Source organism: Arvicola amphibius, chromosome 10, assembly GCF_903992535.2.
Source record: "Arvicola amphibius chromosome 10, mArvAmp1.2, whole genome shotgun sequence".
Classification (NCBI taxonomy): Eukaryota; Metazoa; Chordata; class Mammalia; order Rodentia; family Cricetidae; genus Arvicola; species Arvicola amphibius.
This window is the reverse complement of record NC_052056.1, coordinates 4678576-4748861: the sequence shown is the minus strand read 5'-3', so window position 1 is coordinate 4748861 and position 70286 is coordinate 4678576. Positions and strand designations below refer to the sequence as shown.

The 70286-nt window shown below is 46.9% G+C and overlaps 4 protein-coding genes and 1 long non-coding RNA gene across 5 annotated transcripts; 3 read left to right on the top strand and 2 right to left on the bottom strand.

Annotated features, from left to right (window-relative positions):
- Positions 1–16160: 16160 nt before the first annotated feature.
- On the bottom strand, positions 16161–40613 carry Setd4 (SET domain containing 4). The gene is made up of 11 exons (XM_038345117.1): positions 39678–40613; positions 39173–39269; positions 36522–36617; positions 33126–33163; positions 27765–27853; positions 24122–24551; positions 22538–22712; positions 21017–21098; positions 19806–19886; positions 17751–17874; positions 16161–16379 (listed from the first exon to the last, which is right to left on the bottom strand). Exons 2-11 carry the CDS (start codon positions 39237–39239, stop codon positions 16260–16262), a joined length of 1302 nt encoding a protein of 433 aa, XP_038201045.1. The 5' UTR covers positions 39240–39269; positions 39678–40613; the 3' UTR covers positions 16161–16259.
- On the top strand, positions 38631–48447 carry LOC119824713 (carbonyl reductase [NADPH] 1). The gene is made up of 5 exons (XM_038345115.1): positions 38631–38690; positions 44138–44313; positions 44841–46195; positions 46719–46826; positions 47777–48447. Exons 3-5 carry the CDS (start codon positions 45907–45909, stop codon positions 48211–48213), a joined length of 834 nt encoding a protein of 277 aa, XP_038201043.1. The 5' UTR covers positions 38631–38690; positions 44138–44313; positions 44841–45906; the 3' UTR covers positions 48214–48447.
- A 442-nt stretch (positions 48448–48889) lies between these two features.
- LOC119824719 lies at positions 48890–50969 on the bottom strand. Its single transcript, XR_005287136.1, has 2 exons — positions 50712–50969; positions 48890–49576 (listed from the first exon to the last, which is right to left on the bottom strand). It is a non-coding gene; the product is annotated as an uncharacterized LOC119824719 (long non-coding RNA).
- A 3467-nt stretch (positions 50970–54436) lies between these two features.
- LOC119824714 (carbonyl reductase [NADPH] 1-like) lies at positions 54437–57329 on the top strand. The gene is made up of 3 exons (XM_038345116.1): positions 54437–55103; positions 55603–55710; positions 56660–57329. The coding sequence occupies exons 1-3, from the start codon at positions 54815–54817 to the stop codon at positions 57094–57096; spliced, it is 834 nt and encodes a 277-aa protein (XP_038201044.1). The 5' UTR covers positions 54437–54814; the 3' UTR covers positions 57097–57329.
- Positions 57330–61459: 4130 nt separating this feature from the next.
- Positions 61460–63992, top strand: LOC119824712 (carbonyl reductase [NADPH] 1-like). The gene is made up of 3 exons (XM_038345114.2): positions 61460–61888; positions 62385–62492; positions 63348–63992. The coding sequence occupies exons 1-3, from the start codon at positions 61600–61602 to the stop codon at positions 63782–63784; spliced, it is 834 nt and encodes a 277-aa protein (XP_038201042.1). The 5' UTR covers positions 61460–61599; the 3' UTR covers positions 63785–63992.
- Positions 63993–70286: the final 6294 nt, after the last annotated feature.

The window sequence follows — 70286 nt, the reverse complement described above, 5'->3', positions numbered from 1 at the left end:
ATGGGCATGTGAGAACCCGCAGAGGGAACCAGAGCCCAGATAAAGAAGAGGCCCAGCAGTGTTTGAGGTGAGCTTATGTGGATCCTCAGAGTGCTCAGACCCTGCAAGACAAAGCCAGCCCTGCCCCAGATATTCTCACCACCTTCCCTGCACCTCACTCCTAAAGACGCCAATGAAACCAAGGGCAGCCATGGGAAACACTGAACAAACATGAAGAAGCGTATGTGTCTCCTTCCAGCGGAGGGTTTGGGCAAAGACGGGCCTTCCCTGTGGGACAGGGGAAGTGAAACTCCAAACCTTGTGTTAGACAATCTGGGATCTGAACCCGACTGCCCAGAGGCCCTGAGGTCCAGAGGCCTCACCCCACACACCAGTAGTATTTGGATCAGTCCTGCCCCCAAGTAAAGAAAGGACAGCCACCACTCAGAATCCTCCTCCTAGCAGAGCTGTCCCCTCCCCCTCAGTGTGAGCACTGCTGGCTCCATGTGCTGAGAGCAGGCGTTCCCACAGTTCACTCTGTGGTTGCTGATGGCCACACCGAGCAGCCCAGATGACTGGCAAAGCCGTTCCTCAGCATTCATGGGATAGCCTTGCAGATCCTAAGCCCTTCACAAACGGCATACAAATAGCAAGTCACCCACATGTTCTGTGTACTTGAAATCTCTTCACTATTGGCAACCTTATCCAATGTAAACACTGTGTAAATAGGTACACCATCGACCTCGTTAGTGTTCCCTGTTGACACAGCTTCCAGTCATCTGAGAGGAAAGCCTGGATTGAGGCATTGACTAGATCAGACCGGCCTGAGGGCATGTCTGGCCTGACTGGCCACCATGGGCCATATCATCCCTAGACAGATGGTTCTGAGTTGTACAAGGAAGTGAGCAGGGCATAGCCAGAGAGGGAGCTTATCAACAACATGCCTCCCTGGTTTCTGCTGGATTTCCTTAGCTGTGAGTGAGTTCCCTGTTAGGAGATGACACTTTGTAGCAAGACTTGGGTCTCTGCCCTGATGTCCCTGACATCCTCAGTGACAGGTTGTAACCTCAAAGTATGACATGGATAATCCCTCCTCTCCGCAAGCTGCTTTCGGCCTGCTTGTGTTTTCTCCACAAGCTGTTTTTATCACAGCAGCAGAAAGCAAACCAGGGCCCAATTCCAAAGCAAAGATGATTGGCTCTCAGATGCAGAACCCACAGATACAGAAGGGACCGCATATAACACACAGCAAGGATGATTGATTGATTGGCTCTCAGATGCAGAACCCATAGATACAGAAGGGGACTGTACACAACACACAGCAAGGATGACTGATTGATTAGCTCTCAGATGCAGAACCCATAGATACAGAAGGGGACTGTACACAACACACAGCAAGGATGCCTGATTGATTGGCTCTCAGATGCAGAACCCACAGATACAGAAGGGGACTGTACACAACACACAGCAAGGATGACTGATTGATTGGCTCTCAGATGCAGAACCCATAGCTACAGAAGGATATTGCACACAACACACAAGCAAACTGACTTGATCCTGGAGCCAGTCACACCCCTGCAGCACAGATATGTCAATTTTCCTGGGCATGGTAGCTTGTACTGATGCAGATCCTGTCTTGGTGGGCAGAGGAGGCCAACATCCTGCGTCTGCTGCACCTTCTACCCGCAGAATACTGTTTGAAGAATGGGGAAATAAAGCAAATGACCCCAATAAACGGCATTGCCTTTATCTTCCCAGGAAGGTTTTGTCTTTGACAACAGGGTCATCCTCTTCTAAAGACGCCTTCCATGGTACACTGACCAAATTCAGTTGTTTCACCATCCTGAATGCTATTGCAGCCACAGCTGAATCCCCAAACACAATGGGCGGGGCTGCTCCAATCAAGTAAGGGCTAATACATCTATGGGCTGCTCCAATCAGGTAAGGGCTAACAGACTTCCGTTGGGCTGCTCCAATCAGGTAAGGGCTAATAGACTTCCGTTTGGCTGCTCCAATGAGGTAAGGAGTAATATGTACTTTATAGTTGAATTTTTTAAAGTAAAATTCCAATGTTGTGGAAAGGGCTTTGTCCAGATCAGTGTGCCGAAACCACACCAAAGGCCCAAGGACCAAAATCAGCAGGAGTCGGGGAAAGGCAGAAGACAAAGAGGGAAAGGCCATGACAGTAACTCTCTGGTCTGCAGAGTAGATCCAGGGCACGAGAACAGGCAACGGAAGCGTGGGGAACTCTGCAGACCAAGAGTTTTTTTTTTTTTTTCCAAGGCCACCGGCGTGGAGCGGTGTGTTGTGGGACTAAGTCAGCCCCGCACGGTGGTCTGCAGTCTGTCAGCTGCCTGGTGCACGGGGAAGCCAAGAGCGTGTTGAAGCTCGGCCCTCAGATCTAGCGGCACCCGTGACTGCGGCTGGGCCATTTGTCTGTAGAAACACATTTATTCTTTCCAGCCTTCTACAAAGCTCACCTTTCTAGAAACACCACCAGATGAGGCACGCTGAGGCCCTGAGGACTTCGTGTGGGTGGTCCATTCCACTCCTTAAAGGCGGCTCTGTCTTTGCCTGTCCATCGGGTAGCAGCTAAGTTCTCAGTTAAGACGAAGTTAGCACCTGCTGCCTGGTCTTTCTCTGTGGTGCTGAAGACATCTCCGCTCATCTGTAGGGAAACACGGCTGGCCCCTCCTCCACCCTGAACTCAGCCACCCCTGCAGCACTGGCCAGGCCCCCTCCCTGTCCTCAATGATGACTTTGAATAATCATTGCTCACACCTGCTCATTGCTCACACCTCAAACAGATACTGCTTCCCAAAAGGAATGTAAATAAGACTTTAGAGCCCAAAGCAAAATACTGTTGTTTTTGCCTTCTGGGATCCTGCTAATATAGGGGGCAAGGAGGAAAGACACCCTTGGTTGCCTGATTTGATGGAGCCCTAAGACCCAACTCCGCATCCTCAGCACCACAGTCCTCCGGCGCCACCTAGTGTGCAAAGGTGGAAATGACTCAAAACTGCAAAGTCCCTGGAACATTCAGAAGTCCACCTGCAAGGCTCCAGGCATCAGCCTGTTTTTAAGGGAGCCTCGTGGGGAAATATAAAGCATATTACTTGCCATGCACTGGGCGCTTATACCTCTGTGTTTTTTTATCCAAACAATAAAACATTTGACCATTGGATGACTTTTTACTTAACACCAAACACTACCAGTTAAAAGATTATTAATATATCTATAACCTCTCTCTCTTCTCCCTTCCAAAGCTATCATAACTGAAGGTCTTTGAAACCGGAATGTTACAGCTGAGAGCAGTTACTGCAGATTGCCCCTGTTTCCCAGAGAACACTGCAGACAGCTGAGCCTGAGGTACTTTAAGGACTCCGATGCCCTGGCACACTCCAGAGCGATGAAGTCAGCCTTGCTTCAGGACTGATCCGATTTGCTTATATCAGAGTTAACGCACTCTTTCCTTGCTCTCTGTCTCTGTCCTTCCCCCTCTTAACTATCTTATTCCCTCAAGTTCTCTTCCTCATGCCCTTCTCCCTGCCTCCTCCCCTTCTGCCCTCCCTTCTCCTCCCACCCCCAAGCTCCCAATTTTGTTGGGTGATCTTGTCTACTTCCCCTTTCCAGTTGGATCTATATATGTTTCTCTTAGGATTCTCCTTGTTACTTAGCTTCTCTGGGGTCATGGACTACAGGCTCATTGTCCTTTGTTTTACAGCTAGTATCCACTTATGAATGAGTGCATACCATGCTCATCTTTCTGGGTCTGGGTTACCTCACTCAGGATGGTGTTTTTTTTTCTAGCTCCATCCATATGCATGCAAATTTCAAGATGTCATTGTACGTAAATGGACCACATTTTCTTTATCCATTCTTTGGCTGAGGGGCATCTAGGTTGTTTCCAGGTTCTAGTTATTACAAATAATGCTGCTATGAACATAGCTGAGCACATGTCCTTTGGGTACATGCCTGAGTGATAATGCTGGGTCTTGAGGTAGGTAGGTTGTGTAGGAAAAATTGGAGGGAATGGGAGGAGGGATGGGAGAAGGAACTGGTATTGGTATGTAAATGAAAAAAGATTTTTTTTAATAAAAATAGGGGGGAAAGGGCTGGAGAGATGGCTCAGAGGTTAAGAGCATTGCCTGCTCTTCCAAAGGTCCTGAGTTCAATTCTCAGCAACCACATGGTGGCTCACAACCATCTGTAATGGGGTCTGGTGCCCTCTTCTGGCCTGCAGGCATACACACAGACAGAATAGTGTATACATAATAAATAAATAAATATTTAAAAAAAATAGGGGGGAAAAAGAACTAAAGGACTCACTAATACCCAGGGCTCCTACAGAATTCTACATCAATGGCCTTAATTTTGGCATGGACAGGAACGCCTGGGAGCTCCTCTAACTCTGAATTCCTGAACCAGAAACTGAGTCACGTAAAAGGGTCTGAGGAGGACATGACAGTAGACACCAGCACCCTTCAGGGGAGCCTCCCGTTCCATCCCCGCTCCTCTTCGCTTACACACAGTCCCTGGGCATCTGTCCTCACTCTGAGCCTGTGTCCTCTATACAATGCAGCAGAGGCCCATGGATGCGGGGGGGAGGCTGTGAGGGATTGGGGTGCTGTGTGAGAACACCGCAGTGATGGGTGTGTTAGGGGGTACGGGGGTGCTGCAGCAGGGAGCATCCAGCAGCTGTGGGTAGTTCATGCCTGTGGTGCACACACTCCAGAGGGTGGGGCAGAAGGATCACCAGTCCGAGGCCCACCTGGACTACATAGCTAGACCTTGTCTCAAAGGAAGAGGGAGCCAGGTAAGAGGTGAAAGTGCTTGCCCGGGTGTGATGCCAGAGCATGGATCGCCCAGAATCCCTATGAGTGTCAGGTGGGCATAGCAGCCTGCCTGTGATCCCAGTGTGCAAGCTGAGATGGGAACCCGGAGCAAAGTGACTACACACACTAGTGATACTGGAGAGCTCTGAAGTCATCTGAGGGGCCTTACCTCAGTATAGAGGGGGAGAGTAACCAAGACTCCCGGCAGCAACCCTGAGTCTCCGCACGCACACAGCGTGTATCCACACACGCACACACAAGCGTGCTCATACACATGAGGAAACACATGTACCCTCATACATACAAATATACACTCACTCGGGCACACACATACACACACGAGGAGATGTACACACAGATGCTCACTGGACCACTTCTTCCCTCCCATGGTCCACGCTCCCTTCCATTCACTCTTGACTTTTCTGGCTCTGTAAAAGCAAGTTTACTCCCAAGTGACCCAAAGTGTAGCCTTTCCGACAAAGGTCCCAGGTGCAGCTGCCCCTCAACAAAGCAAGGTGTTCTACTTCCCTCTCAGGACAAAATGACCAAACGTTAACCCCATCCTGCAAGACAAGACTGCAGCTGACCAACCAGGGGCTAAAGGAAACATTTCCACACCACAGCCTGAGGTCGGTATCTGCTTCTGGGAGGTCAGAGGTCACGTTCTGACCACAGCTCCAAAGTGGTCACTGCTAGCTTCTACCAGGGAGCAAAAGCACGTAAAGCCTGGTAAGAAATGCCAACACCCCCATCCTGCTTCTAGCTTGAAGGCTGGTGCAGGAAGATATCACTTAACTCCTGGTATATCCAGCTGTCCCTTGGGGCCTGGGAAGCTGTGGGAGGCTTACCACCCACAAACTCACTAACAAGATGGGGATGGGAGGATAGAAACCACAGGTGAGCTGAAGCCACCAGCTGAGAAAAGCAAAATGTGGGGGGTATGTGTGAGGCAGAGTTCAGGGGCTTGGTGGTGGGTATTCAGAATGAAGGAGACAGCACGTAGGCTGGGCCTTCCCGAGGTGGGGGGACAGGTCTGAGGCTGTGACCGTTGGCTCTTTAAGAACACGTCAAGATGGGGAGGCCCCGTCCCTGTGCCTGCCAAACCTTGATCCCTCCCCAGAGGAGGGTCAAGACAGCCCGCCAAAATCTTGTCCTTGTAAATAAGGTTTTATTGAAACACAGCTATGTGACCTGCTTACCTATTGCTATGATCTGCTGCTGGCTTCAAGGCAAGTGGATCTTCCACCTCCAGCCGGTGCTCTCTCTCTGCCCCATGCCTCTTCTGAAGAGGTGGGTGCTGCCTCTTCTCCCCATCCCTTCTCCATTTCTCTCTCCCCCTCCCCTTTCCCTTCCATAACCCACTGAATAAACTATACTCAGACTCTCTCAGCATGGCCTGTCTATCCGTCTCTCACCCACCGTGGCCTCCGATCACCTGCAGTGGCCCGGCCTGGGAGCCACCACCCACCCCGTGGCCTGCTGCTGACACTCAGGGAACCGCTTTACTTAAACCATAATACCCGTGGTCTTGATTCTGTCAGCAATTGTCAGGGCCAGTATGCCCCAACATAGAAACTATTTTTCCCCTAATTCAACCAGTACGGAGGCGCGAGAAATAACGAGTCACAGTTCACACAGTCACCTCGGAAGGGCATCTCAGGCTTCATCCATTCCGATCAGACTTACACCTGACTTCTCTATGGGAACCAAGAAAGCCAGAAGGTCTTGGATAGATGTGCTGCAGAAACTAAGAGACCATGGATGCAAGCCCAGACTGCTATACCCAGCCAAGCTTTCATTCACCATCAATGGAGAAAACAAAATATTCCAGGATAAAAACAAATTTAAACAATACATAGCCACAAATCCAGCCTTAAGAAAGTAATAGAAGGAAAATCACAAACCAAGGAGTCCAACAATGCCCACAATAACTAGCGACCCTTCACCAGCACAACTCAAAGAAGGGAAACACACAAACTCTACCACCAAAAAAAGAAGAAAATATAACCGGAATTAACAACCACTGGTCATTAATATCACTTAGTATCAATGGACTCAATTCACCTATCAAAAGGCATAGGCTAAGAGATTGGATACGAAAACAGGATCCAACATTCTGCTGTTTACAAGAAACACACCTCAATCACAAAGACAGACATCTACTCAGAGTAAAGGGTTGGGAAAAGGTTTTTCAATCAAACGGACCTAAGAAACAAGCGGGTGTGGCTATACTAATTTCTAACAAAATTGACTTCAAACTAAAATCAATCAGAAGAGATGGACATTTTATACTTATAACAGGAACAATTCATCAGGATAAAGTCTAAATCCTGAATATCTATGCCTCTAATATAAAAGCACCCACTTATGTAAAAGAAACGTTACTATAACTCAAGGCAGACATCAAACCCCACACACTAATAGTGGGAGACTTCAACATTCCTCTCTCACCAATGGACAGGTCAACCAGACAGAAACCTAACAGAGAAATAAGAGACTTAATGCAGATAATGAATCAAATGGACTTAACAGATATCTATAGAACATTCCACCCAAATAGGAAAGAATATACCTTCTTCTCTGCAGCTCATGGAACCTTCTCAAAAACTGACCACATACTCGGTAACAAAGCAAACTTCCACAGATACAAAAAAATACTAGTAACCACCTGTGTCTTATTGGATCACCATGGAATAAAGTTAGAATTTAACAATAATTCTACCCCAGAAAGCCTACAAACTCATGGAAGCTGAATAGTCAACTACTGAACCACCCTGGGTCAGGGAAGAAATAAAAAAAGAAATTAAAGTCTTCCTAGAATTCAACGAAAATAAAAACACAACATACCCAAACCTATGGGACACTATGAAAGCAGTGCTAAGAGGAAAGTTCATAGCTCTAAGTGCCCACATAAAAAAAAAAAAAAAAAAAAAAAAAAAAAAAACGGAGAAAGCTCACATTGAAGACTTAACAGCACAGCTGAAAGCTCTAGAAAAAAAGAAGCAGACTCACCCAGGAGGAGTAGAAGACTGGAAATAATCAAACTGAGGGCTGAAATCAACAAAATAGAAACACAGAAAACAATCCAAAGAATCACTGAAACAAAAAGCTGGTTCTTGGAGAAAATCAACAAGATTGACAAACCCTTAGCCAAACTAATCAAATGGCAGAGAGAGAACAAACAAATTAAGAAGATCAGAAATGAAAAGGGGGACGTAACAACAGACACTGAGGAAATTCAGAGAATCATTAGGTCTTACTACGAAAGCTTATATGGCACAAAGTTGGAAAATATAAAAGAAATGGACTTGTTTTTAGATAAGTACCATTTACCAAAATTAAATCAAGACCAGGTGAACAATTTAAATAGACCTATAAGTCGTGAGGAAATAGAAGCTGTCTTAAAAACCTACCAACCAAAAAAAGCCCAGGACCTGACGGTTTTAATGCAGAATTTTATCAGAACTTCCAAGAAGAGCTGATACCTATAATCTTTAATGCTTTTCACATAACAGAATCAGAAGAGTCATTGCCAAACTCTTTGTATGAAGCTACAGTTACCCTGATCCCAAAACCACACAAAGACCCAAGCAAGAAAGAGAATTACAGGCCAGTCTCACTCATGAACATTGAAGCAAAAATTCTCAATAAAATTCTGGCAAAGAGAATCCAAGAACACATTAAAAAATTATCCATTACGATCAAGTAGGCTTCATCCCAGAGATGCAGGGCTGGTTCAATATAAGAAAATCTATCAATGTAATCCATCATATAAATAAACTGAAAGAAAATAACCATATGATCATTTCATTAGATGCGGAAAAAGCATTTGACAAAATTCAACACCCCTTTATGATAAAGGTTTTGGAGAGGTTAGGGATACAAGGATCATACCTAAATATAATAAAAGCAAAATATAGCAAGCCAACAGCTAATATCAAATTAAACTGAGAGAAACTCAAAGCCGTTCCACTAAATTCAGGAACAAGACAAAGCTGTCCACTCTCACCATATAGCTTCAACATAGTTCTTGAAGTTCTAGCAATAGCAATAAGACAACATAAGGAGATCAAGGGGATTCAAATCGGAAAGGAAGAAGTCAAATTTTGTTATTTGCAGATGATATGATAGTGTACATTAGTGATCCCAAAAACTCTACCAAAGAACTGCTACAGCTGATAAATACCTTCAGTGATGTGGCAGGTTACAAATCAACTCAAAAAAATCAGTAGCCCTCCTATACACAAAGGATAGAGAAGCAGAGCGGGAAATCAGAGAAACTTAACCTTTCACAAAAGCCACAAATAGCATTAAGTATCTGGGGGTAACTCTAACCAAGGAAGTGAAAGATCTATTTGACAAGAACTTTAAGTCTTTGAAGAAAGAAATTGAAGAGGACACCAGAAAATGGAAGGATCTCCCATGCTCTTGAATGGGTAGGATCAACATAGTAAAAATGGCAATTCTACCAAAGGCAATCTATAAATTCAACACAATCCCCATTAAAATCCCAACAAAATTCTTCACAGACCTTGAGAGAACAATAATCAACTTTATATGGAAAAACAAGAAACCCAGGATAGCCAAAACAATCTTATACAATAAAGGAACTTCTGGAGGCATTACCATCCCTGACTTTTCAAACTCTATTACAGAGCTACAGTAATGAAAACAGCTTGGTATTGGCATAAAAACAGAGAAGTCGACCAATGGAATCGAATAGAACACCCGGATATTAACCCACAAACCTATGAACACCTGATTTTCAACAAAGGAGCTAAAAGTATACAATGGAAGAAAGAAAGCATCTTCAACAAATGGTGCTGGCATAACTGGACGTCAACCTGTAGAAGAATGAAAATAGATCCATATCTATCACCATGCACAAAACTCAAGTCCAAATGGATTAAAGACCTCAATATTAATTTGAACACACTGAACCTGATAGAAGAGAAAGTGGGAAGTAGTCTATAACACATGGGCACAGGAGACCACTTCCTACGTATAACCCCAGTAGCACAGACAATAAGGGCAACATTGAATAAATGGGACCTCCTAAAACTGAGAAGCTTCTGTAAAGCAAAGGACACTGTCATTAAGACAAAAAGGCAACCTACTAATTGGGAGAAGATCTTCACCAACCCTGCAACAGACAAAGGTCTGATCTCCTAAATATATAAAGAACTCAATTAACTAGACTTTAAAATGCTAATTAACCCAATTAAAAAATGGGGCACTGAACTGAACAGAGAATTCTCCACAGAAGTTCAAATGGCCAAAAAACACTTAAGGTCATGCTCAACCTCCTTAGCGATCAGGGAAATGCAAATCAAAACAACTTTGAGATACCATCTTACACCTGTCAGAATGGCTAAAATCAAAAACACCAATGATAGCCTTTGTTGGAGAGGATGTGGAGTAAGGGGTACACTCATCCATTGCTGGTGGGAATGCAAACTTGTAAAACCACTTTGGAAATCAGTATGGCGGTTTCTCAGGAAATGTGGGATCAACCTACCCCAGGACCCAGCAATACCACTCTTGGGAATATACCTAAGAGATGCCCTATCATACTACAAAGGCATTTGTTCAACTATGTTCATAGCAGCATTATTTGTAATAGCCAGAACCTGGAAACAACCTAGATGCCCCTCAATGGAAGAATGAATAAAGAAAGTGTGGAATATATACATATTAGAGTACTACTCAGCGGTAAAAAAAAAACCAATGACATCTTGAATTTTGCATGCAAATGGATGGAAATAGAAAACACTTTACTGAGTGAGGTAACCCAGACCCAAAAAGATGAATATGGTATGTACTCACTCATAAGTGGATTCTAGCCATAAATAAAGGACATTGAGCCTATAATTCATGATCCTACAGAAGCTAAATAAGAAGGTGAACCCATCCCAGGTGTTCAGGGAGATGTCCCCAGCTAGTTCCTTGGGCAGCTGAGGAGAGGGAGCCTGAAATGGCCCTACCCTATAGCCACACTGATGAATATCTTGCATATCACCATAGAACCTTCATCTGGCGATGGATGGAGATAGAGACAGAGACCCACATTGGAGCACTGGACTGAGCTCCCAAGGTCCAAATGAGGAGCAGAAGGAGAGAGAACATGAGCAAGGAAGTCAGGACCCCGAGGGGTGTGCCCACTGAGACAGTGGGGCTGATCTAATAGAAGCTCACCAAGGCCAACTGCACTGGGACTGATGGAGCATGTGATCAAATCGGACTCCCTGAATGTGGCTGACAATGAGGGCTGACTGAGAAGCCAAGGACAATGGCACTGGGTTTTGATTCTGCTGCATGTACTGGCTTTGTGGGAGCCTAGTCTGTGTGGATGCTCATCTTCCTAGACCTGGATGGAGGGGGGAGGACCTTGGACTTCCCACAGGGCAGGGAACCCTTACTGCTCTTTGGACTGGAGAGGGAGGAAGAGAGGGAGTGGGGGGAGGGGGAGGGAAATGGGAGGAGGGGAGAAGGTAGAAATTTTTAATTAAAAAAATAATAAAATAAAATAAAATTATGAGACAAAAAACTCTAAACAAGTAACAGTGTGTTTTTTAAAATGTATGTAGGCTTATTAGAGAGAAAAAAGATTATAGTTATAAAAAGTAAATGGTTTTTTAAAAAATAAAACGAAGTCTTTAAAGAGATAGAGTACAGACAGTCATAGATTAAAGGAGTAAAGATAATAAATATTAAAAATTAATAGAGTAAAAAAAGCCACGCAAAGATGGAATATACAAAGAGGGTCTGGATTGTGTATGTTACTGTTTTCTTTGAATTTTTGACTACAGAGACATTTGATTCTGGGGACTGCTAAACTAAGCCAACATATGTTTTAAAGGTTTCTTGACTTTAAAGTTTGAGTCTATGGATATGTTGCTTTGTGAAAGAGGTCCTTCTTTTGTTTCCAGAGGATGAGAACCTGCGGATTGCTCCAGACTAATATGGTTTGATGGACCAAGAGCCCCTAAAAGGTCACCATAAACACCCCTCAAAAATTACTTTGCTCAACAAAAAGTAGGAAGCAGTTTGGAGATGCCCAAATTCCCAAATATTGTTTGTAAGTGTTTCTTTACATTTAAAGGAGGATATGCTATAAGATGGGTACTTTGAATTGGTATAAATCTTGCTTTATTGATACAAAATTTAGCTCAATTTTGTTATACTGTGTATATGTACTTCTGATCTTGATTAAGGTATTGTGTATGCAGCTCATTTAAAAATGTAATGTATAATTAAGAAATATAGGTTAATAGATAATCATCTATAATAGTCAAACTTGTAGTCATATTAAGTTTTCTAGATATATAGTGATATATTTCAATTAGATAGCTCTTCTTCAAACCTTTCAAAGACCTATGGAATATGGCATTTAAATGTTTTAAGAAGATAGGACTTTTCATGACAGTGAGACACATCTGCTCTCGGTAGCACCAACTACTTCAAGAGGAAGATGGAAATCGAAGAGGCTCCTCATGGAGTTTGTTAGCATTTGGGCAAGAAACTGGTCTTGCCTGGACTGCTTTGATGGTATGCTGTGTGAACTGAACATGCAGGGCCCACAGAGAAATGACTGCTGAACTTGCTCAAAGGTGAGACAGTCCTTCATGGTTCCTGCTTCATGAATGAGTCTGCTAGACATTCTGCAGGATACAGAAGAAAGTGACTGACAAACTGCCAATATAGGTGGAACTGTCCTTAAAATTTCCTGCTTCATGGAAAAGTCTGATGGATACTATGGGCCTGTAGGCTGAAGATGGATGCCCCAATGGTATAGAAGAACTTTGGGTGATTGTTCAGGCAAGATGTCTCTATCAATTCTACAGTTCTGGAAGTAGCTTACAATGCACTTCCTGTTTACTTAGGTAATATTATATCCTTCTGGAGTCTTTGATGGAGCTGAAGAATTTATAGTTATAGTTTTCCATAGTTATGATAAAAGATAAAGTAGATATAAATATTGTAACTGTAATTCTTTCTTAATACCTGTTTTGTTATATGTAATTTCACTGTGTTAAAATTAAAACCTTCCTTTTTATTTAAACAGAAAAGGGGATGGAAGGGAGGGGAGGGAAGGGGGAGGAGGAGGGGAGGAGATGGAAAATTTTTATAAAAAAAATAAAGAATTAAAAAAAGAAAAGGGGAGGTGATGTGGGATTTCCCTCTGTGTGCTGTGATTACAATTGATTAGTAAAGAAACTGTCTTGGGCCTGCACAGGGAATAGAGGTAGGTGGGGAAAACTGTACTATCTGTACTACTACACATACTATGGTCCTGCAGCACCTGTACTATGTGTACTATGGTCCTGTGCACCTGTACTATGTGTACTATGGTCCTGTGCACCTGTACTGTGTGTACTATGATACTATGCCTGTAGCCTGCACTACAGGACAGTCTGCGAGCCAGGCAAGGGGCTGGAAATTGAAACACACACAGACACACACAGAGACATAGGTCATCCTTGAAACAAGAACACCAAGAATGCCAATTTGAATCAAGAACAGCCCCTTTATTTGTTCCAGGGCAGCTTATATAGGGTCTCCTTGACTAATGGCCATGCCCTAACTCTCAGCTGCAACCCCACCAGAAACCACTCCCCTGTCTTGTGCTCAGAGCAGCTGCAAGAACAGGAAAACAAGTTGTTTTGTTCAGAGAAGTTGCAAGCACAATAAGTTGTTTACAGGAAATTCAGGGTTTGGGGGTCCACAGTCCCCAACAAAAAACCAAACTGAATGTTGGGAGAAAGAAGGGCAGGGAGAAACCATGTAGCCCCACCAGAGACAGACACTGTAACTTTAACTGGTAAGCCACAGCCTCGTGGCAATACACAGATTAATGGAGATGGGTTAGTTTAGGATATAAGAGTTATCCTGAAATACGCTTAAGCTATTGGCCAAACAGTATTGCAAATAATATGGTTTCTGTGTGATTATTTCAGGGTTGAGCTGCTAAGCAGCCAGAAAACAAACAAGTGGCTTCCCACAACAGTAATTAATATAGTTTCTGTGTGATTATTCATGTCTGGGCAGCCAAGAAATAAACAAGCAGTCTCTGCCAACACAGCATGCCACGGACATACCATAAGCACAAGTATACTCACACAACATGCCATGCATACACAACACACACAAGTATACTCACACAACATGCTAGACACATACCACATGCACAAGTATATTCAGACAACATGACATGCACACACCACACATACAAGTATATTCACACATGCCATGCACATAGCACATGCACAAGTATACACACACAACATGCCATGCACATACCACAAATACATGTATATTCACACAACATGCCATGCAAACACCACACACACAAGTATACTCACACAACATGCCATGCAAACACCACACACACACGTATACTCACACAACACGCCAGGCACATACCATAAGCAGACATTTTTAACAGAATAGAGGAGCTGTGTTGGTGTGATGACTTAGTGGATGAGGACGTTTGCCCTGAAACCTGTCCTGAGTTCAATCTCTGGGATCCACATAGTAGGAGGAGAAACTCAATTCCCACAAGTTGTCTTCTGACCTCCATAAGCACACCAAGGGGGTACAGGACACACACACACACACACACAGGGGAGAGGGAGACAAGTGTATGCAGACTTCTATGTATGAGCACAAGGAAAGATGTTCAGACTGTAGCTGAGAATGCTCGCTGCAACGCCCCCTGAATTGTGCACTTGCCATGCAGGGCTTCACAGAGAGATGAGAACCAGAGCTCTGGGAAGAAGGGACATCACAGGGAACGAGGACTCTGGGCCACAGCAACAGTTGCCCGAGAGACCCCAGACCTGTTAGTCTTAATCCCACTACTCATTTGGAGAGTCCTCCAAGGTCACAGACTTCTCAGAATTTCTGCACCCTGGTTCTTAGGAGAGAAAAGACAGAACTCAGAGAACAGACAGGACAGATGTCATAGCACCTTCAGCTGTCCTGAACTGAACTGCATCTGTGACAGGGATGTCAGCATTTGCCTGGGGGACTGCAAAGTTCACTGTGGCATGAACACAGAACTGAGCAACCTGGAAAGACAGGAGAGCCAGCTGTGGAAAAAGTAACTGTTTTATCTGGGGGAGGAGGGCTGAGGCTAGAAGCTTGATAAATGGATCCTGGCTTGGGTATTTTAGAGGCCCCACGTCCTCCCTCCTCCCCTATTTGCCCTGCCATTTCTCCTTCCCTGTCCTGACCCTGCTTTAGGAGTATGAAATAGCAGGGTCTGTGTCCCCACATGGAAAGGCTGCCCAGGAAAGTGCCAGAAAAAAGCAGAAAGCCCTATGTGATTCACAGTCCTTCCCTGCCAGCAGCTTACAAGAGGTCACCAGCATGCTGGCCTCAGGAAGACCCCAAGCCTCCCCACCCACCTCACACACACACACACCCTACCTCCCATCAAGAAGGCACCTCGACACCTCCCTCAGTGGGTATATATGGGGAAGGCCTAAGCAATCCAGTTGTGATCCAACACTGCCAACCCTCTGACACAACGCCACCAGAGCTGCCTGGTCCTACCTTGTCCTTAAGCCAAGAGTACCTACCTGGATCTTACAGGGTCACTTCTGGATCAGTAACCGCCAGAGTGAACAGAAATGGAAGATGCCAGGAGACAGACCACAGCGGGCTGACACCAGGGGACAGGCCACAGCGGGCTGACACCAGGAGACAGGCCACAGACAGCTGACACCAGGAGACAGGCCACAGCGGGCTGACACCAGGAGACAGGCCACAGAGAGCTGACACCAGGAGACAGACCACAGCGGGCTAACACCAGGAGACAGACCACAGCGGGCTGACACCAGGAGACAGACCACAGAGAGCTGACACCAGGAGACAGACCACAGCGGGCTGACACCAGGAGACAGGCCACAGAGAGCTGACACCAGGAGACAGACCACAGCGGGCTGACACCAGGAGACAGGCCACAGAGAGCTGACACCAGGAGGCAGACCACAGACAGCTGACACCAGGAGACAGACCACAGACAGCTGACACCAGGAGACAGACCGCAGCGGGCTGCCTGCCGGTACAGCCTCCCACTCCTCAGTTCACCACTTCCATGCTGTTCCTTCCCCCCTGACGCAGGCAAGGAAGAGATGACAAGCATGACACAGACAGCCACATGTCTGTCCTCAGTTACCCAGCACCTGGAACCCTCCTCTGCTGAGGACAGACATACTTCCCAGGGCCGGGAGCAGCTGCCATCCCAACCCATGACAGGCTCTTGAAAGTTCTCTAGGTATAAGAAAAGCAGAGGGAGAAACATTAAATGTTTATTAGAACCTATCCGAAGACTGCAAAGAGTGTCATATAAGTCTATTTATTCCAACCTCAGCAAAAATGAGGAAAGTACGCCCTCCACAGGAGGGATCACATGCTCCCTGTGATGTCGGGGAAGGGGGATCATAAACTGCTCACAATCTCAGCAGAGGCCTGGAGAATCCTCAGCTCTTCCACCCACAGGGCTTCCACCAAAGCGAGTTGATTTACCAGCAACACGTTTTCTTTCTTCATGTCAGAGACCTGAAAGTAATTTTTAACTTTTTATTATACTAGAAAGGCATTATAAAATTCACCATTTTAACTGCTTTGAGGCAGACAGTCAGTGGCCTTTAGTTGCCCAGATCACTTTCTCTGGCTCCCTCCCCAGAGCCCTGGGTTCCCTGGCCTGGGAACCCTGTAAGTGGACAGTCCTTGTCCTTTTGTGCTTTTCTTCTCATTTAGCATAAAATCTTCAAAATGCACAAACTTCTGAATTTTAATACAGTCACATTTCTTATGAATAAACTGATTTCTCATTAAAACAAAAAATTATGAAATTAAAGAAAAATATTTGAAGCGCAATGATAAAACGTGAGACAAAATTTAAGACTCGACCTAAGTGCCCAGTGATGAACAGATAAAGAAAATGCTGATATACTTCACAGTGGTACGGTCTTGAATGGGAAAGAGGGCAGTGACAGGGCTCGGGTTTGGAGGGTGCGTCTAGCAGGTGTGAAGACCTGGGTCCCATCCCCAGTATCACAAAAAAGGCGGGGGGAAGAAGAGGAGCCCTTATTTGTGACAACAAGAGAGCCTGGAGGACACTGGGTATGAGGTAAGTCTTCAGGTTCTTATGTGAGATTAGTCAAGGAACACAGAGTTCCCCGTACAACACGTGACCTCAGTTAGGCACACGACGCGTGCTGCACGCCAAGAAACAACACGTGACCTCAGTTAGGCACACGACACGTACTGCATGTCAAGAACGGATTCCAAGAGCTGTCATCTGGAAAATGCTGTTCAGCAGTTTGACTAGGCAGTTCCACGCAGTGAGCATACCTCAAAGCACCATCGTGTATCACACAGTGCATGTAAACCTTCCAGACCAGCCCGTGTATCAAACATGGTATGTAAACCTTCCAGACTGGCCCATGCATCACACACTGCATGTAAACCTTCCAGACTGGCCCGTGCATCACACACTGCATGTAAACCTTCCAGACTGGCCCGTGCATCAGACACAGCATGTAAACCTTCCAGACTGGCCCGCACATGGTTTGGCCAGAGGCTGAGTGCCAGCTCCTACTGCTGTCCACCTGGAGCGTGAGCCACAGTCTCTCACTTGACCCTTAGTGCTCTGGACAAGGCTGGCTGGATTCCCCTAACCCCAGCACTGAGTTACAGGCATGCCAGCTGCCACACCTGACTTCTGCATGTGTGCTGGGATCTGAACTCTGGCTCTCACACGAGCACAGCAAGTATCTTTCGGGCCGTCTCCCTGGCACCGTATATATAACTTCAGGTGTAACTCTGTTGACACCATCAGATATAAAGGTGACCAAACGTTTGCTGTTGGGAGAGTCTCACGACTGTGGGGGCTGGAACTGAGCCCAGCAGCATCAGGGGACGCACCTTTCGCAGCACAGCATGGGTCTCCTCGATGAAGTCAGAGCATATTTTCTGGGCCACTCCCAAGCTTGTCTTCTCATTTGCATCTGAGATCACTTCGCCAAGAAGTACCTTTTTCCAGGACGTACTAGAATCAGAATGTCCAACAAGATCAGTTCAGCAGGTCCCCCAGCTACGGGAGATAGCAGCATGGCACATAAGCCATGTCCCTGTTCCTCTGAGCACAGGAGGCTCGTCCCCTAAACCTGTAGTACCACTGCAGTTCCTGAACGGAAGCCACAGTGTGGTAATTTGAATGTAATTGGCCCCCACAAGCACAGAGAATGGCATTATCAGGAGGTGTGGTCTTGTTGATGTAGGAATTATGTCACTGGGGGTGGGCTTTGAAGTTTGAAAAGTCCAAGCTAGGCCCAGTGGCTCTCTCTTCCTGCTGCCCGCAGGTCTAGATGTGGAACTCTTGGCTTCCTCTCCAGCACCTTGTCTGCCTGCACACCACCATCCTCCCTGCCATGATGAAGGTAGACTAAACCTCTGATTAGTCAGGGTTTCTCTTGCTGTGAAGAGACACCATGACCACAGCAACTCTTATAAATGAAAACCTTTAACTGGGGCTGGCTTACAGTTTCAGAAGTCATCATCATCATGGTGGGAAACACGGCAGCACACAGACAGACATGGTGCTGGAGAAGGAGCTAGGAGTTCTATATCTTGATCTGCAGGCAGCAGCAGGAGACTGTGCTTGTGCATATGAGACCTCAAAGCCTGCCCCACAGTGCACACTTCCTCCAGCGAGGCCACACCTACTCTAGAAGGCCACACCTCCTAACAGTGCCACTCCCTATGGGCCAACTGTTCAACAAATGAGTCCATGGGGCCATTAATACCCAAACCTCCGCAGCCTCTATGACTGCAAGCCAGCCACAGGTAAATGCTTTCTTTTACAAAGCTGCTGTGGTCATGGTGTTCACAGCAACGGAGCACTGACTGTGGCAGGTGTCACCTGCAGTCCACACGGCTGGGAACCAATTGTGAGACTTTTCACTTTCTATGACACACTTGCCCACATACAGTAAAAAATGATAAGACAGACAATTGTGCATACATGTTTTTCTGTTTTTCTTTACTACAACTATTTCTTAATTTTTTCAACATTTCCTATGCAATTATTTTTTTAAAAAATTTAATTCCCATGTAAGTGAAACTGCTGTGGTGCCAATCAGCCCCGAACATGACTCAACTACATCCCACAGGGACGAGTAAGACGTGCTGGGAGGACGACGGCGCTATGCCAGGGCTGATCCTACACGCTGCGGGACACTTGCCCAGCATACTGGGCAGCAGTAAGGCAGCTGCTGTCAAATCAGTCCTGGGGCTGGAGGAGTTCCAGTCATGACCAGACAGCCATGAGGGTGGACAGGCAGCTCTGAGAAGCCACTGATAGTTCCTCAGGGATATTAAGGAGCCTAACCAGGATGCATGTCTGCACTGGGGCTCCTCTACCTGCCTCCTCTCATGGAAAAGCCCTTCAGCAGGGCTTCTAGATTAACCCCAGGAGAGGACTGGGGGTGGGGGAAACAGGGGACAAGACAGGGCACAGTTAGGTACTTGCTTGCTGCAGGGAAAACCCACTACTCAGAGACGTGCCTCTGGTGTGCCCATGCTGACAGCGCAGTCGTTTACTCAGACTGTCAGCTCCGGGTCACCAGGGGACACCTGGGGACTCCTGACCAGAGTGCGGAGTTCTCAGAGCCGTGTACTCCTAAAGGTTGGGTGGGTACTCACAACAGCAGCACCAGAGCACAGCCTGCTCTTCTGCCCTCTAACTGCAAACTCCCCAAACAAACGCCTTTAATGCTTACCAAGAAGCAGGCACCGAGAAAAAACACTGCAGGAGCCGGGTGGTGGTGGCGCACACCTTTAAGCACTCAGGAGACAGAGCAGGCAGATCTCTGAGTTCAAGCCCAGCCTGCTCTACAGTGAGTTCCAGGCCAGCCAGGGCTACACAGAGAAACCCTGTCTCAAGAAACAAAGAAAAGAAGCAATGCAGGTGAAACTTACAATTTCTCAGCTTCCAGACACAGCAACTTCAGAGCTGTGAGCAGCCTCCAAGACGGTCCATCCCATCCAAATGTCAAATTCCTACAAGAGAAGACCAGCATCAGCAAATCTAGCACTCGGAGATGGTACCATGCAAACACCTAAGCACCCTGGCGGTGGCTTTAACCAGGCACAGATGTTAGGTCACCTCCACGAAGGTCAAAGTGGTGTGAGATACGAGTCTGTGGATTCTGTGAATAAAGCCGGAGTACAGGACAGTCTGCGGTTCATTCCACACAATGGAACTTGTGTTCTGACTCTTCTGGATTGTGCTGGATGGTTTTACCAACTTGACACAAGTTAGGGTCACTGGACAAGAGGGCGCTTCAATTAAAATCTCTCAGTAAGATCAAGCTATAGGTAGGCCTTTAAGACTCTTAATTAGTGATTGTTGGGGAAGGACCCAGTCCACGGTGGGTGGTGCCTGCCATCCTGGGCTGCTGGTCCTGGGTTAAGAAAGCAGGCTGAGCAAGCCACTAAGAACAAGCCAGCAAGCAGCACCCCTCCATGGCTTCTGCATCAGCCCCTCCAGGTTCCAGCCGTTTGAATTCCTGTCCTGACTTCCTTCGGTGACAGACTATGATGTAAAACTATAAACCAAATAAACCCTTTCCTCTCCAGCCTGCTTTCTGCTTTTGTGGTATTTTATCACAGCAATAGTAACCCTAAGACAGGGTGAAAAGCCATTTTCCAATCAATTTCTGTAAGACATTGAACTTGGTTTAGGGGACCACAGCAAGAGGCCTGGTAACCACACCACACAGTTTACAGTGAGGCCTCGGGTCATCCCAGAGAGCAAACACGCAGCTACCCCAGCCAGCAGCCTCACACAGTTGCAAGCCATGGAAAACCCTGATTTATACAGAAAAGAAGATGTCAGAGGGTGAGTTTGGAGTCTGTCTCTCACTGCCCCTGATGCCACCAGGCGCGTTCTGCTAGGGGTCAGCCTGGCTTGTGACAATAACCCAGAGTCACCCCACCTGACCACGACCCACCTCACGACATGGACAGGACTGTTTCAAGCTTGACTCTCAAAGTCCACTCCTTGAGTGTCCACAACAATGAGCACAACTTTAGCACAGGGTAAGACCTAATAAATACCCAGCTGTGGTCTAATACAGAGGCAGGTTCAGAAGCCTCAGTGTCTGCATGGAAATTTCAAAAGCACTCACTCTGTAAAGCCGTGCTCCTTCAGAATGGACATCTTCCCGTGCACCTGTCTGTCGGCTGCTGGGAGGTACTTAGCCAGCGTCTCTAGGTCAGAGAAGATGATGTCAGAGGAGGACAGAACTCAGTGCATGCTCTCCAGCTGACTTCCCTCCCGTGACCACCCCGAATAACCAACAGTGCTTCCTAACCCACACCAGTGTCCTCCTCGGGGCAACTCCTGAGGCCGGGGTCCCTGAGAAGCTGTAAGGTTTCCAAGGCTGAGGACAGAATGCGGAGAAGCGAGGTTTACACACACACACACACACACACACACACACACACGCACGCACGCACGCACGCACACACTTGCACACACACACACACCCACACACCGCCACCACTAAGCATATCCACAGTAGAACAAGTGGAGACAAAGATGCTAGAGCCCCTGCTGGGAGACAGAGCCAGGAAGAGGCTGCACAGAAACACAGGGAGGAAGGACGGCAACTCTGTCTGCAAGCCAGTGCAAAGCAGTCCACAAATCAGTGGCTGCAGCCACACGTGAACGTGTGAAAACCAACAAACGTTTCTGAAGGAGAGAACAAACAAAAGATGTCTGTTTGGAGGTGATGATAGGTTCAGTTCTGCATTTTATAAAAAAAAAACAAAACCACAACAGGGCTTTGGGTGTAATTCTGACAAAAGCAAGCCTTCCCTTTCCTTCAGTGAGGGACTTGCAGATGCCAGGCAACTGTCCTGCCTCTGAGCTGATCCTCAGACCACTTCTAACCAATGTAGCTGCTGTTCAGCGAGCAGTTCACCCGGCAACTGTCTGCAGTTAGCGCCATTGTACAGCAACTGCGAGACCTCGGATGAGGCCGTCTCAAGGCTGCTCTCTGACTCACTGTACAAGTCCCTGCTTGCATTTTCCTTTTAAAAAATTATTACATGTATTTATTTTCTGTGTTGCGTGTGCGACATACACATGTGTGAGGCCCAAGGACAATTTGCAGAGGTCGGTTCCCTCCTCTCCTCCCTGCAGGTCCTGAGAACTGAACTCACATCATCAGGCGTGGTGGCAAGCCCCTTTACCCACTGACCCTCCCCCTGCCCGGTTCAGGCTCTTCTATCTCTAAGAAGCATAATGGTCGTTCTGCCTAGAGGGTGGACAGCATCTCCGAGAGGTTCTACATCCATCTGAGCCTACACATAAATACCTATATGCTGGGAAAGTTCCGGCCACTCACCCACGGCTTAGAAGCTGCTTCTGAGGGCTTACTAAGTTTCTGCTTAGTACCGAGATCTGCATCCGCCCAGCTGTGACTGTCAATCACTTCCTAAGTAGCTCTCCTCCCACTCCACCTTCTCAGTTCATCACAGCCTCAGAACTAATCAGTTTTGCTGCCTTTACAGCAACACAGACATCCAGTCAGCAGAGGCAAGGCTAGTGCTCCCTGAAGCCATAAGTGAAGGATGCCCTTCCGGCCTCCTCCTACTACAACAGGACATGACACTACCTCAGGGAGAACAGCGCTGACACCAACCTCCGGGGACAGGAACACAGGCGTGAGGATTGCGGGCGCAGACAAAGCCATACTCCAGGAGCAGCCGCTGGTTACCGTGGGGGCCATAGCAGATGAACACTTCCTCGTGCTTCCGACAGCCTGAGGCCGTTCTGATCTCATAGCAGCCGGTTTTCTCATTGAATGCTGCTTTCACCTTCAGGGGAAAGGCATAAGATTTCTCATTTTAACCTAAATCTCAAAGGCTCACCAAGTTACCGTATTAACTGTAGTACAATGCAGTTTGAAATGCTTGGTGACAAAGTCGGTTACAGGTAGGGAACGGTACTGCTGCACTCGGGCCTGTTTCCTCATCTCACCTTCACCTGCTGGTGAGGGAGGAGGTCCAACCACGGGCTCTGAAAATGGCCAAACACATGACCTCTGACTCTGGTCAGGAATGGATCACTGGCCTGAGGAAGACAACATGGTAGTGCTAAGACCATCGGTTGTCAGAAGCTGTGAGGCTGGTCTTGGCCACAGTTTCATCTGTTTATAGTCCGTGAGCCTACAAAGGTCTCTTGCAGCTCTGGCCCTCAGGATCCCATCGTCCAGCTGTGGTCATGCCCTCCCATGATCATCTAGAAAATCACTGAGGCACAAACGCCCACAAACACACCAATAAGATCAAGGCAAAGCGGCTGGGGACTGATGCCCTATGTCCAGCATCCTATGACCTTTCACCTAACACTGGACTCGCGTGCTGGAGACTGTGGGAAATGCCTCCCAGGGCCAAGAAGACAAGCAGGACCTTCCGGGGTCCTCCTACTGCTGTGTGAAATGACAAGGTGACATTGATTTCCTCCTGGTGGCATGTCTTTTAGGAGACAGCAAAGGTGCAGATCCCAAACCCTAAATAGGTTTTTGGGTGAGCTGACAGAGCACTTCCTCTCGGCCCTCCAAGCCTGCCCTTCCTCGGCTAGTCTTTCTCCCAGCATGCCATGCAAACACATGTATCTCCAGTGTGTGCCAGTGAGGGAGAAGGCAGCGCGGCTGTCACTAAGAGCTCATCATGGCCCGCAGACTCCAATTCACACAGGTTCTCATCTGCTCCATAATCAAGCCTTGTCCTAGCCACTGAGGCTTCAAAGAGAACAACAGAAGGCAGCAAAGCCTTGAGTCCACTGAGGAGGCACAGACAATCCCCAATCAGAACAAAGATACATGGGCAGACAGCTACACCACCAAGTGTAAAAGGGATGGGGCAAGAAGGAAAGCTAGACAGCACCCCGGTCCTGAAGGGCAGGAAGGAAAGCTAGACAGCACCCCGGTCCTGAAGGGCAGGAAGGAAAGCTAGACCACAGGGTCCTGAAGACTGGGAAGGAAAGACAGTCTGGGCTGAAAGGCCCAGGGGCTAAGCACAGAGCCCTGCAGGCCTGGAGAGCAGTGCAGTACAAACGCAGAGACTTTTGCTAGAATTACATCAGGGCCGGGAACAAAATGTGGCTGCAGAAAGATTGGTCTAACATGGTTACCTGAAGCAGCTTACACCTCCACTACTTCATTCTCGACTCCACATGTTGGAATTCTAAAACAACAGGACACATGTCCTTGCCAGCTTCTCACCTGGACATGTGGGCTGTGGTTGAGCAGATCCAGGTAGGGAGCAAGTGCGCACGTGTCTGGCTCCGCGGAAAGGCATTCCTGCCTCGCGGATCGCAGGTACACAGCTCTGGTGTTCACAGTGCACCAGGCCCACAGGAAGGCACTGTAGCTGAAAATGCTGTCCACAGACTCCGCAAACAGAGGCTGCAGGGAGGCGAAGAAGGCTCTGGAGGAGGCAAACAGGTCCTGCACGTGGGCTCTCTGTTCCTCCGCCTTTGTCCTTAAAGGTTCCCGCAGAAGATCTACCACTTCTGGCTCCCAGCAGACGGGGCAGGTGTACAAAGTGGGTAAAATGTCCAGGTAAGACTTCCAGAGGGACTGATCACCTGCATGCTTCTCTGAGACTAAAAATGTGCACAGGGCCAGCAGGGGAGATGGAGGAGGCTTCCACCTTGTAAATGAAGACAAATAGAAGGAATTAAAGTGTAGCCTCGGCCAAACAGTTTGATTTGCTTCAGAGGGAATGTGCTCAAGATGACGACGCTCTACCCAAGACAGAGGCATCTTTCCTATGGCTGTGCCTGTCCAGCGCACGCAATGTGGTCTATGTTCTCTCTCCAGAACACACCCAACACGGTCTATGTTCTGTCTCTAGAGCACATCCAACACAGTCTATGTTCTCCCCAGAACACACCCAACACGGTCTATGTTCTCTCTCCAGAGCACACCCAACACGGACTATGTTCTCTCTAGAGCATACCCAACACAGTCTATGTTCTCTCCAGCGCACACCCAACATGGTCTATGTTCTCTCCAGCACACACCCAACACAGTCTATGTTCTCTCTCTAGAGCGCACCCAACACAGTCTATGTTCTCTCCAGAGCACACCCAACAGGGTCTATGTTCTCCCCAGCACATACCCAACACGGTCTATGTTCTCTCCAGAACACAACCAACACGGTCTATGTTTTCCTCGGAGCACACTCAACACGGTCTATGCTCTCTCTCCAGAGCACACTCAACACGGTCTATGTTCTCTCTCCAGAGCACACCCAACACAGTGCTCCCTATCCCCCCTTTTTCTCTGAGACAGATTTTCTCTGTGTAGCTCTAGCTGTCCTGGAACTCACTCTATAGACCAGGCTGGACGATGATGTGGGATGCCCCTCTGTATGCTGTGAATATGTTTTATGTAGATGGAGCGTCAGGGCTGCATCCCACCACCCGGCTAGTTTTACACCCAAAATAATTACTCGGAAACTGTATTCATTTAAACACTGCCTGGCCCATTAGTTTCAGCCTCTTATTATCTAATTCTCACATCTTGCTTTAACCCATATTTGGTAATCTGTGTAGCACCACGAGGTGGTCACTTACCAGGAGAGATCTTAACCTGCATCCATCTTGGAGAGGAGAAGCATGGCGACTGTCTTAAGCATCTCCCTCACTCCCCGCATCCTGTTCTGTCTATTCCACCCACCTATGTTCTGACCTATTGGGCCAAGCAGTTTCTTTATTAATTAACCAAAGAAAGTCCGCCATCAGTTTTATTACCATTGGTTAATAAAAAAGCTGCTTTGGCCTATGGCAGGGCAGAATATAGCAAGGTGAGAAAGTCAAACTGAATACAGGGAGAAAGAAGGTTGAGTTAAGGGATACAGCAGCTGTTAGACAAGCAAGATGTGAGGTAACAAGCCATGAGCCTGGTGGTAAAAAGTATAGAATAATAGAAAGGGGTAAATCTAAGTTGTAAGAGTTGGTTAATAATAAGCTGAGCTAACAGACCAAACAGTATGTAATTAATATTAAGCCTCTGAGTGGTTTTTTTAGGAGTGGCTCCAGGACCAGGTGGAATGAAAACCTTCCAGTTACAGGCCTCGAACTCACAGAGATCTGCCTGCCTCTGCCTCCCAAGGGCTGGGATTAAAGGTGTGCCCCACCACCACACAGCTGAAACTTCCTCTATAAGCTCCTGGGTTTCACCTTGTAAAGATAGATACTATAGGGAGTGCAAGCGGTAGAAAGATCCAGAGATGCATCATCCAACCCAGTGAACACTGGCTCACGGAACTATTTTGATTTAAATTAAGAGTCATTCTTTAATAAAACAAGCCACATTCCAATTACTCAGCAGGCATGTGTGATTCACATCTTGGATAATGTGAAACAAAGCATCTCCACCACTGCTGGAGTTCTACTGGGCAATGCCGACCAGACAGAAACTGTCCGCCCATTAGACACTTTGAGCTTCTGTCCTAAACTTATGGGTTCTAATACAAATTATGTAGCTGCATCTGAATAATTACTCACAAATCAGCCCTATGGCATACACAGGCTTCACAATGCTATCATTCCCTTCTGAAGTCCAGATTCCCACGTTACCCACTTCTATTGCAACCTCTGAGTGATTCAGAAAATAAGGATTCAGAGCATCCTTGCCTCTACACAGGCCCATAAGGAATGGGGGGGGAGGGGGCTTTGGTTATGTAACAGCACAATCTTTGGTTGAACCCTCAAAATGTAGAAATCACTTCTGCTGAGGTTCTCACTCTGTGCTCAGGATGCCCCCAAACCAAAGCTCATAACCATGTGCCCAGAGCAAGGATCTCAACCTACACTGCCTGATCACCTTCATCCCTAGCTAAAGCCAACTCCTTCCTAACAACAAATCCTACATTGTCTCTCCTTCATCCCTAAGTCCAGTTCCTCCCTAATGCCAAATCCCACATTGCCTGCTCTCCTTCATCCCTAACTAAAGCAACTCTTCCCTAATGCCAAATCCCACACTGCCTGCTCTCCTTCATCCCTAACTAAAGCCAACTCTTCCCTAATGCCAAATCCCACATTGCCTACTCTCCTCCATCCCTAACTAAAACTAACTCTTCCCCAAGGCCAAATCCCACATTGCCTGCTCTCCTTCATCCCTAACGAAAGCTAACTCTTCCCCAATGCCAAATCCTACACTGTCTGCTCTCCTTCATCCCTAACTAAACCCAACTCTTCCCTAATGCCAAATCTCACATTGCCTGCTTTACTTCATCCCTAACTAAAGCCAACTCTTCCCTAAGGCCAAATCCTACACTGTCTGCTCTCCTTCATTCCTAACTAAAGCTAACTCTTCCCTAATCCCAATCCCACACTGTCTGCTCTCCTTCATCCCTAACTAAAGCTAACTGTTCCCCAATGCCAAATCCCACATTGCCTGCTCTCCTTCATCTCTAACTAAAGCTAACTCTTCCCTAAGGCCAAGTCCGTTCACAGCTGAAGAAGTCAAGCAGGTATAATAGGGTCAACCAAGACCGGGAAGAAGCATCTGCAAGATGCATCATGTACACCATTCCATTTCATGTTCACTTCTTAGTAAATAAGGACAGGGTTCATACCCACACCCCAGGCAGCCTACTGAAGACCTTAGAAACACAGTTCCCAGTGAACTGAGAGCAAACCTAGAAGAGAATAAATCTTTCAAATCACACCAAGTGTTTCTAGGCTGGACAAGAGCTGGGTCCTCATGCCGTGACAGTCATGACACCTCTGCCAATGGCAGAAACTCTCAAGGAACCATTCACACTGGCGCCAGGTGTGCAAGGGTCACTAAATTCTTGATGTAGAGCCCTACGGAGCTTCGAATCAGACCAGGTGTGCAAGGTGTGGTCACTTACTTCTTGATGTAGGGGCCTAAGGAGCTTCGAATCACAGTGTCCGTGGTGAGCAGACAGCTCTCAGGCAATGAAATAATCATCTGTCCCTCCTTGCCAAAGAGAAAGTAGAGTTTAGACACCTCAGCTTTGCAAACACAGAATAGCATCATTACATATCAAGAGCCCCCCAGAGTGCAGACAGTGCAGGCCTGGCTCGCAATGAGAGAAGCACAGACTATATTAGGGCCATTCCTATGACAGACTCTGTGGAAGTAAAATCTTTGCTTTACCAAGACAATCAATGATAATTAGCTTGGCTTAAAAATTAGTTGATTAACAAGAGACCAACATCACTGAAATACACCTGGGGAGTGCTTCCTCAGGATCAGTACATGGAGGCTGTGGTCCAGTGGGGAATCCTTCACCCGGCACTGGTTTGAAGGCAGGAAGGGATCATGAAGAGCTAAGGCTCAGCACTGTGAGATCCATTAGAGGTAACTGATGAAGGTGCAGCCTCTGTTGCAATAGAAACATCATAACTGAAGAGGCCATGAAGAGAAGTTGAGGTTTGGCAATGTCAGAAGCCAGGAGAGGCCATTGGTAGAGATACGGCCTCAACGTCAGTGGACACTCCAGTGTATTAGAGAGCCAGGAGAAGGAGATGATCACCGAGGACAGCAGCAGGTGTAGAGTGGAGCTGGCCTCAGCCTACAGAACAAGCTGCTATGGAAGGCAGAGCCCAGAAGATATGAGTGAGCCCCAGGTGCCAGACAATGAGCTACACAATCCCGGGATGCACTGCTGGGTTCTGATTGAGCATGGCTGTTTTTAAGCCTTGGTTCTTCCCTATTGGACTTAAGAAGTATTTAATTTTTTCCCCCTAAGTCCCAAGAATTTTGTTTATTGTAACAAATATTTTCATGGCTCAGAATTTCTTTGAAACAAATAAAACTAAAACAGCCAGAATAAAGGATTTTTAAAAATAAAAGAATTCAAACCACCAAAATATGCATTTTATATAGTAATAAACAAAATATAAAAATGGAAGCCAACTAAGAAAGACAACTAGGTAACAGATATAAGAACTTTTGACTTTGCCTGTGTGACTTCTCTTTTCATTGCTGCACACCTAAAACAGGTCTGCTGAGAATCAGAATAGTCTTGCAAGACTTAGGCGTTAAAGAAAATTAATGAAAATGTGTTTAAATATTTTAGAAATAATATTGACAAAAATATCTCTCTATACTTTGTCTTGATTCAGCCTCTTTCTTAAAAGACTGCATCCAGTTCTGCACACGGGTAGCGTAGCTCCCCTGATAGCACGCTCCCACATTACCACAGTGTGATTTACCGCAGGAGTGTTATCCACAGGAAAGAATTTAACATGGTGGACAAAGTACTGCAATTCATTGATTCAAATTATGTATCATCATTGGCCTGTATTTTGATAGTCCACTTCTTCTCAAGCATTTCAAATTATATTCTATTCAGTGATGTTTCTTATCAACACCAGAAGGCTCCACTTCTGTGAACACTTGTATTGACAGCTATTTCCTTGAATGGATCTTCTCCCTGAAGAAGGCTGCCCCAGGGAAGAAGCATGTCTCACTTAGCATGTCCAGGCCCCAGAAGAAACCCTATTGTCTTCTGAAAAGACAGGAATACCAAGAAATCCAGAAAATTTGTTTATCTATTTATTTACTTACTTAGTTTTGAGACTCAGTCTCTCTATGGAGCTAGCCCTAACTGGCCTGGAACTCACTCTGTAGACCAGACTGGCCTTGAATTCAGAGATTTGCTTGCCTCTGCCTCCATTAAGGTGAGGGCCACCAAGCCTGCCCTTGAAGCTTCCTGAATTTGCCACTACAAACACTATCATCCCCCCAGAAAGCAGTGCTGAAATAGGAATGTCCTCAGCTCCTGGGAGCTCACAGGATGTGTGCTGTCTCTGGCAGGCTATACTCTTCACGGATGTGCAGCTCTGAACAATGGTCTTGTGTGTCCCTCACGTCCGCACACAGAGAGCCAGGACAACACGTCCCCCTTTCACAGCATCTGTCCCGGGACTCTTCGGGGTGTGAGCAGTTGCACAATTGTGAGTAAAGCACGATATTAGGGCTGAGGCATAAGGTCGGTGACCAGTGGGAAGTTCTGAAGAAACTGCCTCTCATAATCACAAGCTGTCAGACTCCCTATCTCCTGGCTCTCCAGGAGAGCAGCGGAAGAGGGTTTGTGCCTGACCAATGGGAAGATGACAGAAGCCTTTGCTTCTGCTTAGCCCCTGTGTGCAGAGCTGCAAGGTCTCCTGAAACAGGAGCTGCATGGGCCTGTGATGGTGTCCGTAGCTTCTTTTCCAATATTGCTTAATATCATGTGTATCCCGGGACCTCTGCAGTGTCCGTGTTGAAACAGCAGACCAGGGAGATCGGACACCTGTACGTGTCATGTCTAGTACATGTTAAATCTCATTTACGCTGTCAACTGGCTCGCGGGAAGCAGCTGCATCTAAGGAAAGGCTCTGCATCACAGACCCCGTCATCAAGGCCTGTACCTGACCAGGAATGGTCACATTCCCTCCCACTTCAGTCACAATCTTCTCACAACGGCCAAAGAGCCTCTCTCGTTTGTCCTTAATTCTTGGAGGGCCACACTCCCGACTGTGTCATCAGATGGCAGCAGCCCCAAGAAGGCAGAGCTACAATGCAGACGTACTTAGAGGTGGCAGCCACAGCAGGCCAGGAGGTCTGGGAGGAGGGCTGCTAGGCCCAGTGCCAGCTGTCACCTGCCTGCTGTCCATCTGTCCAGTCCTCTTACCACAAGGACTACTCATCCAGCTTGGTGCCCAGCCCACTCCTGTCTCTGCAGCTGCCTCAGCTTGTGGGCCTGCTTCACTGTGGGGTGCCAGAGTGCCACAGTGGATGAGGGTGACCATCAACTTCGGGTCAGCCAAGATTCCAAAGGGTAAGGGCCTAGAGGTGACATCTCTGTAGAGGGTCTCGTTGCTCAGGGTAAAAGCTGAAGGCCTGGGTCAGAGTCCCTACACTTAGGAGAAATCAGGCCATGGAGGAGGAGAGCAGCCAAGGTCCAGAGGCAGCTGGGGGAGGAGGGAAGGCAGTGTGCCTGGCGGTGCTATTTTAACCAGACCTTGACTTTTCCAAGGCTGTGACTCTGCCTGTCACTCTATGGTTTATACTACGGTGTTACCACGGGATCTTGGAGAGAAACAAGAACAGAGGAGTTATGATTTAATGATGACATATTTTTGTGTCAGGGTGACAAAGGGTTCGACTATACTGGTTAATTTTTGTCAACTTGAAATGAACTAGAGTTACATGGGACAGGAGACCTGAACTGAGAGATGGCCTGCTGTGGGCTGGCCTGTGGACACATCTATAGGGCATTTTCTTAATTAATGACTGATGTATGAGAGCACATCCTACTGTGGGTGATGCAGCCCCTGAGCAGGTGGTCCCGTACTGTACAAGAAAGCAGGTGGAACAAGCCATGAAAAGCAAGACAGGAAGCGGTTCCCGTGGTCTCTGTTTCAGTCCCTGCCTTCAGGTTCCAGCCAGAGCCCCTACCCTGACCTTCTTCAAGGATGTACTATTAACTCATTCCTCAAGCTGCTTTTGGTCAGTGTTTATCACAACAGCAACAACAACAACAAAAAAAAAACTTGAGCAGACTCATTATAAAGTATGTATAATATATAATGCATCAAATATACATCAGGATCTGTACCTCTTACTGCATATAACAAACATCTCTATTTTCAAAAAGTTTCATAAAACACACACCTCAAAGTGCCTGTGGCCCAGGTACCGCGGCACACACCGGAACCCCAGCACTCAGAGGTGGGAGCAGAAGGATGGAGCACATGCAACTGGCCTGAGTTACATGCTCAACTCCAGCCAGCCTGGGCTACGTACAAAAACCCTATAAAAAAAAAAAAAAAAAAAAAAAAAAACTGGAAGAACATCAAGCGTGGCTGTGACTTCACAGTCTAAGCGTGGTCCCCCCCCCCCAGCATGGCTGTGCATGCCAGCTATGGCTCTCCGTCCTAGTGACAGCCTCGGAAACAGAAATACTCAGGGGGAGAGCACTTGCCACAAAAGCTTGGTGGCCTGAGCTCGGTCCCAGAGCCCATGTAAAAGAGGAAGGAGAGAACCAACACCACAGAGCTGGCCTCTGTTCCACACATGCACAGTGCCATGTGATCCCACACATATGCACGTCATGAAAACACACACAAATAATCTTTATTTTAAAAAATGGTTTAAGTAATAAAAAGTAGAAATACTGTACCCTAGTATGGCTCTACTCATGAGTACTGGAATACATATTTAAAAACAATAAATAAAAACAAAACAGCATTATAAAATTACAGCATATAAATGTACTTTTTTTTGGCTGAACACACATACAAGACTAAGTTTAAATAAATTAAGGAATTTAAAAATAAACTTAGGGACTTGGCTGTAGCTTTGTGGCAGTCTGTGTGCTTAGCCTGGGAATGACCCCAGACACAAACACCAGCACAGAAACATTTGATAAACAAACTTATGTGATTTAAAATAAATAAATTGATTTGTAACTATTGAGAAAGATGTATAGTGGATAGTACTTTTAAACAGCACAGAAAAGGGGGGGAGGGGAACCAGAGCGTTGAGTTACATCATGAATATCATTTTCCAGGGAAGGAAACAGAAGCTGGAGGCCTGAACCATGCTGTGGGATGGGCTCTAGGGCCGACTCCCAGCGTGTTCTTGCTCCGCGTGTTCCTGCTCTCCGGCACAGAACCCATGCCAGACAAGAGCAGCCCACACCACCATCACAGACCCCATCTAAGCTCTAACGTGCCATGGTACACTCAGTGCCCTACCCGGGCAGTCTCTTCTTCCTAAGCATTCACTCAGAGAGCACAGGGCCAGGGAAAAGACAGCAGGCCTTCATACCATGGCAGCCCCTGGGGCTGGACCATCCTCAAAGGGAGGAGCAGGAAACCCACACTCCTACCTGTCCCCTCCTGTAATTCACACTCAGTGCGACAAGACTGAAGGTCGTGGTCCTGAGGACAGATCATCTGTCCCTTCTATGCTTGTTTAAATGACAACAAATCACTTTCAATGCTGTAATAGTAGAAGGACTTCAATGTCTGTCTTTACACAGCAAACCATACTTCCTTGGCATAAACCTAACCAACATATCTATTTGGTAAGTAAGAGATATGGCTGCACAGAAGAAGCAACATTTGATCCCCTTGATGCAAGCAACATGCATGCACACACACACACACACACACACACACACGCACGCACGCACGCACGCACGCACACACTCACAAAGCATCTTGAACCTCCAGGGTAAAGAAGCCGTTCTCACCTGCAGTGATGTTCTGCTCATCAGCCCTCTTCCCGTTCCTAGAAGAATCAAAACATGAAGGGGTAAATCCTCCTGTATCTTAGAGATCTTGGGGGCCCCCTTTAGAACTAAAAAAAGGTCCTAACAGTGCCGTGCTACAGGTGGGTCTCTTGGCTTTCCCTCCCAGGGAAGATGGGATCAGGAAGCTGTTCTAGAGTATGACCTGGCCTCTGTGGGTTTGCATTCCTGGAACAGCAAGGCTGGGTTCTAGGTCAAGATCTAAGGACCTTGGCACAGGGACAATGCTGATGCCTCCCAGGATGAGCTGGTGAAGAACTCCACAGGCTACAACCTAAGAAAGTGACCCAGTGTGTAGCGATGTGCTGCGGGCAGGCCTGTTTTTCATCATCCCGCTCAGCTCCTGGCCACTGGCTAGCTTATGCCCCCAAATAACAACACATAAACTGTATTCTTTTAAACACTGCCTGGCCCATTAATTCCAGCCTCTTACTCACATCTTGACTAATAATCTGTGTAACACCATGAGTGGTGTCTTACCGGGAAATATTCAGCACATTTGACCTGGTGGCTGGCTTCATTGCATCTCGCTCACTGAGGAGAGTCATGGCAGTCTGGCTCAGAGAGCAGAGGCATGGCAATTTATTAACTTCCCTTCTCAGCATTCTGTTCTGTCTACTCCGCCCACCAAAGGGCTGGCCAATCATATGGGCCAGGCAGTTTCTTTATTAGCCAATGAAATCAACTTAAACAGAAGACCCTCCCATATCACCAGTGACCAGGCTTTGACATGAAAACACAGAGTTAAACATCCTGTCCTTGGCTGACAATATATTCACACCAGCGGAGACCTTGACCAAAGACGGTCCTGTGAATGTTGTCAAACCCTGACAGGTAAAGTCGGGGAGAGTCAAAACGGGAGGCGCTTCATACTTAATTGTCTTACAATAGGAACTAGCATAAAATATTCTGCTAAACTCTAACTTTACATAAGTCGTCCTGAGAAGACACCTGCCCAGCAGTCAGTGTCTGACCCTAGACTCACACTGCCCTTGGGTTTCTGTGACTGTGGACAACTGTTTCAAAATAACTACGCCACCCTTCCAGTTTACCTTAAGCCCTTCCTCCTTTGCTTCCCTGAATGCATCCACAGTTCACTATGGCAAACATCCAGCTCTATAACCTGCAAGTGACAATTATCCTGTGTTGCTATTCAGACTGGCAGCTCAAATCTTCCAGAGCCACCATGTGCAAATGACCAACAGGGAGTACCATCATGTGCACCTCTCACCTGGGGCCACATGGGAAATCATTCACCTTGGGAGGTAAAAGAAGCTAATTTATTCCAAATTAAGCTAACAAGCGGCCAGAGGGACAATCCAGTAGCATGTGTTTTTAGCTATTGAGCGTGTGAAGAACAATGGGTCCCAACTGCAGAACTGTCTCTGCTACACCAGACCCGAGTCCTCCCAAAGGGCACACTGTCTGCTCTGCAGATGCTGCTCACCCATGTCCATAGGACATTGCCCAACTTCCGAGAAATAGATCCAAACTAATGCCAACTTAGCCTCCACAAAAAGCTATCAAATTCCAGAGAACAGTAGCCTGCCTAGGTTCAGATGACTGTGGGAGCAGGCAGAGTGCTCCTCCAACATGAAAGAAGAGACCCAAACTGCCTAAGGGACAGTATTTGCTGAGAGCCACACCAAGGGTCCCTCCCCTGGAGCACATCATGGTACAGAACAAGCACCTCAAGTGTGGCTGGAGCACGCCTCACCCTCAGATAACTGCACCCTTCCTGGGCCTGGGAATCCCACCCGCATGCACAGTTCCCCAAATACTACCAAACCTCAAGGGATAAGGCTAGGCAGTCCTACGCTCAGAACACAAGTGCCGTGCCGTGCCGTGCCTTTGAGGACTCAGCCCAGGTCTTTCCTTCAGGCTGAGGTTCCAGGAACACCCAAACATCTAACTTGACAGTCTCAGGTTTTCTCATTTCAAGGCTGACCGCTTTGTGCTGGCTCATCAATAAGGAAGCTCGTGCCTGGGTGAGGCAAATTCTCCTCCCAGCAGGCATCGGCTCTCCATCTAGGGGTGGGACCCACAAAGTATCCCCCTTCTACATTATCGTGCCCATCGCTACCGCCATTCTTCTGGTCTTGTGTGTGCAGTCATTTCCACGAAAGACTGTTTCACAGCACAGCGGGCGTCCTGGTTTCTGGCTCTTACAGGCGTTCTTCCTCAGAGATGTTCCCAGAGCCCCAGACGCAGACACTATGATGTAGATGTGTCTGCTGGAGCTGGGTTCCCACGGTCTGCTGATCTCTGCAGTGTGTCCAGTTGTGGTCTCTGTGGCAGTCTGCCCTAAAGAAAGGCTTCGCCCATGACGGGTGGCAGCCACACTTAGATCTGAGGCTTTGGAGACAGGAGCCACTGTTTACCTTTCTGGGCCTGGGTTACCTCACACAGTGTGGTCTGTTCTAGGTCCGTCCATTTCCCTACAATTTCACACTTTCCTATTTCTGTACAGTGGAACAGAGCTCCACTAAGTACACCACCATTTTGACTACTCGTTCATCCGCTGAAGAACATTCAGGCCATTTCCATTTCCTGGCTCTTGTGGATAGAGCAGCAATTAGCATGGCTGAGCAAGAATCTATTGAGTCCTTGGGACATATGCCAAGGAGTGGATATAGCTCCATCATATGGTAGATTCGCTTTTCAGTTTTCTTGAGGATTCTCCGTACTGGTATCTGGAGTAGAAGATCCATCTGCCTTCCTGCCAGCAGTGAATGGGGGCCTCTTTCTCCACAGCCAGCCAGCATGTGCTGCCAGGTGTTTTGTTGATGTCAGCCATTCTGACCGGGGTGAGATGAAATCTCAAGGTTGTTTAATTAGGTTTCCCCAAGAGCTAAGGAATATGAGCACTGAGGTGTGTCCCTCAGGTCCTGTTGGTCGTATGGCCTCTTTAAAGACACGTCTAAGGTTGCCTTCACACAAGTGCGTAAGACTTTATGTCTTCACGTGTTGTCCTTATCATGGCTACATCTACTTTTCCTTTTCTTTTTTTAAATTTGAGAGAAGGTCTCATTATATAACCCAGGCTGGCCTCAAACTCACAGAGATCTGCCTGCCTCTGTCTCCTGAGTGCTGGGATTAAAGGCGTGCACCACACACCTGGCTTCACGGCTTCATCTTTCTTATTTTTATTATTCTCCTTCTTCAAATGTAATTTTTCTTCCTCATCTGTCATTCCCTTCCACAGAAAAGCAGGGTAAAGCATAAACAAATGGCAAAGCCCAAATACAGCAATAGATGTGCTTCCGGAAATGACAGAGCCACTGCAGGAACCACCCCTGCCTCCCCCCACCCCGTCCCCACCTTCCACATGACTCTCACCTGGAAAGCAGGCAGGTACTAAGCCTGTGTCTTCAAACTTCCTGTCTTTCAGCCATCTTTTCAGCTCTATAAACTCAGGTCTGTGGCTCTCGTTCACTGTCAGGAGAGGCAGGGACACCACCATTAACAGCGTTGTATCAGTGGTCAGCATGCAAAGGCACAATTCTGATGAAGCGGATCAGACAGGCAGATCACAAAGAGAAAGAATCTTGCTAAAAATGAAAATGATACACACTAAACAGAAAAGTCATTTGCTATATGATTATTTCAATGCATGCACAAAAATATTTGATAAAAATCTAACATCAGTCTGATAAAAATCACCAGCTAATGAAGGCAGAAGGAAATTCCCAAGCCCAGATAAATAACATACAACGAAAACACTGGTGGGGGACGAGACAGCAGGGCAGGGGCTATGGCCCTGGGTAGAACGTCTGCTCCACACTTTTAGTCCTGGCTCCATTCCCAGCACCGCCATGCAGCTGCCACACTAACAGGGAAATTTAAGGAGTCTGTCTCTGCCCGGTGGCGAGCCAGCTCCCAAACAGTAACACTGTGAGTCACAGTGAAAGCCCAGCCTATAGCTCAGGCTTGTTCCTAACTTGCTCTCAAGCTGATATTAACCTGTTTCTATTGATCAAATTTCACCATGTGGCTTTTTACCTCTTTTTCATTCTGTAAGTCCAACTCCTTCCATGTCTCATGGCATCTCCTCTGCACCTCGATGATCTCCCCCTACTTCCTCTCTCTGTGCCTGGAAGTCCTGCCTACACCTCCTGCCTAGCTATGGCCATTCAGCTCTTTATTAAACCAATCACAGCAATGTATCTCACACAGTGTACAAATAGCCTGCAACAGTGAAAAGTTAAGAGACCTCCTGTAGGACAAGGAGCAAGAAAAAGATAGACATCTCTCATTTTCCCTCAAAAAGATAAAATCTATATAACCAGTGTAATAAGGGAAAATAAATAAAAGAACCAAATTGGGGGGAAAAACAAAATTTTCAGAACACATAGGCATGATCATGGAATATCTAAGAAAAATATCAAAATAACATATGAGTTTAGCAAAGTTGTAAGATAAAAATTAATATATAAAAATTAATTATATTTACATATATTAGTAATAACTAAAAAAATAAAATTCCAAAAATACTACTAAAATATAAATTTTGGATTGGGGAGGCTTGTTTTTTGCTTTTTGTTGCTGTTGTTTGTTTGTTTGTTTGTTGCTTGCTTGCTTTTTGAGATAGGGTTTCTCTGTGTAGCCCAAGCTGTCCTGGATCTCAGTCTATAGACAGGCTGGCCTCAAACTCTAGAGAACCTGTCTCTGCCTCCCAAGTGCTAGGATTAAAGGTGTGCACCACCACTGCCTGACAAAATATGAAATTCTTAATAGATCCAAATATATATGTATATGTTTGTATAGATAACGACTTATACATCAAAAGCTATAAAATACTGCTGAAAACAAGTAAAAAGTACATAATAAACATGACTTTTAGATTTTATGTTTCTTTTAGATATATACTGAAGATCTCGTGAGAGCTGGAAATGGACTCTAAAGTGAACGACCAGGGTTAGAAGACACAGGGTGGGGCTGGAGAGATGGCTCAGCGGTTAAGAAGTACAGGGAGGACTTAGGGTGTATCTCAGTGGTACAGCATGCACTTATGCCTGAAGACATGGATCTGATGGCCAGCACCCCTTTCCAACAAAAGTAGGAAGAACACAGACGTCCTCACCACACGAGGACACGGTGAGAAACAAGCTAGCCACCGGGCAGGCACGCAGCCCTTTCCAGGAACCAAGTTATCCAGAACCTTGATGCTACATTTCCCAGCCTCTACTGCAAGTTATTCTGTTAATTTACTCAGTCTCAGAGAGAGAGAGAGAGAAATATATACTGTGGTAGCTTGTATGTAATTGGTCCCCATAATCTCATAAGGAGAGACACTATTAGGAAGGTGTGCCTTTACTGAGGTGGGTATGGCCTTGTTGAAGGAAGTGTGTCACTGTGGGGGCAGGCTTTGAGGTTTCCTACGACCAAGATACCGCCCAGTATCTGAGTCTACTTCCTGCTGCCTTCTGATCAAGAGGTAGTCAGCACCATGTCTGCCTATACTGCCACACTCCCTGCCATGGCGATGAAGAATTGAATCTCTGAACTGTAAGTCACCACCTCAATTAAATGTTTTCTTTCTAAGAGTTGAGGTGGTCATAGTGTCTCTTCATAGCAATAGAAACCCTAACTAAAACAGAGATTGGTAACAGTATTGCTGTGATAGGCCTGGCCATGCTTTTGCTTGCAGAACTTTGGACTTTGGTACTTTGGGTTAGGAAAGCAGTGGAATGCTTTAATCACCGCTTAATAATTCATATGAGTAGGAACAGGGAAGACAGTGGTGCTAAGCGTTACTTGAACTGCTGGGGGCTGGCTCAAGAGATTTCAGGGGAGAATTTTATTATGTTGCCTAGAGTTTGTTGTTGTGATATTTTGGTGAAGAATGTGGCTGCTTTTTCCCCTTGTCTCAAGAGCCTGCCTAAGGCTAAAGTGAAAGTTTTGGATTAATCCTGTGTGAGCAGACCCTCGTCCACACAGGGCTCTCCCACGAGGAACACTGTAAGCACACAGGATCCCTCCCCAGTCACCTCCTCTGGAGTCACAGCACCGTCTTCGCCTTCTGACTCTCCCCGTTCTTCCTCTTCGCTTCTGCATATTAAAACGAGAGCCCCTGCGTAGCTCAACCTAAAATAAGGAGAGTCTCAACCTTACTCACTAGGTGGATGAGTGAATATACAAATACACATTTTGGTGAATGTTTTCATTTTTAAAAAAATCCTTTTCTTAAAAGCTTTGTACGCCAAAACTTTTACCAAGTGATAAATCAGGATTCCTGCAGTAACAAATACCCATAATGGGTCGTCTAAACCTGTGGGTCCTGTGGGTCTCAACCATGGCAGTCACGGAGGTCCTACATCATAGATCCTACACATCAGATATTTACAGAACAATTCATAACAGTAGCAAAGTTACAGTTATGATGTAGTATGGCACAAATTCTAAGAGGTATTAATAATAAAAACCCGGAGTCAGACCGAGGGGTTAATGCTGGAAGATCAGAGAAGCACAGCAATCAGGCACTAGAGTTCTTACCTCTACCAATGCTCAGACCAAAGGAGCGATCCTGTCCTCAGACTGTTCCTTAGACTGAAGACTGCGGCCTCAGACCGCCTTATATTCCTCTCTCCACCCAGCCACATCACGCCTGTCTCTGTCTCCCTAGTGCTGGGATTAAAGGCATGAGCCACCACCGCCTGGCCTCTAGTGGCTTAGCTCTACACTCTGATCTTCAGGCAAGCTTTTTTTGTTAAAACACAAACAAAGTATCACTACAACATAGCAGTGAGATAATTTTATGGCAGGGGTCACCACAACATGAGGAACAAGGGCAGCAGCATGAAGAAGGTTAAGACCTCTGCTCTAAAAAGAGGAAAGAAAACCCTCTGGAGGTCCTGCTGACTAGACTCTCACAGCTGACTTCCTAGATGGAGCCTTTGGTGACTTTCACAGTTCAGTGCCAGCAGCACTCAAGGACGCACGGGAACTGGAGACAGGGCTCAGTGCATACTGACGTCTGTGAAGGCAGAACACCCACACACATAAAGTAACAATAAATAGATACCAAAAAGAATACACAGTCCTTGAGGCACCCATCAGCTCAAAAGTCTTAGAAAGAAGAAATAAACCCCCATCAGTGTCAACTAGATTTTTAGACACTAGGGTCTAGGAATAAATATAACTACGTTAGAGAGAAATGAAAACCAAGATAGGAACACAAGTCAGAGATGAGCAGAAGACAAAAGAATAACCACTGCTTTCTACATTAGTCTCTCGAAAGCTTTCCGAAAAGGGAAAATCCAGGAAATAACAGGCAACAGAGTGGGGACCAACTGTAGGAATTAACAGAAATAAATGCAAGCATTTTTTTGGAAGATATACGCTAAGACGAAAAATTAAACAAGAAATAGTGAGGAAAAATAAAGTTGAAGTCCCAGCACTTGGGAGGCAGAAGCAGGCAGATCTATGTGAATTAGAGGCCAGGCTGGAGCTAGTTCCAGGACAGACTCCAAAGCTACACAGAGAAGTCCTGTCTCGAAAAAAAACAAAATAATAATAACAATAATAATAATAACAAAATTGAAGAAAATTCTAAATTAAGAGATGGGAGGCAGCTGGAGAGATGGCTCAGTGGTTGAGAGCTCCTGCTGCTCCTACAGAAGAGTCAGGCTCAGTTCCTAGTGCCCAAGTGTAATCCCAGTCCTAAGGGATCTGATGTCCCTTCTGGCCTCCACACACACTGCACGAACGTGGTACACAGTCATATGTAGGTAAAACACCTTTATACACAAGATAAGATAGATCCCTTTGGGGCCTGCCTCTGAGCAGAGAGGGAGGGAAGGGAGGGAGGGAGGGAGGGGGGTAAGGGAGGGAGGGAGGGAGGGAGAGAGGAGAAGAAAGAGTATAACTCTATAACTAAACGACCTAAAGAACACTATTTGAAAGCTTTTTCTATTTCACGCCCTACCCTGTGCTGTATAGGTGCATACTAAAGCGGCATAAGTGATTTACACATATTTGACATGTTATACCTATGTAAAATGACTTCAAAATCTGTTTCTTAAAAAGAAAGAAAAAAATGCCAGGGCAGAAATGAACCTCCAGGTCAGCCGCGCAGGCAGCGTTAATAATCTACCTCGGCAGGAACACTGGACGTGCAGGCCTGGTCCCCGCCGGTGCCCAGATGTGGGTGCACAGGGACGTGCAGTTCCACCGAAGCCCTGCACCGCTGCTTCCCACCAGCACCCCAGTGATAGCCAAGGGCCAAAGCACAGTCCCGGAGGACCCCATCAATCCCTGCACGTCGCCCACACAGGCAAACAGACTGGGGACAGACGACCGTGCATCCTGCGCCTGCACAGGGCTCGATCCTGTCCTGACTTCCGGTCGGGGAGAGGTTGCAGGCAGGACCAGGAAATTGGGATCAGGATCCGCACAGAACTCGGGAAGTCCAACCGAACCCCGCTGCCGTTCCCCAGGCAACGCCGGGCCAACCCGGAAGTCCTCCGCTCACCTGGGGAACCGCGCGTGGCGGGTGTGGAGACGCAGGCGGCGCGCTCAGCTGTGGAGGAAGCGGCTGCGTGTCGCGAGCCTGCGCCACTGCTGCGCACGCGCAGTTCCCCAGCCCTCCCCCTTCCCCCCCCCATACACACACACCTGCAGCCCTGCACCAGGCTGGTTTACCTGGCTCCCACCTTGCCCTGCTCTCCCTCTGCCAGGACCCGGGCACACCCTTTTCCCAGGCAGCTATCCCCTCATCCACCTCTGTGTACGCATTAGTCTTGTTCCGAGGCTGTTACCGGAATTGTTAGGGCCAAAGTATAAGGAAAAAGTAAGAAGCTCGTAGGAAAAAATAAAAGATGAGAACGCAGACGTCCTCAAACAGCAAGGAGCAAGCTTTAGTCAATGCCAGGGAAGGGGCGTTTCTAGTTCTGGCCATTTGTGCATGATCAGGGCACAGGACTTAGTCAGTCAAAGACCAGAGGTCCCATGCTTTAGGCAGGGTTTTTCTAGCTAAGGATGTGGAAGGGAGAAAGTGAGTTTCCTAAGGGCAGAATGGGGACTACAGGGACAGTTGCCTTTGCAACCTCTGGTGACTGGAATAGGAGGTATCAGCTGATTTGGGTTTTTTTTTTTTTTTTTTTTTTGGAGAGGGTGTACAATCACTGAAGAACTGTTTGAGTTCAATTTCAGGGATTTGGCTGTTTGTGGGGGAGGGGCGTTCCAGATCCATTTTTTTATAAAAAGGATACGGGAGATTTCTCTCTGGCTACTTCCTTTTGACAGGGGACATCGTTTTAGAAGTTTTTCAGACTGGGATGACTCTAAAAGGCACACTTTTTACTTTGATTTGCGTGATGGACTAATTTCTGTCCATAGACCCAAGAGAAATTTCTGTTTTTTAAGAAAAGTTTAAAAGACAGGGCAAAAACATAAAGATAGGGAGGATTAAGAGGAAGGCAGGAGGAGCAGGATGGCAGGGACCAGGAGTCCATTCAGAGAAGAGACTGTGGTTGGGTTGTTAAGACCTTATCCCGAAGCTTCTGGGTCCCGTACTGAACCATCTTTGAGTTGGCATAAAAAGAGCAGTGTTTCTAGAGGAGAATGCAGACCCCTCTGTGGGACTCAGTAACGAATTCTACCCCACCACCGAGACAAGAGTCAAGTTTATCTTGAATGGCGTTGGTCTGACCTGAAATGTATTCAATAAATGGGGCAATTTCTAATGCAAGGCCCAAGAAGTAAACCTAGAATGACCAGAAAGATCCTAGCATGGTTCCCAGAAGTGCATAGTAGGAAGGGGGGCTGAGTGTGCCTTCAGGTGGTCCTAAATCATCCATGATTCTCTTCTGCAGCAGGATCCTTGCCGCCTTCAAGGTTCCTTATAGGCCCTGAACGAACACTGAGTGGCTCTAGTACTGAACTAATTCAATGCACATCCTTCTAACTCAGGCTAAGTGCAACAACAGAAGACAGTATCTAGTAGTGTGGAACTTGCAGCAAATACTCACTGTGATAAAGGAGAAAAGCACAAACTGTTAACTTATCCAGACTGAGAAAACAGCAGGACCAAGCACAGTGTGCCTTCACCTGCCTAACAGTGCTCAGCACTGAGGAGCAATGCAGGGGTGTTTCCTCAAGAAACAGCAACAGGAGGATCCATGCACTGATGTGTTTCATGTATTGCCTGTGTTGCAGAGGCCCACAAATGTGAGCCTATTTCTGTCCTGTCTGAAGGTCAGAGAGTTAGAACTTCTTTTTCTTCAAGGCTATTGTCTGCTTCTACCTCAAACAAAGGCCTCACCTAGATTAAGGTCAGAGGGTTCTGTTCTCTCAAGGTTATTGTCAACAGGTGTGGCTAATATCCAGACCTTCTATTTCAAGTATAGAGAGGTAGATCAGTTTCTACCTCAAAAAGAACTCTAAGGAACCTACTAAGATTTTACTACCTTACGGAGTTGCCTATGGATTCCACACAGGAAGTGGTTTGCATACAGAATGCTTTTGGTCTAGCATGTAAGCAATACTTGTCTTCTTCTGGCAACAGAATGTTTAAGAATGTAACCTGCAACATTCAACTGGTATATTCATGTCCTTGTATCGTATTAATATAGTTGGTTATCTTACTCCTACCTTTTGGGGTCGGGGTATGATAAGCTAATGGAAATTAAGCATTGGCAAGTGCAGTATTCACGAACTCCCTCCGGGTGCTAGCCTATGTTTCTGTTTATTATTTTCACTCACATCTTTGTTCACTTGATTTATTTTTCTAATGCCCAGGCCCCTACTCTAGTAAACAGAATCTTTATCAAAGCCCATCTCCGACACTGTGATTGGTACAAATCTATAATTCCAATGAAACTATATAGGATAAAGGACTTAACTATGAATGCAAAAGAGAAGTCTGAATAGGAAGGAAGATTATCTCGTTCTCCCTATGTATATTTTTACAATATTGTTGAAAATATGCAGAATTTTTCTAATATTTCTTACAGTATCTTGAGACTTTTCAAGTATTTCCACAAAAACTTCAAGGGGCAGGTGCAGCAGAAATGACTCAGCAGTTAACAGCACGGGGAATTCTGATGCCCAGCACCGACAATATGGATAACAACCTCCAGTCCATGGAAACTGATACCTGTTACCCTCTTCTGGGCTCCAATGACACCAGGTATGCACAGCCACACAGACAAGGAAGCACAACACACACACACACACACACATCCTTACAATTTATTTAGTTGGAGAAAAGCTAAGATCCTTCCTGAATTCTAAAAAGTTATTATGCACATACACAATAATGAGTGTGCATGTGTGAGTGCACCTTCGTGTGTGCCAGACGAAACCCCACTGCAAACCTGCAGAAGTGTCAGAACCACTTCTAAGAATCAGTACATCCACCCTGCCTTTGCCTGGGTTCCAGGGATTGAACCCAGGTTGCTGGGTTTTCCAGGCACCTGCCCTCACTGCTGAGTCTTCCACCCCTGAAAGCCTTTTTTCTGGCTATTAATGCTTGGTAAACAGCTGACTAGAGGGCTGACCTAAAATGGGAATTTACTACATACAATCTATAGGAAACAACAGAATCCTCCATCGTGGAAAGGTCTCACCTGTTTCCTGGATTTCACTGTATTCCCAATCCCACTGCACTCGTGCATACTGAGGTCAGTGCAATCAAACGTCTTACTTTCTTTAAAGGGCCACTGTGGCTGTAGCAACCTGCTCAACAGTAAGGAAAGGGAACCTGACCTTGGATCCCTAGTTCCTGGGTGTCAGGAACAGTGAGGATTCGTTCCCCTCTACTGAACCCACTGTAGACTTTCTGAGCACAGAGCATCCTGTCATCTTCAAAGGGGAATAAGGGCTGCATCGTGTGCTGTTCTGAGTGAAGAAGAGCACCTTCCCAGATGGCCCTTGCCTCTGTATGCTTCAGTCCTCACCTCCAGGAAAGGCAGGCATTAGAAGTGTGTAAAGAGAAGTCCCTGCGGTTAGGGAGGAACGCTTCTGCCCAAGGATTATCCAAGAGCTTTGCTTTACATGCAGTGGGAAATTCAACACGACTTCTGAATCCTCACCTTCTCTAAGAGGTCATCCTACATCTCTGTAAGTTCCTATGACTTAAAGGACAGCGCGTTATTTTACTAGACACCAGGATGACTAGGTACAGAGGTCTGGTGTGCAAGTTGAGGAATACAGTGCAAATTCAGACGAGCACAGCGGAACAGTCAGTAGCATGGGCAAGCCGAATGCCTGACTGCCAGGTGGACAGCTGCAGCACCCTCTCTCCGACCTTCCCCTGCAGTCTTCCTGGCTGCTGGCTTCCAAGTTGCCCTAAGGAGAAAGCCTGAAATACCCATGAGATATCTGGCCCAGCCGGTTTTTTTGTGGCTGGTTTTTAAAACCCAGTAACACCCTGCATGCTCTGGGCTAGCGAAATATAGCACGTTTCTTTCATTGGAAGTTTTTATATTAATAAGCCCAATCCTGCGAAGGTGAGCCACCACTCCATAAATATACACCACCAAAACAATCGCCCAATTTCAGAAGAAAGTCTAAAGAAAGCTAGACCCAGAGCAGCGGCCTGCTACGCCACGCCCTCTTGGGGGCGGAATCAAGAGATGCGCCTGCGCAATGCGCCCATGCTGTTCGCTCCAACCTACAACCAGAAGAAAACACTGCGTGGACTGTCTGTCCAGCTGTCTCCTGCTGCAGAGGCAACCCCAGGTACGCTGCTCTCCGACCCCTACTCTACACCCACCCAGCCATGTCGTCTTGCAGCCGCGTGGCGCTGGTGACCGGGGCTAACAAAGGCATAGGTTTCGCCATCACGCGTGACCTCTGTCGAAAGTTCTCGGGGGACGTGGTGCTCACGGCCAGGGACGAGACAAGGGGCAAAGCCGCGGTGCAGCAGCTGCAGGCAGAGGGCCTGAGCCCGCGGTTCCACCAGCTGGACATCGACGACCTGCAGAGCATCCGCTCCCTGCGAGACTTTTTGCTCAAAGAGTACGGGGGACTGGACGTGCTGGTCAACAACGCAGGCATCGCCTTCAAGAGTAAGCCCTGGGGTGTGGACAGGTCAGGCGGCTTCCCCGGCGGTGTCAGGGTGTGCTCTGCCTCTCAGGGCAGCATTGCTAGAGCAGGGAAAGTCTGTCCTGGGAGTCTAAAACAGGTCCCCTGAGAGATAAGGAACAGGGTGGGGGCTGCAGGCAAAGCAGAGGCCAGTGTTTACCTAACTAGAACCCGTTACCATCTTTTCCAGGTTTCCCTCACCCAGCTGTTGAGTAGGTGGGCATGGGTATACTTGAATAGAACAATTACCTGATAGTAAAATAAACAAGGAATTGGGCGGAGAAAAAGAGAAGAGCAAGGGAGGGGAGTAACTTTGAGATCTTGATACACAAGCCTTCCCTGGCCCCACCCCCACACCTGGGTGCTTTCTTTCAAAAATGAAAAAATATATGCAGATTGAGAGTGGGGCACTGCCCTGACTAAATACTTGGCAGTGGATTTCTAGGGCTCTAGGTCCTGTATACAAAGTCCCACTGAAGTAACTCAATTCTCTTTCTCCCCTGGAAGATGCTGACCCAACCCCCTTCCACACTCAAGCAGAAGTGACAATGAAAACAAACTTTTTTGGTACCCGAGATGTCTGCACTGAGCTGCTCCCTCTAATGAAACCCCGAGGTGAGTCTGGTGGGTGCTCTCCAGGCCGCTCCTCTCCCTTGTGCCTCAGCCTCTCTGAAACATGGACAGAGTCTCTGCTCTTTGGGTCTCAATTCTTTGTGGCCCCTGATTCTCTCTCTGCATGTCCGACTCCTCTGTAACCATCCACTCTGCTTCCACGGTCTGTTGTTCCACATCCTTACACTTTAGGGGCTGTTAGGATTCCATTCCTCTCTAAAACCTGGTGCACACCAACCGCACCCTGCTGGTCCCAATGCCCTGCCCTGCCCCACAAGACCTCAGACTGTGCCCACACAGTGCCTCCCTCACTCAGCAACACAGCAGGTCTCCACTGGGAAACTGCAACCCCACCCAGGGGGCCTCCTTTCTTCAGCGTGCTCCTGTCCAGGGTTTCTACACCCTGTCTTCCCAAGTCTTCTCTTCCCAAAGATACTTCAGGGGACAAGTCCAAGCCTTTAGCGTGGTTCACACCACTTGATAATCTCACCTGTCCTTACTACAGTACAGGCTCATGTTACTCTCCCTCAGCTTGTTCCATGCTCTGCAGAACTATCACATAACAGTTTTCAAAAACTGCTAATGCCCCATGTTATTTGCATGGCATGTGATCACCCCTCACTGACCACGCACCAGCGATGACAAGTGAGCCCCTGTAGGACTGTGAGGGTCTGGTTTAGAACTGAGGACGTATAGCTCATCTGAACTCATGTCCTCTCTCCCCGGCTGCTCCTCTGAATCTCCAGAACCTCTGAGGGCTGCTGTTTCCATAGTCACCTGGCTTCTCTGCCCACCCACTTTTCTTGAAGGAAAGAATACAGTTTCTTATTCTACCTCAGTCCTGTTCTGCACATCCTCTCTCACATGGAAGCTTCCTGGTATAAAATCTCTCCAGAGGTAAAGTGCCATCCTTGTGTACACCTCTTTACATAGCAATCTCTGCTGTGTTTTAGGCAGAGTGGTGAATGTATCAAGCATGCTGAGTCTCAGGGCCCTGAAAAACTGCAGCCCGGAGCTGCAGCAGAAGTTTCGAAGTGACACCATCACAGAGGAGGAGCTGGTGGGGCTCATGAACAAGTTTGTGGGGGACACAAAGAAAGGAGTGCATGAGAAAGAAGGCTGGCCTAATAGTGCTTATGGGGTGAGCAAGATTGGGGTGACAGTCCTGTCAAGAATCCACGCCCGGAAATTCAGCGAACAGAGGAGAGGGGATAAGATCCTCCTCAATGCCTGTTGCCCTGGGTGGGTGAGAACAGACATGGCAGGACCAAAAGCCACCAAGAGCCCTGAAGAAGGAGCAGAGACCCCCGTGTACTTGGCCCTTTTGCCACCAGATGCAGAGGGACCTCATGGGCAGTTTGTTCAGGAAAAACAGGTTGAACAATGGTGAACTCAACTCTCACCTCTTCCCACATCACCTCTCCATCTTTGTATCCTTTTGGTGGGGGCTAAGGGACACTTGATAATATCCTAACACAATATACTAATTTAACACTCATTAACTACTTGACTGATTGACCTTTGTAATTCTATGAATTGTTTTATGATTTTCTCTATGATACAAGATGTGAAAAAGTAAATTCTGGAAAATAATAAAAATACATAGCTGGTTCTTTAAGCATAATGATTTGTATAATTTGGGGGGTTCTTTTATGTGTGTGAGCGTCTTGCCTAAGTGGATGGATGTGTACTACATAGATAAAGTGCTCATGGAACCACAAGAGGGCAGAGGCTCCCCTGGAGCTGGGGTTAAAGATGGCTGAGGTCTCCACAAGAGCAGCAAGTGCTCTCACCGCTGAGCCCTCTCTCCAGTCCTCATTGTGTAACTTCTGCCCCTGCAAAATTGGCTTCATCTCAGCTGTTTAATCAAAACCAAAGTCAGACCAATTGAAGGAAAAGCACAGTTGCAGTCAGTGGAGATCTCAAGAGCCAGGTCAGAATACAGGGGGCTCTGTGACCCCCGCCGGCTGTAGCTGACACACAGCTGTGTCCCGGGTGACAGCAGGACAAGCTGAAGAGCCTGAGTCAAGGACAGTGTCTGAGGTTCAAAACACAACTCTCAGCTCTCTAAAGAACAACAGAGCATTTATTCTGGAGCCATTGAGAGACCATGGCCTGGGAACACAGAATTAGGTGTCGCACATTCTATGTTCCAACTCAGAAGCTGTTTCATATAGGTTTTATACCTTCCTTTTTCTATAAAATTTTATTGAGCAAATTAAAATATGAAGGAAATTTAAAATACATTGGTAGGTAGACCAGAGAAATGGGTACAATGAGAAAAGAGAACCATTTTATAATCCCAAGATGTTGTTTAATGACTTTCTAGTTCTTGGATTAGTGTAAGTTATTTGCTGCTGAATTAAAAGCTTCTAACAGGAATCAGCAGCATGACCCTCTTCCTCTTCTTCCTCCGCCTCCTGATTACCCTCATCATCTTCAGATGTGTGTTCAGAGTGGTACAAGGAGTGGCCCTTCCAGACACTAAAACCAGCTCAAGATGTATTTAGCCTCTCAACCTGCTCCATTCCTGTCTCTCTATAGAACTGAAAGTCCTATCAGACCGTCAGTCTCTGCAGACAAGACTCCTCCCTGGCGTTCTGATCACAGCAGACACAGCTCCTCTTCAGAACTTTCCATCACAGCTCCTCCGTTGACCAAGCACCACATTTTGTGCAGGCTGGGGCCACATGGTGAAAGTTCTGAGATTCCTCCTGGCGATGACTCAGGCCTAGGATCTGCTGTAAATGAGGCTTGAGCAGTGGGCAGGACAGAGGAATACAGGTGAAGCCATTAAGGAAGCATCATATGGAAACAATTAGCCACTGGGATCCGCATCTGAATTACCATCTTTTTGTAACAGGAGGAGCGGGCCTGCTTTTGGTCCTGGCTATCCGGCCAGCTTACACCCAAAATATCCATACAAAAACTCTATTCATTTAAACATTGCCTGGCCCATTAGCTCTAGCCTCTTATTGGCTAACTCTCACATCTTGATTCAACCCATTTCTAATAATCTGTATGTTACCATGAGGTCGTGGCTTACCAGGAAAGATTCAGCATGTCTGACCTGGCTGCTAAATGGCAGCTCCCTGTCTCCCTTCTTACCAACATTCAGTTCTGTCTACTATGCCCACCTAAGGGCTGCCCTCTCAAAAGGCCAAGGAAGCTTCTTTATTCAACCAGTGAAAGCAACACATAGTCAAAAGGACCTCCTACACCATTTTCCCCTTTTTCTGTTTAAACAAAAAGGAAGGCTTTAACTTTAACATAGTAAGGGGCTGGAGAGATGGCTCAGTGGTTAAGAGCGCTGACTGCTCTTCCAGAGGACGCAGGTTCAATTCCCAGCACCCACATAGTGGCTCACAACCATCTATAATGAGATCTGGTGCCCTCTTCTGGCCCTCATATGGCAGGCATATATGCAGGCAGAACACTGTATACAGACAATAAATAAATAAATAAATAAATAAATAAACAAATAAATATATATAAAACTTTAACATAGTAAAATTACATACAACAAAACAGTTATCAAGCAAGAATTGCAGTTAAAATATATCTACTTTATCTTTTATCATAACTAAGGAAAACTATATAAATTCTTCAACTCCATCAAAGACTCCAGAAGGAGATCATATTACTTAAGCAAACAGGAAGTGCATTATGAACAACTTCCAAAAGTCTAGAAATGACAGAGACATCTCGCTGCCTGGACAGTCACCCAAAGTTCTTTTGCATCCATCTTTGGCCTACAGGGCCATAGCAACCAACAGACATTTCCATGAAGCAGGAAATTCCAAAGACAGTTCAGTCACTTTCTTTTGTGTCCTGCAGAATTTCTCACAGACTCTTTCATGAAAAAGAAACCCCAAAGGATCATCTCACCTTCAGGCAAGTTCAACAGTCCTCTCTCTGTGGGTTGTTTATGTCCAGTTTATGCAACAGTCCAGGCAAAAGCAGTTTCTTGCATGAGGGCCTGCTTGTTGGGGTTTCAATCCTGTCCGGTTCCCACAGCCGGTAGCCCCAAAGAAAATAACACAGAGGTCTCCATAAGATTATAAACTAATTGGCCCATTACCTCGGGCTTCTTATTAGCTCTTCTAGCTTATATTAACCCATTATACTTTCTATGTTATCCACATGGCTCAGTACCGTTTTCAGTGGAGCAGATCACATCCTGCTTCTTTGGTGATCTGTGCAGGACTGCAGAAAGGGCTTCCTTCTTCCCAGAATACTCTTCTCATTGCCCCACCTCTACTTCCTGTCTGGTTTTCCCGCCTGTACTTCCTACCTGGCTACTGGCCAATCAGCGTTTATTTAAAATATGATTGACAGAATATAGATGATTGTCGTGCACCATCTTTTACGTCCTCTTATTCTGGCATTATATTTACATGTGACAAATTACCAAATTTAAAGAATCAAGAATAGAATTTTGCCAAATGAAGTGAAAATTACAGATGAAACCAATGGCTAAAATTTACAAGATCCACTATATAGTTTCTGTATATTTGCAGTTATCTGTATTTGATGAATTTGTTTATTTTTAAATGGTTAGAAATGGAAATTTCAATGTAGTTACTCTGATATTGGCTCTCATTTTTCTTACTTAAGAATTGTTTAATTAATTTTTAATCTCAGCTCCTTGTTTTATAGAACATTTTAGATACTAATTAGATGAGGAAGCATCAGTATTTAAAGTATAAAACATCAAAAATGTTGTTATCAGACATTGATGTCATTGGAATAATGTGGATACGAATAACCAAAATCTTTCGGTATCTCTAGCTGGTGAAAATGAGGTGTATCTGGGTTCTCTAGAGTAACAGACTTTATAGAATGAACTCCTCTGTGTGTGTGTGTGTGTGTGTGTGTGTGTGTGTGTGTGGTGTGGTGTGTGTGTATGGTGTACGGGTGTGGTGTGTTATGGTCTGAGTGATATGGTATTTGTGTATGGTGTATGTATGTGTTTTGTGTGTGGTATCGGTGTTGTGGTGTAGAATGTGTATATGATGTGTATGGTTTATGTGTGTGTCGTACGTGTGTATGGTGTGCGTGTAGTATGTGTATGGTGTGTCTGTGGTGTGATATCTATGGGTATGTGTGGTGTGTGTGCTATGGTATATGTGTATGGTGTGTTTAGGTGTGTGTGTGTGGTATGGGTGTAGTGGTGTGGCATGTGTGTGTGATGTGTATGGTGTGTGTGGAATAGTATGTGCTATGATATGTGGTGTAATGCGTATTGTGTGTGTGGTATGGGTATGTTGGTGTGGTATGTTTTTTTTTTTAATTATTTATTTATTATGTACAGTGTTATGCCTGCATGCGTACCTACACCCCAGAAGAGGGCACCAGATCTCATTACAGATGGTTGTGAGCCACCATGTGGTTGCTGGGAATTGAACTCAGGACCTCTGGAAGAACAGTCAATGCTCTTAACCGCTGAGCCATCTCTCCGGCCCCTGGTGTGGTGTGTTTTTGTGTGATGTGTCTATTGTGTGTGGTATGGTGGGTGGTGACAGGAATTATTCGTGTCTGTGATACTGTATGATAAATGTGTATGGTGTGTGGTGTGGTTTGTGAGTGGTATGGTGAATGTGTGGTATGCGCCTTCTGTGGGTATGTTGTGTGGTATGTGATATGTGTGGTGTGTTATGTGTGTGGTATGTATGTGTGGTGTGTGTGTGTGTTCTGTGTGCTATTTGTAAGTTGGTGTGGAGTTTAGTGTATATGGTGTAGTGTGTGGTAGTGTGTATGTGTGTATGATGTGGTGTGTTTGTATGATGTGTGTGTAGTTTCTGGGTAGGGTATGCTTTGGGGTGGTGAGTATATGTGCTGTGTATGTGTGTCTGGAGTGTGTGCAGTATAGTGTACGTGTGGGTGTGGTGGGGTGTGGTGTTAAAGTATGTGTGTTTGCCGTGTGTTATGTGTGTATGCTATGTTGTACAGGTGGCATTGCTGTAGTGTATATGGTATGGTGTGAGTGGTGGTGTGTATGTGTATGTATAGTGTGGCATGTTGGCATAGGGTATGTACTGTATGTGTGGAGTATGCTGTGGGGTGGTGTGTGTATGTGCTGTGTATGTGTGTCTGGAGTGTGTGCAGTACAGTTTATGTGCGGGTGTGGAGGGTGGGAATGTGATGTTAAAGTATGTGTGTTCTGTGTATGTGTGCCTGCGTGTGTGCAGACCAAACACCACGCAAACCTGCAGAGGTGTCACAACAACTTCATGGAATCACTCGTTCCCTCCACCTTTGCACACCTTCCAAGGACTAAACCCAGGTTCCTGGGATTTCCAGCACCTACCGGCACCTGCTGAGTCATGGCACACTCGTCAGCCCTTTCTCTGACATGACGTGTTATGTCCAGAGTCCAGACCCGAATCACCACTAGGAGACCAACTCCAGTGCCAAAACAAAGCAACAGCAGCAGCAGCAGGAGCAGAAACAGGAACAGTGCAGGAGAGACCCCACCAGCTGAGAGGGGTTTACAGAGGGGAAGAGGCTTGGGGATTCCAAGCCTCTGGGCCTGTGACTGGCTGCCCCCTGGTAGGGTGGTATTGCAAGCTCTAGAGCCTCAGAGACTGTCCAGACAAATTTCAGAGTCCAAAGACTTTTATATCCAGGTCTAGGTTCAGGGACAAAGTGTCTCTTCTACTGGATGCGCTCCCATTTTCAGGCTGTGCTTCTTTCCCTGGGTTGGTGCTTGGAGCCTAGCAGTTCCAGGTCTGTGTAGGGACTCAGACAGGAATTTTCTGGGGCCTGGGTGTCTCAAATATTGGTAAACAGCTGACTAGAGGGCTGACCTAAAATGGGAATTTACTACATGCAATCTATAGGAAACAACAGAATCCTCCATCGTGGAAAGGTCTCACCTTTATTCACTGTATTCCCAATCCCACTGCACTCGTGCATACTGAGGTCAGTGCAATCAAACGTCTTACTTTCTTTAAAGGGCCACTGTGGCTGTAGCAACCTGCTCAACAGTAAGGAAAGGGAACCTGACCTTGGATCCCTAGTTCCTGGGTGTCAGGAACAGTGAGGATTCGTTCCCCTCTACTGAACCCACTGTAGACTTTCTGAGCACAGAGCATCCTGTCATCTTCAAAGGGGAATAAGGGCTGCATCGTGTGCTGTTCTGAGTGAAGAAGAGCGGCCTTCCCAGATGGCCCTTGCCTCTGTATGCTTCAGTCCTCACCTCCAGGAAAGGCAGGCATTAGAAGTGTGTAAAGAGAAGTCCCTGCGGTTAGGGAGGAACGCTTCTGCCCAAGGATTATCCAAGAGCTTTGCTTTACATGCAGTGGGAAATTCAACACGACTTCTGAATCCTCACCTTCTCTAAGAGTTCATCCTACATCTCTGGTTCCTATGACCTAAAGGACAGCGCGTTATTTTACTAGACACCAGGATGACTAGGTACAGAGGTCTGGTGTGCAAGTTGAGGAATACAGTGCAAATTCAGACAAACACAGCGGAACAGTCAGTAGCATGGGCAAGCCGAATGCCTGACTGCCAGGTGGACAGCTGCAGCACCCTCTCTCCGACCTTCCCCTGCAGCTTTGCCTGTCTGCTGGCTTCCAATTCGCCCTAAGGAAAATATCCAGCCGTTTTGTATGGTTGGTTTTTAACTACCTACGACACCCTGCATGCTCGGAGGTAACAAAGAATCCGGCATGTTTCTTTCATTATAAACTTTTATAAAACTTAGCCTGATACTGCGAACGTGACTCAGCACCCAGTAAGTATACACCAACGTGGTAAAAAGTACAGTTTGAGGAAGTGTAAAACAAGGAAGACCCACCCAGTCTCCTGCCACACCACGCCCTCCTGGGGGCGGGGCCTGAGTTGAGCTTTCACTGAAAACCTCCCCAAGGCATCTCCCCTTGAAAAACCCTGCTTTTAGCTACCCTGCAGCTACTTCCCTGCTACAGAGCTTGCCCAAGGTTCACTGCTCTTCAACCCGACCGCCACCCTACACCCATCCAGCCATGTCGTCCTGCAGCCGCGTGGCTCTGGTGACCGGGGGTAACAAGGGCATCGGCTTAGCCATCACTCGGGAACTCTGTCGGAAGTTCTCGGGAGACGTGGTGCTCACCGCCCGGGACGACGATAGAGGCAAGGCGGCTGTGCTGCAGCTACAGGCAGAAGGCCTGAATCCGCGGTTCCACCAGCTGGACATCGACGACCTGCAGAGCATCCGCGCCCTGCGAGACTTTTTGCTCAAAGAGTACGGGGGATTGGACGTGCTGGTCAACAACGCGGGCATCGCCTTCAAGAGTAAGCCCTGGGATGTGCAGAGGACAGGCCGCTTCCCAGCGGTGCCAGGGTGGGGTCTGTTTCTCAGGGCAGCATTGCTGGGGCAGGGGCAGTCTCTCTTGGGAGTCTAAAACAGGTCCCCTGGGAGATAAGGAACAGGGTGAGGGCTGCAGGCAGAGCAGAGCCTCCATGGACCTTGTGTTTCCTTATCTAGAACGAGTGAATCATATTTCAACTTGTTGAGTAGTAGGGTTGGGGATACTTGAATCCAACTTTTCTGAGAGTGAAATAAACCAGAAATTGAAGGGAGAGAAAGAGTATGTGAAGGAGGTATTGCATTAAGATCCTGATCCTCAGGTTTCCCCCAGGCACTCCAGCAATTCAGTCCTGCTGTCCTTCAAATCAAAGGAACCTTTCTGTTGAGAGTGGGGCACTGCCCTGACTAAATCGCTGGAAGTAGATCTCTGAGTCTCTCGGTCAGGTCCCACCCAGTTAATCCATTCTCTTTCTCCCCTGGAAGATGCTGACCCAACCCCCTTCCACACTCAAGCAGAAGTGACAATGAAAACAAATTTTTTTGGTACCCGAGATGTCTGCACTGAGCTGCTCCCTCTAATGAAACCCCGAGGTGAGTCTGGTGGGTGCTCTCCAGGCCGCTCCTCTCCCTTGTGCCTCAGCCTCTCTGAAACATGGACAGAGTCTCTGCTCTTTGGGTCTCAATTCTTTGTGGCCTCTGATTCTCTCTTTGCATGTCCGACTCCTCTGTAACCATCCACTCTGCTTCCAAGGTCTGTTGTTCCACATCCTTACACTTTAGGGGCTGTTAGGATTCCATTCCTCTCTAAAACCTGGTGCACACCAACCGCACCCTGCTGGTCCCAATGCCCTGCCCTGCCCCACAAGACCTCAGACTGTGCCCACACAGTGCCTCCCTCACTCAGCAACACAGCAGGTCTCCACTGGGAAACTGCAACCCCACCCAAGGGGCCTCCTTTCTTGAGCGTGCCCCTGTCCAGGGTTTCTACACCCTGTCTTCCCAAGTCTTCTCTTCCCAAAGATACTTCAGGGGACAAGTCCAAGCCTTTAGCGTGGTTCACACCACTTGATAATCTCACCTGTCCTTACTATAGTACAGGCTCATGTTAGCTCTCCCTCAGCTTGTTGCATGCTCTGCAGAACTATCACATAACAGTTTTCAAAAACTGCTAATGCCCCATGTTATTTGCATGGCATGTGATCACCCCTCACTGACCACGCACCGGCAATGACAAGTGAACCCCTGTAGGACTGTGATGGTCTGGTTTAGAGCTGAGGATGTATAGCTCATCTGAACTCTTGTCCTCTCTCCCCGGCTGCTCCTCTGAATCTCCAGAACCTCTGAGGGCTGCTGTTTCAATAGTCACCTGGCTTCTCTGCCCACCCAAACCTTGAAGGAAAGAATACAGTTTCTTATTCTACCTCAGTCCTGTTCTGCACATCCTCTCTCACATGGAAGCTTCCTGGTGTAAAATCTCTCCAGAGGTAAAGTGCCATCTTTGCGTATACATCTCTACATAGCAATCTCTGCTGTGTTTTAGGCAGAGTGGTGAACGTATCGAGCACGGAGAGTGTCAAGGCCCTGAAAAACTGCAACCCGGAGCTGCAGCAGAAGTTTCGAAGTGACACCATCACAGAGGAGGAGCTGGTGGGGCTCATGAACAAGTTTGTGGGGGACACAAAGAAAGGAGTGCATGAGAAAGAAGGCTGGCCTAATAGTGCTTATGGGGTGACCAAGATTGGGGTGACAGTCCTGTCGAGAATCCACGCCCGGAAACTCAGCGAGCAGAGGAGAGGGGACAAGATCCTCCTCAATGCCTGTTGCCCTGGGTGGGTGAGAACAGACATGGCAGGACCAAAGGCCCCCAAGAGCCCCGAAGAAGGAGCAGAGACCCCCGTGTACTTGGCCCTTTTGCCACCAGATGCAGAGGGACCTCATGGGCAGTTTGTTCACGAAAAACAGGTTGAACAATGGTGAACTCAACTCTCACCTCTTCCCACATCACTCCTCCCTCTCCATATCCTGTTGGTGAGGATCAAGGGGCATTGTTAATATCCTAACACAATATACTAATTTAACACTCATTAACTACTTGACTGATTGACCTTTGTAATTCTATGAATTGTTTTATGATTTTCTCTATGATACAAGATGTGAAAAAGTAAATTCTGGAAAATAATAAAAATACATAGCTGGTCCTTTAAACATAATGATTTGTATAATTTGGGGGGTTCTTTTATGTGTGTGAGTGTCTTGCCTAAGTGGATGGATGTGTACTACATAGATAAAGTGCTCATGGAACCACAAGAGGGCAGAGGCTCCCGTGGAGCTGGGGTTAAAGATGGCTGAGGTCTCAGCAAGAGCAGCCAGTGCTCACACCGCTGAGCCCTCTCTCCAGTCCTCATTGTGCAACTTCTGCCCCTTCAAAATTGGCTTCATCTCAGGGAATTTAATCAAAACCAAAGTCAGGGCCAATGGAAGGAAGAGCACAGCTGCAGTCAGTGGAGATCTCAAGAGCCAGGTCAGAATACAGGGGGCTCTGTGACCCCCGCCGGCTGTAGCTGACACATAGCTGTGTCCCAGGTGACAGCAGGACAAACTGAAGAGCCTGAGTCAAGGACGGTGTCTGAGGTTCAAAACACAACTCTCAAGAGTTCAGAAAGAACAACAAAGCATTTATTCTGGAGCCATTGAGAGACCATGGCCTGGGAACACAGAATTAGGTGTCCCACATTCTATGTTCCAACATACAAGCAGTTTTATTAAGATCATATATCTCTCCTTGTTCTATATGTTTTATAGAAGACAGAAAGTCATGAATCAAGTCAACTTTGAAATACATTGGTAAATAGACCAGAGAGATGAGTACAAGGAGCCACTTTAGAAGCCCAAGATGCAATGATACTTTGAGTTTTAACAAATAAAGCTTTCTTAAAGATCAGAGTGTGGAGCTAAGCCACTAGAGGTCAGGTAGTGGTGGCACACCCCTTTAAACCCAGGACTTGGGAGCTGGGCAGTGGTGGAGCATGCCTTTTATCCCAGCACTGGGGAGGTGGAGACAGGAGGGGTATGGCTGGGTGCAGAGATGAACATGAGGCAGGAGGAGACAGGAGCTCACTGCAGGTGAGGTTTTGTGGACACAGATGCAGTCTGGAGATGCAAAGAGGAGAGGCCGGCCCCTTAGTTCTGAGCATAGGTAGTAGCTGGTGCTCTGCTTCTCTGACATTCAGCATTAACCCTTAAATCTGACTGTGGACTTTATTATTAATACCATTAGAATTCATGCTACAACAGGATGCTGTCCGATGACTTTCTAGCTCTTGGAATATAGGAAGTTAGTTTTCTGCTGAATTAAAAGCGTCTAACACCAATCAGCAGCAGCATCCTCTTCCTCCTCCTCCTCCTCATCCTCCTCCTCCTCATCCTCAACTTCAGGTGTGTGTTCAGAGTGGAGCAAGGAATCTCCATTCCAGAAGCTAAAGCCAGCCCAAGATGAAGCAATTAGCCTCTGAACCTGCTAAATTCCAGTCTCTCCATAGAACTGAAAGTCCTATCAGGCCCTCAGTCTCTGCAGACAAGACTCCTCCCTGGCGTTCTGATCACAGCAGACACAGCTCCTCTTCAGAACTTTCTATCACAGCTCCTCCGTTGACCAAGCACCACATTTTGTGCAGGCTGGGGCCACATGGTGAAAGTTCTGAGATTCCTCCTGGCGATGACTCAGGCTTAGGATCTGCTGTAAATGAGGCTTGAGCAGTGGGCAGGACAGAGTCATTAGGAGAGAGGAATACAGGTGAAGCCATTTAGGAAGCGTCACCTAATCACATGGAAAAAATAAACCCGGAAGGACCCACATCTGAATTATCATCTTTTACACCCTGATTCTGGCATTATATTTACATGTGACAGATTACCAAATTTAAAGAATCAAGAACAGAATTTAGCTTAATGAAGGGAAAATTAGAGATGAAACCAATGTCTAAAATTTACAAGATCCACTGGATAGTTTCCGTATATTTACAGTTATTTGTATTTGATGAATTTACTTATTTTTAAATGGTTAGAAATGGAAATTTTAAAGTAGTTACTCTGATATTGGCTCTCATTTTTCTTACTTAAGATTTGTTTAATTAATTTTTAATCTCAGCTCATGGTTTTATAGAACATTTTAGATACTAATTAAATGAGGAAGCATCAGTATTTAAAGAATAAAACATCAAAAATGTTGTTATCAGACATTGATGTCATTTGTAAAATTTGGAGACAAATGACCAAAATCTTACGGTATGTCTAGCTGGTGTAAATGAGGTATATCCGGGTTCTCTAGAGTAACTGACCTCATACAATGAAGACCTCTGTGTGTCTGTATGTGTGTGTGTGTGTGTTATGTATGTGTGGTGTGTGTGTTTGCCGTGTGTTATGTGTGTATGCTATGTTGTACAGGTGGCATTGCTGTAGTGTATATGGTATGGTGTGAGTGGTGGTGTGTATGTGTATGTATAGTGTGGCATGTTTGCATAGGGTATGTACTGTATGTGTGGAGTATGCTGTGGGGAGGTGTGTGTATGTGCTGTGTATGTGTGTCTGGAGTGTGTGCAGTACAGTTTATGTGCGGGTGTGGAGGGTGGGAATGTGATGTTAAAGTATGTGTGTTCTGTGTATGTGTGCCTGCGTGTGTGCAGACCAAACACCACGCAAACCTGCAGAGGTGTCACAACAACTTCATGGAATCACTCGTTCCCTCCACCTTTGCACACCTTCCAAGGACTAAACCCAGGTTCCTGGGATTTCCAGCACCTACCGGCACCTGCTGAGTCATGGCACACTCGTCAGCCCTTTCTCTGACATGACGTGTTATGTCCAGAGTCCAGACCCGAATCACCACTAGGAGACCAACTCCAGTGCCAAAACAAAGCAACAGCAGCAGCAGCAGGAGCAGAAACAGGAACAGTGCAGGAGAGACCCCACCAGCTGAGAGGGGTTTACAGAGGGGAAGAGGCTTGGGGATTCCAAGCCTCTGGGCCTGTGACTGGCTGCCCCCTGGTAGGGTGGTATTGCAAGCTCTAGAGCCTCAGAGACTGTCCAGACAAATTTCAGAGTCCAAAGACTTTTATATCCAGGTCTAGGTTCAGGGACAAAGTGTCTCTTCTACTGGATGCGCTCCCATTTTCAGGCTGTGCTTCTTTCCCTGGGTTGGTGCTTGGAGCCTAGCAGTTCCAGGTCTGTGTAGGGACTCAGACAGGAATTTTCTGGGGCCTGGGTGTCTCAAATATTGGTAAACAGCTGACTAGAGGGCTGACCTAAAATGGGAATTTACTACATGCAATCTATAGGAAACAACAGAATCCTCCATCGTGGAAAGGTCTCACCTTTATTCACTGTATTCCCAATCCCACTGCACTCGTGCATACTGAGGTCAGTGCAATCAAACGTCTTACTTTCTTTAAAGGGCCACTGTGGCTGTAGCAACCTGCTCAACAGTAAGGAAAGGGAACCTGACCTTGGATCCCTAGTTCCTGGGTGTCAGGAACAGTGAGGATTCGTTCCCCTCTACTGAACCCACTGTAGACTTTCTGAGCACAGAGCATCCTGTCATCTTCAAAGGGGAATAAGGGCTGCATCGTGTGCTGTTCTGAGTGAAGAAGAGCACCTTCCCAGATGGCCCTTGCCTCTGTATGCTTCAGTCCTCACCTCCAGGAAAGGCAGGCATTAGAAGTGTGTAAAGAGAAGTCCCTGCGGTTAGGGAGGAACGCTTCTGCCCAAGGATTATCCAAGAGCTTTGCTTTACATGCAGTGGGAAATTCAACACGACTTCTGAATCCTCACCTTCTCTAAGAGTTCATCCTACATCTCTGGTTCCTATGACCTAAAGGACAGCGCGTTATTTTACTAGACACCAGGATGACTAGGTACAGAGGTCTGGTGTGCAAGTTGAGGAATACAGTGCAAATTCAGACAAACACAGCGGAACAGTCAGTAGCATGGGCAAGCCGAATGCCTGACTGCCAGGTGGACAGCTGCAGCACCCTCTCTCCGACCTTCCCCTGCAGCTTTGCCTGTCTGCTGGCTTCCAATTCGCCCTAAGGAAAATATCCAGCCGTTTTTTATGGTTGGTTTTTAACAACCAACAACACCCTGCATGCTCGGAGCTAGCAATTGTTCCGACATGTTTCTTTCATTATAAACTTTTATAAAACTGAGCCTGATTTCGCGAACGTGAGGCAGCACCCCTTAACCACACATCAACACCACAAAAGTACTGTTTGAGGAAGTCTATAGCAAGGAAGACCCACCCAGTCTCCTGCCACACCACGCCCTCCTGGGGGCGGGGTCTGAGTTAAGACTTCTGTGAGAACCTCCCCAACTGGTCTCCACTAGAAAAACCCTGCTTTTACCTACCCTGCAGCTACTTCCCTGCTACAGAGCTTGCCCCAGGTTCACTGCTCTCCAACCTGACCGCCTATCTATCCACATCCAGCCATGTCGTCCTGCAACCGCGTGGCGCTGGTGACTGGGGGTAACAAGGGCATTGGCTTAGCCATCACGCGTGACCTCTGTAGGAAGTTCTCGGGGGACGTGGTGCTCACCGCCAGGGACCAGACAAGGGGCAAGGCGGCGGTGCAGCAGCTGCAGGCAGAGGGCCTGAACCCGCGCTTCCACCAGCTGGACATCGACGACCTGCAGAGCATCCGCTCCCTGCGAGACTTTTTGCTCAAGGAGTACAAGGGACTGGACGTGCTGGTCAACAACGCAGGCATTGCCTTCAAGAGTAAGCCCTGGGGTGTGCAGAGGACAGGCCGCTTCCCAGCGGTGCCAGGGTGGGGTCTGTTTCTCAGGGCAGCATTGCTGGGGCAGGGGCAGTCTCTCTTGGGAGTCTAAAACAGGTCCCCTGGGAGATAAGGAACAGGGTGAGGGCTGCAGGCAGAGCAGAGCCTCCTTGGACCTTGTGTTTCCTTATCTAGAACGAGTGTATCATATTTCAACTTGTTGAGTAGTAGGGTTGGGGATACTTGAATCCAACTTTTCTGAGAGTGAAATAAACCAGAAATTGAAGAAAGAAGAAGAGTAGGGGAAGAGGTGTTGCATTAAGATCCTGATACTCAGGCTTCCACAGGACTCCAGCAATTCAGTCCTGCTGTCCTTCAAATCAAAGGAACCTTTCTGTTGAGAGTGGGGCACTGCCCTGACTAAATCGCTGGAAGTAGATCTCTGAGGCTCTGGGTCAGGTCCCACCCAGTTAATCCAATCTCTTTCTCCCCTGGAAGATGCTGACCCAACCCCCTTCCACACTCAAGCAGAAGTGACATTGAAAACAAACTTTTTTGGTACCCGAGATGTCTGCACTGAGCTGCTCCCTCTAATGAAACCCCGAGGTGAGTCTGGTGGGTGCTCTCCAGGCCACTCCTCTCCCTTGTGCCTCAGCCTCTCTGAAACATGGACAGAGTCTCTGCTCTTTGGGTCTCAATTCTTTGTGGCCCCTGATTCTCTCTTTGCATGTCCGACTCCTCTGTAACCATCCACTCTGCTTCCAAGGTCTGTTGTTCCACATCCTCACACTTTAGGGGCTGTTAGGATTCCATTCCTCTCTAAAACCTGGTGCACACCAACCGCACCCTGCTGGTCCCAATGCCCTGCCCTGCCCCACAAGACCTCAGACTGTGCCCACACAGTGCCTCCCTCACTCAGCAACACAGCAGGTCTCCACTGGGAAACTGCAACCCCACCCAGGGGGCCTCTTTCTTGAGCGTGCTCCTGTCCAGGGTTTCTACACCCTGTCTACTCAACTTCTCCCTTTTGGTTTTCCCTTAGCTTGTTCCATGCTCTGCAGAACTATCACATAACTGTTTTCAAGAACTGCTAATGCCCCATGTTATTTGCATGGCATGTGATCACCCCTCACTGACCACACACCGGCAATGACAAGTGAGCCCCTGTAGGACTGTGAGGGTCTGGTTTAGAGCTGAGGACGTACAGCTCATCTGAACTCATGTCCTCTCTCCCCGGCTGCTCCTCTGAATCTCCAGAACCTCTGAGGGCTGCTGTTTCTATGGTCACCTGGCTTCTCTGCCCACCCAAACCTTGAAGGAAAGAATACAGTTCTTATTCTACCTCAGCCCTGTTCTGCACATCCTCTCTCACATGGAAGCTTCCTGGTATAAAATCTCTCCAGAGGTAAAGTGCCATCCTTGCGTATACATCTCTACATAGCAATCTCTGCTGTGTTTTAGGCAGAGTGGTGAACGTATCAAGCATGGCGAGTCTCATGGCCCTGAAAAACTGCAGCCCGGAGCTGCAGCAGAAGTTTCGAAGTGACACCATCACAGAGGAGGAGCTGGTGGGGCTCATGAACAAGTTTGTGGGGGACACAAAGAAAGGAGTGCATGAGAAAGAAGGCTGGCCTAATAGTGCTTATGGGGTGAGCAAGATTGGGGTGACAGTCCTGTCGAGAATCCATGCCCGGAAACTCAGCGAGCAGAGGAGAGGGGACAAGATCCTCCTCAATGCCTGTTGCCCTGGGTGGGTAAGAACAGACATGGCAGGACCAAAGGCCACCAAGAGCCCCGAAGAAGGAGCAGAGACCCCCGTGTACTTGGCCCTTTTGCCACCAGATGCAGAGGGACCTCATGGGCAGTTTGTTCAGGAAAAACAGGTTGAACAATGGTGAACTCAACTCTCACCTCTTCCCACATCACCTCTCCATATTTGTATCCTGTTGGTGAGGGCCAAGGGGCATTGTTAATATACTAACACAATATACTGATTTAACATTCATTAACCACTTGACTGATTGACCTTTGTAATTCTATGAATTGCTTTATGATTATCTCTATGATACAAGCTGTGAAAAAGTAAATTCTGGAAAAAAATAAAAATACGATTATTTGTAAAAAATACAAAATTATTTGTATAATTTTGGGAATTCCCTTATGTGTATGAGCATCTTGTCCAGGTGGATGGGCATGTACTACGTGCATCAAGTGCTCCTGGGGACCAGAAGAGGGCATGGGCTCCCCTGGAGCTTGGGTTAAAATAACTGAGGTCTCTACAGGAGCAGCAAGTGCTCTCACCGCTGAGCCCTCTCTCCAGTCCTCATTGTGCAGCTTCTGCCCCTGCAAAATCAGCTTCATCTCAGGGGTTTAATCAAAACCAAAGTCAGGGCCAATGGAAGGAAGAGCACAGCTGCAGTCAGTGGAGATCTCAAGTGCCAGGTCAGAACACAGGGGACTCTGTGACCCCCGCCAGCTGTAGCAGGCACACAGGTGTGTCCCAGGTGACAGCAGGACAAGCTGAAGAGCCTGAGTCAAGGACGGTGTCTGAGGTTCAAAACACAGCTCTCAAGAGTACAGAAAGAACAACAGAGCATTTATTCTGGAGTCATTGAGAGACCATGGCCTGGGAACACAGAATTAGGTGTCCCACATTCTATGTTCCAACTCAGAAGCTGTTTCGTAAAAGTTTTCTTTTTTTTTATAGATCTAAGAAAGTCTTAAATCCAGACAACTTTAGACTGCATTTGTGGGTACACCAGAGAGGCAGGTACAAAGAGACAGGAAGCTATGCTGTAGGTCCAGATGCTGTCCCATAACATTCTTAACTCTTAGAATGCTGGAAGCTGGTTCTCCTAATAGCCCCTAAGAGCTTTTTACTTATTATCTTGCATTAATTTCACATATGGAGTGGAGTAAGAAATGGCTGTTCCAGAAGCTAAAACCAGCCCAAGATAAAGTAATTAGCCTCTGAACCTGCAAAATTCCCGTCTCTCCACACTCCTGCAGGTCCTGTCAGTCTGTCAGTCTCTGCAGACATGGTCTCCTCCTGGAGTCCTTTTCAGGGAGTTTTGTTAACAACAAACAGCCACACCTGTGAGTCTCATGTGAGTGTGTGCTTATAGGAAATGTACCCATAGTGTGTGTGCGGCTGGGGGTGACTTTGTGTGATCCGTGTGTGCATTTTCATGTGCCCATATATGACAGAGTCAGGGGTGCTGTCTTGAACCCGTGTATTGGTTTAATAAAATGCTGATTGGCCCTGTAGCCAGGTAGGCAGTGTAGGCAGGGTGACCAGACTAGGAGTATTCTGGGAGGAGGAAAGGCTCGGTCTGCAGTCATCAGCCCTGAAAGCCTGAAATGAAGAGAGACATGAAGAATTCACAGCTTTACATACTTTAGTACATGAACTGAAACAGGGTGACTACACCTTGCTGTGCCTTGACCCCCCATTAACTGTCAAGTGAGGATAATAATAGGATACAGGTCATCATGACAGGTGTGTGGACACACATAGTACACGCTCTCACTGCACAGTGCCCTTAGGAATGACACCATCCCCACAAGTTAAGAAAAGCACTTGCTCATTGTCCTTCACCCAGGGCAGCTCCAGGGAGCATCAGGAACTGCCCATGACCCTCCTTCCCCCAGGAACACTACATACTGCGCAAGACCTCTATCATAACCTCACTGAAGTCTGGTTCCTCCACCTACTCACACTCCGTGTCCTTGCAAACAGGCGTCCTATTTTGTTACTCATTTTTACTGAAGAAGTTGCTCCCAAACTGCTCGAGAGAGTCGGAGTGTGGTCAGTGTGTTCTCTAATACCTGGGAACCCAAGAGCCTGTTCCTTTGGGAAATAGTAACTGACATGCAGCAAATGCATCAGGGGAACACAGGAAAGGCAACCATTTCCACCATCAGCAGGACTGCAGAAACAGCAGCTGCATAACTCATGGGGGACAAGGAGCGCATGCATGAACAACTTCCTGTCACAAGACGAACAACTTCCTGTCACAGGATGAACAACTTCCTGTCACAGGACGAACAACTTCCTGTCACAGGACAAACAACTAAGGGAGACATTCAGGAGTCTAAAAACACTCAAGAAAAGTTAGAAAACATAAGTAGCTCTCCTCTAAAGGGAAGTTTGCACTGTACCAAGGTGACCACAGAGATCCACAAGTGTTCAAATTGCAAAAAATGAGCGCCCACGTGGTGCCAGCCCCAACTGATAGATCCGCAGCACAAACCCTTCAACTAGGGCTGAGGAGAAAGACTGTTAAAGTCGGGGCCAGGGTGCCCGCTGCTAGATGGTGTCTTCTAGACATGTCAGAGACACAGAATCCATAAGATCTCAGAAGTCTGATTGCCTAAATAAGACCTGCATAATGCAGACATGTCAACACAGACAGGGAATTTCCCCATCCAGCTCTAGATGAAGAACTACAGGCAATCAATGAGGACACAAAGAATCATCTTCTCCAAGGACAAGCTCCTGACAGGTGATCTGATCCAAAGTGATCAGCCCTAAACATGTGTTCACATACACTACACTAATGAGCTCGATACAGGGTGTGTGTGTGTGTGTGTGTGTGTGTGTGTGTGTGTGTGTGTTTGTGTGTGTATGAGTGCGTGCATGTGTACGTGCACATTTGTGTGTAAAACAATAATAAATGCAGAAGGAGAGATGATGAACTGGAGACAGAATGAGAAACACAGAGCGGCCAGGAGGAGGAATAGGGGTAGAAATGATATAAACGCAATACGCACATATGAAATTCTCAAAAACAAAAAATAAAATTTAGAAATGAAGCTTCAAATAATCTCTAAGTAAAACAAAAACAAAAACAAAAAACAAAAGAGGAATCTCTTATGGCACAAAGGGAGCCAGCCGCACACAGCGTGTGACTCCCGTGATCTTACAGCATGGCAGAAGCCACAGGGAGCTGAGCAGGCCCGCTTGGAAAAGCCTGAGTCACAATGAGGTGGAAATAGTTAGAAAACCCTGAGTCATGGGCCAACACAAGCCTGAGTCACAATGAGGTGGAAATAGGAAACCCTGAGTCATGGGCCAACACGCCTGACTTGTGCCACCGAGAGTGGGCAGAGGAGGCTGGCTGCACATGGGCCCCTGCACACATCCCTGGGAGTTCCTTCCCGGAGAGACTTGACTGGTGGACACACAGTGCACGTGAGAGCCCCAGATGTAACTTATTAACTGACCTTAGGCAAACATAAATGTTAACACTAAGCCCACAGTCCAGCAAATGCCCCTGACACAGATAACCCTGCCTAAACACGCTCTCCATGCAGACAGATGCCGGGAAGCACACCAAGAAATCTGTCCCGCCCACAGATCGTAAGTTTAATTTTTATAAAGACTATTTGATTATACAGCTCCCCCACTCTCGGCGCTCTTGGTTGATACGACCTAGCTGAGTCCTGAGATGCCCAGGCGGTAGAGATCTGGGGGGCCTCAGAATGGTGAAACAGCCCGCCCACACAACGCAGCCAAGTGTGGCCCAGAGTGCTCTGGACAGGAAGAAAGAAAAGAAAGAAATGCGTGGGAAACAGGCGCATGCTGATAGCAGACATTTCCCCATAGGAACCAGACAACAATGCCCCTGACCTCTGCAGTGCAGAAACTGTCAACCAGCTTTGTATTTTATTCTTAAGATTCCATTTTTCTATTTACTTTTAGTTTATTTTGTTCTTAGCAGTGTTTTTAACTTTAGTATATATTTATATTTTTAGTTGTTTTTTTTTTTACCTCTTCTAATTTTGTTCGTGATTTTTTTTCACTGTTGGGATTTTTTTTTCCTTTATTACCATGGCTTTATTTTGTCTGCCTTTATTAGGTGAGTGTGCACATGGGCCACATGTGGAGGTCAGAGGTCAACTTGCAGGCATTGGCTTTCTCTTCTGCCTTGTGGTCTCAGCCTAGGCTTGGCAGCAAGCGAGTCTACCTGCTGAACCGTCTTGCCAGCCCTCTTTTCTGATGTACTCCCTGTATCCCTGTATCCCCCTCCTTCTCTTAGCCCCCCTCCCCCACGTTTGCAGCTTTTCCTTGCTGGCTTAAAAGCAAACCCTCTCGTGTTTCTAGGTCTTGTTTCCCATGGAATATTGTTATAATTTCATTTGTGAGCTGTTTCGTTATCGGAAACCCCCGTTTTCTTTTCTCCGTGTATTTTCTAACCTCTATCCTTTCTCCACATCTTGCCTCTCATTTTTCCTTCCTTGCATGACCTGCTTTCCTCTCCCTCCTCCTTGCCTCTTTGACCTTCTTATCTTTATACTCACCCCACATAGTTTTAAGGCTCTATTTTTGCACGTGTGTATATGTGTGCTCCACATAATTTTAAGGCTCTATTTTTGCACGTGTGTATATGTGTGCACCACATTTGTGAGTGCAGGAAGAAGACAGAGAAGGCACAGGATGCCAGGATCTGGAGTTTCGGGGGTCGCGAGTCATCTAACATGAGTGCTAGGAACTGAACCCAGGTCCTCCGGAAAAGAAGAAAGCACTCAACCGCTGAGCCACCGCTCCAGCCCCTCTGATTTTTAACATATTTAACGTATTTATAACATATCTGCATCAGTTTTTCCAGTCTCGGTTTTGTGTCCACTGGCGGTGTGTTAGTTGGCTACAATGAATTTCAAGTGTTGTTCTGTATCTAGTAAGGTTCGCTGACGCCTCTCTAGCGACTGATTCCTCCTTCATGAACAACGTGTGATTGAGCTTTCAAGAGAGGCATTCTAGGTACTTTTCTGCTCCTGTCATAAAATACTCTGACCAAAAGTAGTTTCAGGAAGGAAAGCGCTTATCTGGTTTACCATTCCAGGTGCGGTCCATCATCGAGGGGAAGTCAAGGCAGGAGCCACCGTGGAGAACAGAAAGAAATGAATGCACCCATGCTGCTGCCTGCTCCCATCTGGCTTTCTCCTGTCCTGTCTGATTCAGAAAGCCCTGTTCAGGAAATGGTACTGCCTGCAGTGGGCTGGGTCTTCCTGCAACAAGTAGCAACAAAGACAGTCCACCACAGGCATGCCCACAGGACACCCTGAGGAGGACAATCTCTTCCTAGGCGAGTCTAGACTGTGTCAAGTTGTCAGATAAAGCTAGCTGTCACAAGGGCACATGACAATACAATTCCCAAATAAAAACCAGAAGAGCTACACAGACAGAGGCACAAACTGCAACATGGAAACACAAGAAGCATGAACAAACAAGTTACATGACAACCCCTCAGTAATGGGCTAAAAGATACTAAAGTGGGGAACATTTCAGGTGACAATTCCAAAATGTTTCTGGTTAAAAAAAAAAATGATCCCAACGGGCAGATGAGTTTGACAAAGAATGGAGAGGAGGACAGTCAGAAAAACAAAGAAAAACTCAGCAAAGTGGATAAGAAAAGTTCAACATGGAAGACAATTTCAGCAATAAAACTGAAATTCTGAAAGAAAGAGAGAGAGAAATAAAAGCGGGGAGACGGGAGATGGAGGAAAGGGAGGGAGGAGAGAGGGAGGAAGGGAGGGAGGGAGGGAGGGATGGAAGACGGTCTGTAAGTCAGCATCCTACTTCCATGCCTGCAGTATGGTCCTTTCCGAGTTCCGTCCAGTCTTTCTTCACAGTTCTTCCTTTGGAAGGAAACAATAGAAATATTGGAAATGAAATTTCAGAAAGTCAAATTTGAAAAAATGGAAAGCATCTCCAATGGGCATCACCAAGCAGAAGAAAGAATGTGGAGGTGGAAGATGAGGACAGAAAATTATTATAGCCAAATATCAATAAGGAATGATTTTACAAAAACAAGCATGACCTCACATCCAAGAATTCTGGAATGCAAGCAAAAAACCAAGCCTAAAAATCCATGGGACAAAAGGAGCCGAGATAAGAACTGAAAACACAAAGAATCTGTGCAATGAAATGATGACCTAGGATCCCCTAATGGACAGAGATTTCCAAGCAGAAGAGACACTGAGCACCCCAGGCAAACATAATCAGAAAAGAATCTCTCCATACCATCTTATACAAACACAAGCTATATCAGTTTATAGCCGTCCATTAGCGCTGTGGAAGGAGCTAAACGGAGTCATCCACAACGAGGAAGCAAAGTGACTGAGCACGGGAAAGAAAAACTTCATGAGAGAAATGGAAGAAAAAGGAAAAGGTAGAGAAATCCATCGTGTCCAGCCCAGAAAACTCCTAAAACTAAGGAGAAGCAAATAAACAGCAAACAATAATCCAACCAGCAGACCAAAGTCTAGGAATTAGTCAACATCGCTCACCAGCAGCCTTCAATGGACACTGCTTCAACTCATCAATAAAGGGTGCAGACTGACTGATAGGTTTAAAAACAAGGCTTAACTATTCATTGACTCGGACAAACACACGTC

Excerpts from the sequence above, each read along its gene's own strand:
- Setd4 (XM_038345117.1), bottom strand. The coding sequence starts at position 39,239 with ATGCAGAAGCGAAGAGGAAGAACGGGGAGAGTCAGAAGGCGAAGACGG. Across the intron at positions 36,618-39,172 it reads GTGCTGTGACTCCAGAGGAG|TGAACGAGAGCCACAGACCT; the intron begins GTGACTGGGGAG and ends CTCTCCTGACAG. Across the intron at positions 27,854-33,125 it reads TGAGCAGAACATCACTGCAG|GAGGGACAGATGATTATTTC; the intron begins GTGAGAACGGCT and ends CTCTTTGGCAAG.
- LOC119824713 (XM_038345115.1), top strand. The coding sequence starts at position 45,907 with ATGTCGTCTTGCAGCCGCGTGGCGCTGGTGACCGGGGCTAACAAAGGC. Across the intron at positions 46,196-46,718 it reads CGCAGGCATCGCCTTCAAGA|ATGCTGACCCAACCCCCTTC; the intron begins GTAAGCCCTGGG and ends CTCCCCTGGAAG. Across the intron at positions 46,827-47,776 it reads CCCTCTAATGAAACCCCGAG|GCAGAGTGGTGAATGTATCA; the intron begins GTGAGTCTGGTG and ends GCTGTGTTTTAG.
- LOC119824714 (XM_038345116.1), top strand. The coding sequence starts at position 54,815 with ATGTCGTCCTGCAGCCGCGTGGCTCTGGTGACCGGGGGTAACAAGGGC. Across the intron at positions 55,104-55,602 it reads CGCGGGCATCGCCTTCAAGA|ATGCTGACCCAACCCCCTTC; the intron begins GTAAGCCCTGGG and ends CTCCCCTGGAAG. Across the intron at positions 55,711-56,659 it reads CCCTCTAATGAAACCCCGAG|GCAGAGTGGTGAACGTATCG; the intron begins GTGAGTCTGGTG and ends GCTGTGTTTTAG.
- LOC119824712 (XM_038345114.2), top strand. The coding sequence starts at position 61,600 with ATGTCGTCCTGCAACCGCGTGGCGCTGGTGACTGGGGGTAACAAGGGC. Across the intron at positions 61,889-62,384 it reads CGCAGGCATTGCCTTCAAGA|ATGCTGACCCAACCCCCTTC; the intron begins GTAAGCCCTGGG and ends CTCCCCTGGAAG. Across the intron at positions 62,493-63,347 it reads CCCTCTAATGAAACCCCGAG|GCAGAGTGGTGAACGTATCA; the intron begins GTGAGTCTGGTG and ends GCTGTGTTTTAG.